Source organism: Microtus ochrogaster, unplaced genomic scaffold, assembly GCF_000317375.1.
Source record: "Microtus ochrogaster isolate Prairie Vole_2 unplaced genomic scaffold, MicOch1.0 UNK11, whole genome shotgun sequence".
Classification (NCBI taxonomy): Eukaryota; Metazoa; Chordata; class Mammalia; order Rodentia; family Cricetidae; genus Microtus; species Microtus ochrogaster.
The window spans coordinates 8,534,658-8,599,243 of NW_004949109.1; the positions used below are offsets into that span (position 1 = coordinate 8,534,658).

Here is a 64,586-nt window from a genome sequence, read left to right on the forward strand (position 1 = left end):
GAAACTGTAAGTGTGGTTTCACCTCATTCTTTTCCATGATCTTAGAACAAATTTATCTGTGAAATAATTTTTCTTAAAAGGTCAAATCAAATTAAGACCGAGATTTGGAAAAGTGCTGCGGAAACACCGGCCATTTAATTGTATCTTTCCTACTAAAAGCTCTTGAATGTTAGCACACATTTAATTCTGTCAATCACTGAACAGAAGAGCTCTCCTCCCTGAGCCAAAGGCCGTGCAATGCAAGGCATGTCATTAGAGACAGACATTGCTCTTCTGAATTCTGTGCATCTCTCTGCAGATACCTCCCCTACACAGGGATCTGAGTCTGGGATACTATTTCATCTACATTTGAGTCCGGCCCTGGCCTCAGTGGTGGGTAGGCTGAAAATGCTATTTTCTCTTTGTAGTGATGACCAGATCAAGAGGCTAGTCATCTTATCTCCCTTGAGATCAAAGCTAATAGAACCTTCTCCCCCAAGCAATGAGGTAGCAAGGTTTTCAGCCTTGCTCCCTCAAGAGTGATAGTTTCCACGTATTTTTCAAAGACGTTTCACTGAGTGTGTTAGGCAAGCACACCTGTATGGCACTGGCTGTCCATTTATTCAGACACCTGCTTTCCCATTTCACAGTCCCTGCTATGGAGGCCAGGCCTTACTGAAGTTTGATGAAGTGCTGTTAACATAAGCAGGGAAGCCACCCCCTTTCCTCCTTGGTACTGGTTTTATAGTCAGGGTTTCTAAACTCCCAGCTTCCTGTTGACAGGGCTTTTCTGAATCTCTCAATGCACAGAGGCAAAGATTCATACAACTACACACATTAGATACAGGAACCCAGTAATTCTCCAAGTTTGACACATGACTAATTTGTAACTGGCCTGGATGGTAATGGAACTTACGCTGATACTGAAATGGGAGACTCGGAGCTCCCCACCCATATAGGAAAAATTATTACCAAACAGCAACGGCGGCAGCGTTTAAACCTGGGATGCTCTGCTCCAGGGAATGGGATAGTAAGGGGAGGAAGGGGGTGGGCAAGAACAGAAGGACAAGAAGGACAATCATGAGGACAACAACAGTGGCAGTCGCTGTGGTCAGCTCTGCACCCTGGAATTCTCTTTCTTCCCTATCAGCAGGACCATCTCCCAATATCCTCTGCTTCTGACCTGTGTTCATGCACTGTGTTCTTTCACCTGACCACTAACAGTAATCCAACCACTTCATGCTACTCAACAAAAGAGGCTTGTCTGTCCCAAGGGAGGACGAAATGCTAGTTAGTGACCTTATGAACAGATTGAGGTCCTACAGGAGTTTTAAAAGATAATAATGATGCCAGACTGTGTTTTCTTATGTTCTCTTTAGAGCAGATGTGAGATGTCTCTCACACTCTTCTCCGTAGACAGCTTTCGTGAATGAAGTCTAGAGAAGGTATCCACTGCTCAGTTTATTTAAAGAACTTTTTTTTTTTTAATTTTTGTACTTAAAACTTCAGTGTGTTGGGGTTAGAGGAACCAAATACCGCATATTAATATCATTTTTGTTCACAGATCTAATTTCATCTTCTGAACATATTCTATGAGGATTGGGGGCGATTCAGAACTGTAAACTAGCTATTGGCATTGATTGATGAACTCCAGTGGACGCAGCCCTGGCTAGCTTGTCATTTACATCCGTGCCTTTGAATGAAAGTTTAGAGGGCACATTGATTTAATTTGTGGATGACAGGACTCTGGAAAGGATAGAAAAGGCATTGACTGATAGAATTAGGTTCTGAGAAGCTTTTGACAGGCTCTAGCTATGGGACAATCTAACACGATGAAATTTAACAGCAGTGGATAGAAGACCATGCGCCTATCCCACTACTGGGTGTCCACCCTAAGGGAAAGAAATCAGCATAACAAAGAGACACCTGCTGTCCTATATGTAATATTCCTCTGTTCACAGTAGCGGAGATACACAAACAACCAAAGTGTCTGTGGACAGATGACTGCATAAAGAAAAGTGTAAGAACACACACAATTACACACACACACACACACACACACACACACACTGAATATTATTCCATGACAAAGAGCATGAAATTCTGCCATCTGCCATAATATGGATAAATTAAAGGATACTGTGTGAAGCAAAATCTATGTATGGAAAAACAGCATACACTTTTATTCTGGAAAGTGGACTTCAGAAAAATAGAACATAAAATAATGGCCAACAGAGGCAGGGTCAGAAGGGCTGAGAGAGAGAGAGTGGAAAGAGGACTCAGATACCAAAAATAGTTACTAGGAGGAATAAAGTCTAGTCTTTTATAGCATAATAGACAGTACCGTATGGAATAGTTCACAGTAAGATATTATCTATTTGCTATAAAGAAGTAGAAGAAGAATTAAAATTTTCCCAATACAGCCAGACAGTGGTGGCACATGCCATTAATCCCAGCACTCGGGAAGTAGAGACAGGCAGATCTCTGTGAGCTCGAGGCCAGCCTGGACAATAAAGCAAGTTCTAGGACAGGCTCCAAAGCTACAGAGAAACTCTGTCTCAAAAAACAAACAAACAAAAAATCCCAATACAAAGAATTCATAAACGTTTAAAGGGATGGAAATGTGAATTTCCATGGTTTGATCATATATATCCTGTATGTATATGGAGATATAGATATATCCATATATGTGTACAATTATTATGCATCCATTTATACAAAGCAGAGACTCCTAGTATATCCATGCAAATACCTGGGTGCCTCTAGGGGTGATCTTCTATGGTTGAGCAGCAACAGATCTGTAGAAGATTCTAGGAGTTTGAGTGAAAGCTGATTTAGTGAGTCTTAGGAGGACACGAACCCCCATGGGATTAACTTAGTTTAACCCTAACACTAGCTCTTCCTGTGATAAAAAGTTCCAACAGAAAGCAACCTGGGGATGAAAGGGTTTATTTGGCCTACACATCCAAGGTGCAGTCCACCTTTGAAGGAAGCCAGGGCAGGAATTCAAGGCAGGAACCTGGAGGATAATGAAACATGAGCAGGGGCCAGAGTCACAGGGAAGGGCTGCTTGTAGTAATAATGCGGCAGGGCTGCATCCCCATCACCCCAGCAGCCTGGCTAGCTTATGCCCGAAATAACAACACACAAACTGTATTCATTTAAACACTGCTTGGCCCATTTCTATCTAGCCTCTTCTAGGCTAATTCTCACATATTAATTTAGCCCATTTCTAATCATCTGTGTATAGCACCCCAAGGTGCACTTACCGGGAAGATTCTAGCCTACGTCCATCCTGGGTCGGAGCTGAATTGCGTCTGCCTCAGAGAGCAGAGCTCTCGCATCCGCCCTGGAGATGGGAGCATGTCGTCTCTGCTCCAGAGAGCAGAGCTGTCGTCCGAGCTCACTTCCTCTTCCTCCCAGCATTCTGTTCTGTTTACTCCTCCCACCTACGTTTTAACCTATGAGGGCCAGCCAAGCAGTTTCTTTATTTTTTTAACCAATGACCTTCCTCTATCAGCTGCTCGCTGGCTTGCTCTGCATGGCTTGCCCTCCTTGCTTTTTTCTACACCACCTAGGACTATCTGTCCTGCAGTGTCACTACCCACTGTGTGCTAGGCCCTCCCACAGCAATCATTAATCAAGAAAACGCCCCACAGACTCCTTTCTAGGCCGAACTGATAGAGGCACTTTCTCAAATGTGGGTTCCCCCTCCCAAGATGACCTTAGCTTTTGTCAAGTTGACAGAAACTAATTGGCAAAGGGCCCTGGGTTACCGAAATAGAGTAAAAACAGCACTCAGTTACCTTGGTGGTGGTGAGGGTGGGAGGAGCCAGGAAGGAAGGGGTCAAAACTGAAGTCCATCCTAGGGAGTTTCCCCTCATTTAACTCAGCGTGGCCTCCAGCACCTTCCTGAGCTGCGAGAAAACTCTGAGACATCTGCTGTCTGGCAACACTTTTTAAAAAAATATATTCGCATGCATTTGGTAGGCTAAGCCGGAGATTTTAGCATAGGAGCATTGGAGTAACATTAAAGGGCCATTAAGGGAAAACCCGTCAGCAAGGGAATAGATTCTCTGGCTTGAGTGGCTGTCTCCCACTCCTGTTGGATAGAGCCACTGACCTGGCTAAGGGAGCACCCACAGGAAAGGCAAAACCACTCTCAGGAACGTGCATTGATCTTAGCAATACTTGAGAAATAGGCGGAACTTAATAAAGCACTGGTTCTCTTCAGTCCCGGGATAGCTGCTCCACCGGGATACAGTCTCCAGAGGCTCGGCAGCCCTGGTGTGTCACTGGGTCTCTCCCTCTCCCTCTCGCTCTCGCTCTTTCAATGTGCTGTTGTTTCAGACGCTGGGCAGAACCTAAGTGTGCTTGTTCTGGTCCTTGAATTTCCTTGCTCTTTCCCTAAGGCCCCTCTCTCCATCACATGCAGGCCTCATGTTGTGCACCCCAGCAGAGGGCCCTTTCCAGCTTTCCTGCATTCCCTTCCTCCAGGCATCTGCTGAGATTTACAGATTACCTGCCTTGGAGGTTTTCTTTAAAACTCCAATAAAATTTCCCTTTCACTTGAGTCCATTCCTAAATTATTTTATTAACCAGACTAAGAAATCTAAGAGGAGGCCATGGCTGCTCTGCATCAGCAGCATTTTCCTTCAGAGCTGGATGGCAAGGTGGTCGTTGTTTCTCTGTGTGCTGTAATTACTGTTGAGAAGCCCAGTTACACTCTTTTTTGTTTGTTTGTTTAATAGTTTATTTTAAGAACTTCTCACATAAATACCGCATCTCCATCACTCCCACCTTCCAACCCATCCCATTTGTCTCCTCCCGAATTCATGATTTCCTCTTTATTATTGTTATATCCTACTATTGTTAATGAACACACACACACACACTACCGAGCCCATTTAGCTTTGTTCATATGTAGATGTGTCCAAGACTGAACACCTTAAAATGTCTGTAGAAGTTGGAACGGCTTGAAGGCAGTCCAAACTGCTGCTTGACTGATAGTCCTGTGTTCAAGACAATCAGGGCACCAGGAGAGGGTCAAATAGTCATCAACTAGGGAGTCAAGTCACCCTAGCCCCTCTCTTTAAATGGCGTCTTCTGTAGAGGATTCAGCAGCAGTGTTAGGGGCCATGGTTGTGGTCCAGGTTGCAGGGCTCTTGGGGGATAAAGCTGAAGGTAAGGAGTGGATCCCTATCACAAAGCTGGGCTGCCTGGTCAAGATCATGAAGAAGTACCTGTTCTCCTTGCTTGTTAAGGAGTCTGAGATTACTGGCTTTTTCCTGTCCGCATCCCTAAAGGACATCCTTAAAGATCCTGCCAGTGTAGAAGCAGACTTGGCTGGCTACCCGAAACACCCGTGTTTGTCACTATAGGGAACTAAAATGATTTTGGTGGCTTTGTGAAATGCTCCAAGGAGGTAGCCACTGCCATTCCTGGGGCTATCGTCCTGGCCAAGCTTTCTGTCATCTCTGTTGGAAAGGCTGGCTACTGGGGAACAAGATTGGCAAGCTCCCATTGTTTATGCAAGGTGACAGGCCACTGTGGCTCTGTGTTGGTGTGTCTTATCCCTGCCCCCAGAGGCACTGGCATTGTCTCTGCTCCTATGCCCAAGAAGTTACTGACAATGACTGGTATTGGTGACTGCTACACATCAGCCAGGGGTTGCCTTGTCACCCTGGGCAACTCTGTCAAGGTCACCTTTGATGCCATCTTCAAGACCTGTAGCTACCTAACCCTGGGCCTCTGGAAACAGACTGTGTTTACTAAGTCTCAGGGATTCACTGGCCATCTGAGAAAAACCAGTCTCTGTTCAGAGGGCCCAGGTTCTACTCCAACTGTGGCCGCCACATAAGTGTGTGTGTGTGTATTTTATAAAAATATATGTATTAAAGTGATTATAGCCTGTTTTTTTTTAAAAAAAGGGAAAAAAGAGTGCTTGCAACAAAGGCTTAACATTAACATCAAGTGATTTAACATTATTTAATAGTGCTTATTCCTGAGAGTAATTTAAATAAACACATGATAAGAAAAAGCTTCAAATGAAAACGTCTTTAACAAGTGCAAACCTTGCAGAAAATGCACCACGAATGAACATTTGAGCATTTTTTAGGCTCTCTGCCTTTCCTCCAGGAGAAAGCACTTCAGGGAGAGATAGGGTCCTCGTTCTGTCTCAGAGGTACATGAGTCTAAGCAGAGAGACAGGTGATTTGGTGTCAGGAGATTAGGTAAGAGGAAAATGTCTTTAAATCCTGTTTTTATCTCTAAGGCTTCATCGTTTCCTTGCTTTCATTTTTCAAATCTGGTCACTCTTGAAGAGAAAGTTAATTAACAGAATATGCAAATTAAATAGCAGCTATCATACTAATTAACGTTTTCATATCACCAGCTAGTCCATTTCTGAACATGTGTAAATCAAGACATCAGTGTCTTTGCAGCTGCCGGAATGTCACACCGGAAAATTGATTATGTTGCTATCAAAACAGAAGAGAGCAGTGTGGCAACGGTGGCCTCTGGAGCCTGCTCAGCTTTCTGCATGAGGACAGGTCAGTAGAACATGGACAAGCCTGGAGGACAGAGCAACGGAGGGACAGGGTGGCGGCATGCACTGCAGCACCAGATGATGGCTTCTTCCCTTACTTCTGTCCCCTCTAACTTCTAGGGCTCTTTGAGGGTCATGCCACCAGGTTGGATGTTGCAAGACTTTGCTGACAGAGAGTCTGCTGGACTCATCCAGAAGCGTCCCCAGAGGCCACATGATGAGGTGGTTCATAATTTTTAGAGAAGGGGATTTTGTCAGTAAAGGAATTGCTGAGTTACCGACAAGAGTTCCTAGGCATCTCCCAGATATGCCTTGCACAGCACCAGCTGACATGCACCTGAATTTATGGGGTCATAATGGCTCTCTGCCCCTTTCATGTGGAAACAAAGCATCAAGAATTCTGCAGAATCATAAAAGAAAGCCAGAGACTCGAGAAAAACTCTCCAATGTCCATTCACGGTACATTTCTGTGTGGTCTGTGCTTGTCAAAGGCTTTCCTTTAGAAGTGTTTGCTATCGTAGGTTTACTTGAATGGGATAGAATCATCATTTTTTAACAATAAAATAAGAAATTAGGTAGATAGGTGGACTTTAAGTTCTTTTCAAGTTCTTTTCTGGCTTGAGAGTAGTATTTTAGTTATTTGTAATGTTTAAGATAGAGGGACTAGGGAGGTAGAGAGCCCTTGCTTAGCCTGCATGATGCCTTAGGTTTGATCCTCAGTAGCACACACACACACACACACACACACACACACACACACACACCCATCAACAGTATTGCCATATGAGTTTGTTTATAAGACAATCAGAATTAGCTTCATTAAAAAACAATAATAGAGTATTGGCTTAGCCAGATTCTGATCAGTTTCCAATTGAATTAGTTCAAGAGACTTCACCTAGGGATTAGTTCTGTAGGTGTGCCTAGAAGAGGCAAACCACCAACGGAAGCTGCAATACCTGGAGGTCAGCAGCAGTGGGAAACCTTCTCTCCCTAGGTTTGGAAGGCCAGGGCAGCCCAGGGAGGCTGGACCCTGGAGGAGGCTCCCCTAACGTCCTAGAGCTATTATCAGAAAGACAGACAAGTAGCATCCTTCCCCCCATGCCCTGGGTAAGGCATATGAGACAGTCACATTCAAGTCCTGCAGTGCAGGCTCTCATGGGAAAAGAAAGGCCTTCTATTTTTCTGTGAATGAGTTGTTTTCTTTCAATCAAATCCCAGCTCTCACCACTGGAGGGTGTCAAGATAGGGCACCGCGCTGGCTGAGCAAGGCCTGCTGGCACTTGACTCCTGAGAGGCACAGAAATGAGTTGCACTCAGGAGGAAGGGGACTTGTCTCCACGCCTGCAGGAGTAATAGAGAATAACAGCAGTGTTGTCTTCCCGGGTCAGGGCAGCAATCTCTGGAGGGCTCTCTCCAGACCCTTTTGTTGGCATTGTTGTCGAGGACCTATTTGATAAAGGAAGAAAACAAGCTGTTAGTGGTTATTCACACACAAAAGCAAGGTTGGTATTTTTCTGACCGTCTTCAATTTCATATTTCAGTTAAATGAGACTATTGGAACTAGTTCCCTGGGAGGAAAGAGGGGAAAGGAGGCATCTCCTCTGCTTCTTCCCGAGTCCGTTTGTTCACTGTGGATGCTTGGAATATTGAAGGCCACACTGAGGTTTTGTTCCTCCAGCCAGCAGGGCTCAGCTTTACAGACAGAAAGGGTCAAAGGGGAAGCAAATCTTAGAAAGGGTCATGCAAGCCTTTTTCTACACACTTGATATACTTATTTTTTAATAAACATTTAATTTTGTGAGAGGAATGGGACCCAGACAGACTCAGGTCAGTGTTTTCCCATGTTGAACCATGTGACTGCACACATCTTTCCTGCTTGCCACTGACCCAGAGCCCAAATCTCCAGGGGTGAGTGAGTGCATGAGGAGCCCCAGGAGTCCTGCCAGGCCCCCTGAGTGGGCAATGCATTCTGGGATCTGGTTGGTGTGAAGTGAGTCCTCAGAGAATGCCAAAAGCTTTCCCTACATACAGTTAGCTCCCTAGCTCCACGAATAATTCCAATACGGAGATAGCTCAGACAGGAGGAGCTAGAGCAAAGCTCTTTCGTATGAAATCAGCTTCAATGCAGAAATGGTTGCAGCTGTGGTGGCAACAGCCGCGAAGAGCACAGTTGGAACCTGTAGGCACTAATCTGTACCAGGACCTTTTGTGTGCATTAAGGAAGCTCCCTTACTATGGCCACAGTCTGATGAAGAGAGCATTGCTGTTGTTCCATTCAGATGAAGAAAGGTATAGGCCTCAGTTCAAATGCACATATAGGTATATGGTGTGTGTGTGTGTGTTAAAGAAACAGTGAGCTGATTAGTTATTCAAGTGCTTGCTTAGCATATGGGCAGCCCAAGGTTCTACCCCCACCACAGCACAAATGGGCAAGGTGGCACAGGATTGCCATCCCAGCTCTTGGGAGGTGAAAGCCAGAGAAACAGAAGTTCAAGGTTCAGCCAGGGATGCTGAGATCCTGTTTTACAAAGAGAGGAGGAGGAGGATAGAAAATGTACTTTTGCATGTAAATGAAAAGTCAGGACTAGAGGTCACCAGCCAGAACAAAGCTTGTAAGGAAACTGTAGTTTTCCTCTTGCAATTCAACTGAAATGCTCTGTCTCTCCTATTTTTTTTTTTAAAAAAATTGTAAAAATAAAAATTAAAAAACAAAGAGAGAGAGAGTGATTGGTAGGACTTCCATGGACCAGGGGACTCCTAGGTGCTGCTGGTTGAGGATTGGCCACCACTGTGGCTTGTAAGGGAGTGAGAACGGGTTTCGGTACAGGAGATGGTGGGATTAAAAATGAAAAGGCTGTGTGTGCTTGTGACTGGGAGAGTATTTATTAAGACTGTCTGGGTGGCAAAAAAAAGGGAATAGATATAGATTTTAGCCTTTCTTGGTTTGTTTAAAGGTGATATATAACTCTTGCTGGGTAAACCACTGCCCTCGAGCTCTTTAGGCCAGAGTCACACTCTGCTTGACAACTATAGCATCCTGACTGGAGCCAGGTATAAGTGGACGCTGGTGGTGTTGGTTGTTTTACTCGTTTGACTCTTTTGTTCCACCACCCAGTCCCCAGCATAAATCACAGAGGCATATTCTCACTTATAAACGCCTAGCCTTAGCTTGGCTTGTTTTTAGCCAGCTTTCTTAAATTATCCCATCTACCTTTTGCCTCTGGGCCTTTTCCTTTTCTTCTGTATTTCTTACTTTTCCTCTTACTCCATGGCTGCCCGTGTGACTGAGTGGCTGATCCCTCGCTCCTTGATATTTTGTTTTTCCTTCCTCCCAGATTTGTCCTATTCATTCTCTCTGCCTGCCAGCCCCACCTTTCCTTTCTCCTGCCTCACTATTGGCGGTTCAGCTCTCTATTAGACCATTAGGTGTTTTAAACAGGCAAAGTAGCACAGCTTCATACATAAACAAAAGCAACACATGTTTACATCACTAGACAAACGTTCTACAGCACAAACAATGGTAACATAATAATGTAACAATGCAAATATTATATAATAATGTAACAAATGTGGAATATCATTCTACAGCAGCTGTGGAGGTAGTTGTTGACACAGAGAATGACTTGTAATTCCCAATGACAGCAGGCTCCCAAGACAGGTTCCTGGTGGCCATGTGGCCGGAATCATGCCACTTCTCTCTCTGGTTTGTTTGAGCATGCTGGTTAGAGCCACTATCGGATCCCGTACGATGAGAAAAGGGTCTCCTCCTTGATGTGACACCGGGTGCAGCCAGAACATCAAAAGCTGTGCCCTTCGCTCTGCTGCAGCTATTCAAGCCTGCTGGGAGGTGTGAGTAGACCAAGAAACAGAAAGGCGGCTGCTAGCGCAATCCACCCCTTTGTTGAGCTCCTCAAATGATGCTATTAGGTATGGAACATTATTTAGAAATTGTTAAAATCCATAATTTGGGGCCCTTGATTATATTAGCTGTTCCATAATTTGTATTATGCATTTGTTTTGTTCATGTGCAAGCTTTTCAGACCTTGGGAAGTCATAAAGAACAAAGCGCTAAGCATCCTTGTCCCGTATGTGAAGGCTGTGAAATGCACTTCTGGCTTGGACAGATAAGCCAGGCAATTTAAGTTATATTGAATGAAGTCACTTTTTAATAGAGCTTTAATTTCAGCCAAGTTGGAACGGGATGATAGGATGAAATTCAAAGTCCTTAGCAATTTCTTTTTAGGACATGATTTTCCAGATTTGGGCTGGGAAGCAACACATGACAATCTATTATAATAGACGAGTGCTGGGGGCTAAAATAGAACCTTGCCATTGACATCCTCAGGCCTGCTCTCCAGTTTTCACCTCATTTCCTCATCTTCTAATTCTGCCCAGCTCTTATAAAACCTGTGACAAAAGCAGTGAATTCATTGGTAAGCTGCAAATAGAAGAAACTATATATGCAGATAATAAGCACACCCTCGGCTAACTAGCCCCAAATAAACCCACTAGTGTCCCCACTGCCTACATCAAAACAGAACCATAGCTAGTGCCAAGGAGACTCCTTTCACCTGCTCCCAATGGCATCTGCCTCTCCCGTGCCCACAGATAGCCACCATATTGACTTGTAGTGCCAAGGAATATTTTCCTTGACTTTGAGCATGATTCTGTTTATCCATGGGGTCATGTTTATCCATGCAGGTCGTCCCTTCCCTTGGGATCGTCATGGGTCCTCTGCTGTGAAAACTTCCATGTCTCAGGTTTCCTCTTCTGTTGGCCATGCATTTGGAGTGAAATGACTGGGTCACAGTGTGTGTGTGTGTCCAATGTAACTACATGATGTCAAGCAATGTTACAAAAAGGTTTTCACGCTTTATTGGAAGCATACCGCAGCCCCAGAGTGTCACATTTTTGTTAAGGTGTGATTTTGTCTAAGCTATTTGGGTTAAGTCCATTCTAGTATTTGGGGGGAATTTAGTTTCATTTGCTCTGGTAGTTTTGAAATCTAGCACCATTGACTGTTAATTTGCAGGCACTGGGGCCTTTCACCATCTTACTATTGAATCCTTTGCCAGCCCCGGTGCCAGAGGAATCTTTATGCTTTAGATAAATCACGTGTTGCCTGGGATCTCCCTCACACCCCACACTCAGCGCTCTCTTCGTTGTCTTTCAGGATAAACTAGTACTCCTGAAGCTCATTTTATCAGGATTTTCTCTTCTGTGCTTCTGTGCTTTCAAATCTTTGGCTATTCAAAGTCTCAGGAAATCCTTTCCAGGGTCAGCCAGCACCAGCCCTGCTGTACCATTCACGCTCAGACACAAAACGCTACCGGGAACTCACCCGGTAGGGTGCTTTGAGAGAGGATTTTGCAAGATCTATCAGGGTTTGGAGGTGCCACAGTGAGGTGGAAACTTACTTCCTGTTGCTTATGAGAAGAGATATTAGAGGCAGATTTAAAGCACCCCCCCCCCATTTGACTGAGACAGGGTTTTGCTATATAGCCACTTAGGTCTCCAACTCATACACCCTAGGCTGGTCTTGAACTTAATGATCCTGAGATTACAAATGTCTGCTATCAAGCCCAGCGGGAAATACTTAAAATCATGTAATACTCACATGTGCCCATGAAATGAAAAGTATGTAAGCAGTAAGGTTTGCGCACGGGCTCTGCTCAGTCCTCTCTTTCCGACTCTGGGATGCCCTGTCTTGCTTTCTGCCTGGAAGGCTGGCCTGCGTGGACTATGGGGAAGGATTCATCATTTGGTTCTGCTTGACTCAACCAAAGGGGTGTGCCCAAGGGAGACCAGTGGGCAGGAGGCTACAAGGGTTTGGTATTATTTCCATGCTCTTTCCTTCCCAGTGCCCCCAGCAGAGGCTCCTGCTCCTGCCAGCCACCCTTCCCTGAAGTGACTTTTGCAGAGTTCTCATAACCTCTGTTCCTTGCCCCTTATAGGAAAGTGGGGAGGGGTTGCCACTATTTTCTCTGTGATGACAAGACACATGATTCCTTGCCAGTTGTTCTGAGCCCGGCCCATGGCTTCACAAACCACACATTTATTAAACTGTCCTCAGTTCTCCAGTTTCCATGTCTTTCTAATCCCTCCTGGGGTCTTTGGTCATACAACTTGAATTATCTGTTTGTATGTGTGCCTGTGTAACTTTATGTGTACCATGCGTGTGCAGGCGCATAGAGAGGCCACAGCTGATTGGATTCCCTGAAGCTAGAGTTGCAGGTGATTGGAAGCCTCCTGATATGGGTACTGGGAACTGAACTCAGGTCCTCTGAAAGAGCAGTAAATGCTCTTCACAACTAGCTATCTCTCAGCCCCAAGAAATAACATGCTCCACAAGTCTTTCCCCTCTTGAACCATTTTTCAACTCATTGTCCACAGTCTCCATGTTTACCATCGTGATAGCAACGTTGAGTCTCGGCTGTCCTCAGCATCAGTGAGGCTGGGTTTGGAGGAAAGGTCTTCACTGGCATGTCCAGAACTTTCTTTTACATTGCTGCTTTTCCAAGTGTTGACCCTCAGACCACAGCCCTCACATCACAATAGCTTCCTGGTCAGCAGCAGAGGTAAACATGGTTTCATGTGTTATATTTTTTGTTTGTTTGTTTGTTTGTTTTTTTTTGAGACAGGGTTTCTCTGTGGCTTTCGAGCCTGTCCTGGAACTAGCTCTGTAGACCAGGCTGGTCTCGAACTCACAGAGATCCGCCTGCCTCTGCCTCCCAAGTGCTGGGATTAAAGGCGTGCGCCACCATTGCCTGGCTCATGTGTTATATTTTTAAAATTGTGCATTTTGCAATTGTGAAATATTATCGTAATGATGACAATGGCCACCAAAGTACCACTTTATTTCCATACAATATTTTTTGAAAAATTTTATCCCTTTTTTTTGTGCGTACACACATGTATGTGTGGGCATGATGCACACATGGAGGTCAGAGGACTTGGTTTAGTTGTTTTTTTTTTTCCTTCCACTGTGTGGGTCCTGAGAGTGAACTTAAGTTGTCAGGATTGGAAGCAAGGGCCTTAACCACTGAGCTACCTTGCTGGCCTTACCCTGTGTCCTTTTCCATATGCTTTAATGCTGATTCCATCCCCTGAGACAGACACTATCCTTGTTCTTAACAGATGGGAAATGGAGGCTTTTGTTAAATGCTTTACTTAGGATCACATGGGTCGTAGACCTCACACTTAGACAGTGGCAGAGCTGTGATTCAAAATCACCTTTACTGACAAACCTTCAGTCAGAGCCATATGCATCCCGTCTGTGCAGCCACAACAAGATGCTGAGAGATCAGGGTCTGTTCCATGCATCCTTCCTTATCCAGTTGACCCCTGGGTTCCTTCTGTGATACTCCCAATAGTTCCTACCTCAATTCTGGGCCTTCAGTACTAATGACTCTATCAGGTGCCCACAGAGTAAGCCACTGATGAGGGTAAGAGCTGACTGGTGTATCTGAGTACTGCTCCCATCAGGCTTAGCTCCAAGAGTCCTTCAGCCGAGTGACTGCTGTCCCTCTAGCCAAAAGGATCTCAGTGGTGGCTGTCTTTGTGCTTTCAGAACTTCCTGTCCTGATCAAGACACAGCCTCCTTTCAAGCATCCACACACTGCAAGTGTGAGAATGTGGGATAAAAGGAACAAACAAGGAGGCTCAGAATCCCAGTGACCAACATCAGCACCACACTGGTGATACTCTGAGCTCACAGGAAGGCTTACGCTGTGGGAGTCAGAGCACAGACGCTGAGGAGGCGGTGAGGGCCACCTACTGGAATGAAGGTTTTTCTCAGCGTTACTGATGGCATTCAGGCATCCCTTGAACACTGCCCATCCCAGACGCCCTTGAGGCTTCCTTTGATATTTCTTCAGGGAAATTAGAGACACAGCATTGTTTTTCAAAGTCAGGTCCACAGCCCAGCAGAACCTCCCTCCCAGAAATGTGTTTAAAGGCACATTCCCAAGCCCTGTCCTTGCCCTGTTGATTTAGAGACCCAAGGGCCCGGCGACAGGGTTCTAACAAACCTCCGGGTGACTCTTACCATCAAGTTTATGGAGCATGCCAGTACAGGATCCCCCTGCCCTATCCCTGGATCTATGGTGATGTTGGTATAAATGCTTAATTTAATTATTGTACTTAGGCTACAAATTCATTTTTTATAGTAAATGCCGCAGTGTGTCTAAGGTTCATTGTTCCCTCTTCTCCAATCCCAGTCTTCAGAGATAACCACATTTGACAATACAGCAGCCACCCACTCACACCATTGTTTCTTAGTCACAGGTCTACAGTCACGTACAGTCCTGTGTGAGGTCTGTGCCTTTCTTTTCTTTTTAGTTCTTGTTGTTGTTTTTACAAGGAAATGTTGTTATTGTTTTCCAGAAATCCTTTCTCACATAAACAGCACTTTATGATTTGTAATGTATCATGGATATCCCTTCATGCCTGGACAAATGGTTATAACTTTTTCCCCCCTTAGGATTTAAAAGATATTCTAAAAATGAATGCTACATATCTTAACCAATCGTTTTCTATTGATTGACTCTCAGTGCTTCTTCAGGTTTCCACAAAGATGGAACTAGAGAGCTCCCACTGTGAAAATAAGAGCCTTGGATCTGCTTCGTAGACTGAATTTAAAGCTGAGAAGGCAAATGTATGGAGCATCTTTGTGAATAAAAAAGGACCTGAAGCATCCCTGAGATACTCAAGGTAGGCATGAGTATCTTCAAGCATTCAACAAGCAGTTGTCAGCTACACTCTGGAGACCAGGCGCCATGCTAGCTGCTGGAGATGCTAAGGTGGACTAGACAGGCGATGTTCTGACTCTCAGGGGATCCACTGTCCAAGTGACAGCAGAGGCACAAAAGGCGTTCGTTAATCAGTGTGATCCATGGTGGCAGAGTTGCCAGCAACGTCCTGGGAAGCTTTCTGGAGATGTCAGGTGTGCTAATAACTGATCAGGGACTAGTTAGGTGAAGGGGATCCAGTGTTGGGAATAGGGTGCCCTGTGTGGGAGTTTGGATGGCTTGAAACACCTAGCACGAGGGAAGTGGGGAGAAAGCTGGGGAATGAACAGGACCTTTGTCATGAGGCTTACTGTGCTTGAAAGTTCCATTTTTCTTTATCCACCACATCCTACGTGGATCTGATTGTCCCATGGAAAAGATTTAGCCAAGGAGCAATCACATGTCTAGGTGAGGTTATCCCGGGTAAGCCCAGTTGTTTCCGGAAAGGCAAAATCTAGAAACTGTGTACTTGATAGTACCACATGAATGAGAACAGGAAATGAAGTGTTAGCAGTGGCTGTGAATGAGAGATGAGGGAATGTTGAAAGAGGATTCCTGAGAAAAGCCCAACACTACTTCCCCACCCCCTCTATCAAATGATAAGGACAGCAAGAGGTGTCTGGTGTTTCTCACACCATCTCTAGGGGCCATTGTTTGAATGAGAGAGCTCACTGAGCATGGTCTATGAGGTTGAAATTTTATCTGATTACACATGTAGATCTTACATAAATCTTTAAATTTGTTTTTTATTATTTTTGATAATGTGTGTGCACGGGTCGGAGAAAGGCAGTATGTGTACATTAATGCAGGTCCTCTGAGGCTAGAGGGATCAGATTCCCCTGGAGCTGGAATTGCAGGGGGTTGTGAGTGGGAAGTGGGAATTGAACTTCATGTCTCTGAAAGAACAGTACATGTCCTTAAACAATGAACCATCTCTCTAGTTCCTCTTCCTTAATCTTGAGCACAAGTGTTTTCAGTGCCTATCTCGGGCCGGAAAACACAAGACACAACGGTGTACCATAACAGCACAACAGAGAATGTTGATGTCACGTTTGAGCATTGTGACTTTAACACTGGATCTTCACAAGGACATAATGAATCACTGGAATGGTAGAGTAGAATGCAGGTTGTTAATGCAAAGGTGGGGCATTTTGATGTCACAAGGCAGTATTTTGATGCCGCGACATCAGAAGGAAGCATTGTGTTAGTTCAGTGCAGATCTGCAATGTAATAGCAGGAACTGTGATATCACAAAGTGGCAGCACAGTGTACAATTGTGATGTCACAATTCTGCATTGTGATGCACAAGACATTGTGTTATGATGTGGGATGTCCTTCTGTATGCTGTGAATATGTGTTGCATTTTATTGGTTGATGAATAAAGCTGCATTGGCCTATGGCAAGGCAGAATATAGGTAAGTGGAAAAGCCAAACTGTGTACAGGCAGACAGAAGGTGGAGTCTGATAGATGGATAAACAACCGCTGGATAAACAAGATGTGAGGTAAAGAGTCACAAATCTTGCGGTAAAACATAGAATAATACAAATGGGTTAATTTAAGATGTAAGAGCTAGGTGATAATAAGCCTGAGCTGATAGACCAAACAGTTTGTAATTAATATTAAGCCTCAGAGTAGTTATTTGGCAACTGGTGGGAGGGACTAAACTTCCAGTTACAATGATGTCACAGAGGAACCTTGTGATGTTACAATATATCTGTGGACACTAACGTACATTGCTATGTAAAAATGGAGTATCTGTGATGCCACAAAAGAGAGGTGATATCTCAATGGACCACTGTGAGTCCATTATTAAGTAATTGATATGAGAAAGGCTGCACATGAAGTCCATGTTATAATCCTTCCATGTCACCTTCACTGTCTCCCAAAGAGAAGAGAACATCTTACATCTTATCCTTTGCTGCAGAGGAACTTGGCCACATCACAATGCACCACTGTACCACAGGGTGGATGGACATTGCACCGTCTCCACAGGAGCCCATACAGAGGTGTGCAGTGCACCGTCTCCACGGCAGTGCACACGGTGGGTGTACAGTGCACCATCTCCACAGCAGTACACAGGGTGGGTGTACAGTGCACCATCTCCACAGCAATGCACAGGGTGGGTGTGCAGTGCACCATCTCCACAGCAGTGCACAGGGTGGGTGTACAGTGCACCGTCTCCACGGCAGCACACAGAGTAGGTGTGCAGTGCACTGTCTCCTCAGCGGCGCACAGGGTGGGTGTGCAGTGCACCGTCTCCACAGGAGCCCATACAGAGGTGTGCAGTGCACCATCTCCAGCAGCAGACAGGGTGATTACAGTTCTTCCCTCTTGCACCTCTTTCTCTAAAATGACTATTGACTTCTCTATCTGTATGTGGTTCTTCTTAGAAATCTTTCTTAGAGTTAGTTAATATCATCTGACTATAGCATCTATATAGCAGGGTTTACAGTATTTGAAGCATATATCACCCACTCTGTCTCCTCCCTAAGCTGAATCTACCAATTGGATATCATAATAGCGCCAAGTGTATATTATATTAGCCACTTCGCCTTGCTGTGACAAAAGTCTGACACTTAGGGGAGAAAGATTTCATTTGGCAGAGTAGTGATAATAAAAATAGGAGTCGGCTCTCTGTTCTGTGGAGGATTCATTTTCTTACATCTTAATGTATCAGTGATGTGGTCCTCAACACTGCCTTTTTCTTTCCAGCTGTGAGCATGTATAGAAGTACCATTATTGACCAGTTCTCTCTTCATGGGCATGAAGTTTATTATCAGGTTTTTCTTTCTATAGGCTTTTGAAGACATAGACACATCCACATGTCCAGATGCAATCCATTCTATAGGGTAAATTCATTGTAATGGAATTAATGCCCCCAGGGAATAAGTTTATCCTTTTGTGCCTTGCTTAGAGGACAGACTTCCACATATCAATGGTAAAAAAAAAAATCCGTTTTCTGTTATAGAATTTTTCTTTCTTTTATCATATTTATAAATTGGAATCAATAAGTTGCCTGTCTTTGTCAGTTTTTCCATCAGAACACAACTAGACATGTTTGTGCACGTACTCTCAAAGATAACTTTTATGCTGTACTTGCAGAGCTAGAAAATGACAAGAATTGCCATGGCCCCTAAAGCTGAAAACATTTATCAATTGGTCCCTTCTAGCAAATGTTGCACAGCTAATGGGCAGAGCTTATTTCATTGATGGTTTGTTTAGGTGAGGTAAGAATTTAACTTCATTTGCTCAATTGATATAAAACTATTCAATAGATGGCACGCCTCTCTCCTACTGGTTTGGGCCATACAACTATTTCCCATGTGTCTGTGGCCATGGCTGTCTTCTCTTTCCTGTGCTCCCAGTCCATGTCCATCCCTGCATATTGCTGCTCCATCATTTCCTGTTGTTAAATTATTTTTCCATCAGCTACACCCTGAGTGCACAAGTAGCAGTCCTCTGTGTACACAGGCGAGCCCCACAGAGGACACAGTGTGGAACTTCTGCAGTTCCCAATCCTGTCTGCCCTCTGTTGAGCTGCCGTCAACCTCAGCAGAGAGAGCACGTGGAAGTGTGGTTTCCATGGTGTCTTATTGCTTTTTTTGTTTAGGTGAGGCAGGAAATTAACTTAGTCTGCTTCACTGATACAAAACCACTCTGAGGTTGGAGAGTCCTCCCATCTTCACCTCTCCTGCTATCCACCCCTTCATACAGTCAAGGTTCCATGTTATTCTGAGTGTGCTACACACATCCACCTCGTGTTGCTATGAATGAGAATGACTCCCATTGGCTTGCCTTGGTTGTGATGCTTTATCACAGCAATAGAAAAGTAACTAATATAGAATTTGGTACCAGGAAGTGGAATATTGCTGTGAAGAAACTGACCGCATTATTTCCTGAAGGAGTGTGGAGGACTTTGAAGTAGGGAAGCAGTTGAATGTAAGCAGAGCTTAGTGGGGAGGTGTAAGTAGGAGCTTGGAAGACAGTAAAGCTGAGAGCTTTGCAAACTGTGGAAGCCTCGCTCCAGAGGTTTCAGAGGGGCACAATATCAGCAACTGGGCTAGAGAGTATTCTCTCAATATTTTAGAAAAGAATATAACTGCCTTCTGCTCTTGTCCTAAGAACTTACCTGAGGCTAAACTTAAAAGGAACAAGATAATTTCTTTGTCAGAGAAGATTTCAAGACACCCTAATATTGACTCTACTGTGTGTTTACTGTAATCATTCTTGTGCAGGTCTAAAGTGAAAAGGCAAGCGAGGTTAAAAATGCAAGATACACAGTTTAAAGAAGAAAATAACTCCAGAAAATGCAATGCTGGAGCCAAGGCTTATGCTGAAAGAGATAAGGACATTAAGGAGAAGCCTGATACACACTGGAATAAAGGGAACAGTGCCGTTAGTGTAAGGCCTCACCCAGCTAAATTTCCAACTTGTGACAGAAATGTGCCTAAGAATTGTCTGATCCTAAAATGCATCAACAAATCAAAGCTGCTGCAGATGAGACTCAAGGGGGCCAGAGGTCACCCCAAGTTGGTAAACAAACTTGGGAGTGTTGGTCAAATAGTTCTGGCTTGAGAATCATGGTGGATACATGAGTAAAGGGGGTTCTAGAACCTTCCTCAGTGGTTACAGAGATCTGCTGAGACCAGGAGTGTGTCAGGGGTGTTCCTGGATGGAGGACTTGAGAGGCGATTGCATGAGGCTGTGGAAAGCGTGAGTTGTGTTGGAGACCCCAAGATATCAACATGCCGAAGCCCTGGAGCATCTGCTAAGGAGAGCTGCAAACAGGGAGTGGGACCAGCCCAAGAGAGAAACGTGTGCTCTAGACAGCAAAGTCAACAATGCAGAACTGCCTCAGCCCTCTGATCTCAGACACGGAGCTACGGGATTCCGAGCTTGTTCTGCTTAGTTCTGGTCTTTCTTTGACCCCGTATTTCCTCCCTTTTGGAATAGTTATTTATATTCTGTGCCATTGTATGTTGGAAGGATGTAATTTCTCTTTTATTTGATGGAGGCTACAATTAAGATATTGAATAGAAATATCAGAAAATATTGGACTTTAGTGGTTTTGAAAATGTGAAAGGCTATAAGGACTTTTGAAGTTGAACAAAATGCATTTGCCTTATGATATGACTACAAGCTTATCGAGACTGGGGAATGGGATATGGTCATTTGAATGAGAACTGTCCCTGTAGACTCACATGTTGGAATACCCCCGCTTGGTAGATTGTTTAGAAAGGATTCAGAGGTGAGGCATTGTTGAAAGAGGCCACTGGGGCCAAGCTTTGAAGTTTCAGAAGAATCATGCCCTTCTGAAGCTCTCTCTGCCTTCAGCCCGATATTCCAGATGTGAGCTTGCAGCTGTTCCAGGCACCATACCTTCACCCCACCGACCCAAACTATAACCATGTGGAACTATAAGCCAAATTAAACCCTTTTATAGGCAAAATCTCCACCCACCTGAGACAGACTCAGTTCATATCCATCTATTTTTATAAAACCTCTCTCAGCTGGCTTTCCCTAGGGAAAGTCATACCTATCCAGCTATTATAATGCCATATCTAGCTAGCTATTATAGTACTTGTTGATGATGAAACACTGATCCCCCCACATCCTCAAATTTATATTATCTGCGTTTAGCAGGTCATCTTGTTGGACTGTGGAAGGGCTTTAATGAAGAAATTTTGAGGAGAAAGGGTTTGCTCACTTGCTGTCCCTTGCTGTGCTAGTCATGATATTTCCCTGCTACAGAGATAGATAACGAATCTTTCATTCCTAGAACTAGACTTGGACTTAAACAAATCTGACCATCTTTTTCCTAGGGAAGCCTACATTTTGCTGGCCTGGGCTTCTTGACCTCCTTCGTGTGAAGATCAGACAGATGTTTCAATTCGTGAAGTGACTGGAAGGGCCGATGATGCACACACACTCAGTGTTACTGAAAATAGCAGTTTGGTCATAAGTCTATGACAAGACAAAATTTGTAGTTGGGGGTCACCCAAGGGTGATGCCATGAACTCACTGTCTCGTGGGCTTCACAGCGAAAGCCACGAGAGTCTGAGGAGTCCCCCTAAGACCTGTGAGCTGTAAGCCAGGCTGAGCTCTGCAGTTAGCTGACGCCGGCCACTTGCTCTGCTCTGGGCTCATAGCTGTTTTACTTTGAATTGCCCTGGGATATATAAAAGGGAAAACCTCACTGAGATACCTCCCAAGGCATTGCTCCCCTCAACACAGTGCCCTTTGCCTGGGTTTGATGGTTCAGGGGAAGAGGTTGGGCATGAGCAGTGACTAGCACCAGGCAGGTAGGAAAAGGGGCCATTGACAAAGGGGCATCAAACAGAAGTGAGGCCCTTCTCCAAAAATGAGAGTAAGATGAGGATGAGGTCAGGCTGTGGGTCACAGGCTGTGGCTCTGAAGGCCGCACGGAATGTGCGGATAAGGGAAAGAAAAGCAAAGTGGACAGAGAAGGAGTCCGAAGCACGTTCTTCTCAAAGGGTCTGAAAGGGAAGTGGCACTGTTGAGTGTGTTAGCGGAAAGAGAGATCACATGAGTCCTCACTCTTTATTGCCGTCTGTGTCAGCCAGGGCTATGAGGGCTGCCAGATGCACGGTTCTTAGCCAGGAGTTGGAGGGCAGGCAGATAGCCACGCTGAAGGCTCCTTAGATGGGGCCCGCCAGGTTAAGGTTAGCCCAAAAGAGAGACCTTGGTTCCTGTTGACAAGAACCATTTCATAGTGGACAGAATGAGGGCAGGCTACTGCGCAGGCACCAGTGGAAATAAATTCCAGCTTCACTGGGGACGAAACGTTCCTGGAGAAGATTAACATGGAAGTCGGGCTTTGTACCCTGACACCAAGCTGTCATTAATCAGGAACAGTAAAAGAGACCTTTGGAGCAAAGACATATTTCAGTTAGACTTTCTAAATTTAAACTGGTAACCTACCTGAAATGAGTCAGAGATGGCACCACATTGGACGAGAAAGTTTAACTCTCCTTGACATCAATGGAAACTTGATCCCATTAGAGCAGAATAAGGAAAATGATTTGGGGGAAAATGAGACAGTATGTCATAAAAATAAATTTCTCTGCTACAGAGGAGGAAAGCAGCTCATCTGTCTTAGGGTTTCTATTGCCATGATGAAACATCATGACTAGCAAGTGGGGAGCAAAGGGTTTATTTGGCTTACACTTCCACATTACAGTCCATCACTGAAGAAAGCCAGGACAGGACATCCAACAGGGCTGGAACTTGGAGACAGGAGCTGATACAGTAGCCGTAGAGGGGTACCGGTCTGCTTCCTATTGCTCAGCCTGCTCTCTTATAACCCAAGACCACCAGGGATGGAACCACCCACCATGGGATAGGTCCTCTCCCATCAATAACTAGTTAAGAAAATGCCTTACACCTGGATCTCATTCTGGCATTTTCTCAGTTACGTTTCCCTGCTTTCGGATAACTCTAGTGTGTGTGTCAAGTTGACATAAGCACAGCCAGGACATCCCCTCCATCATCCTAATGGACCTGAGTCTTAATAACCAAGTATCAGGGCAGGGAGATGTTCAGTCAGCAGGGTGCTGGGCAAGCACGAGGACCTGAACTTGGATCCCAGCATCCATGTGAAACAGTGGGCATGATGGCACAATCACAGATCAGGATCAGTGGGGACTCTATCTTACAAAACAAGGCAGAGTGTGCTGGAGGAAGGCAACTGAAGACAACCTTTGGATTCCATACAGTTGTCCACGGATTCACATGCACCCGCACATATGTGTACCCGTATGACCGTGCTCATACAATGCACATAGCAAGAGAAAGTGCAATGTTGACAGTCTGGAAGATGACCTTCCCCTCTTTAGTACAACACGTCCTCCAGAGCAGCCCCATTCTCCCCTTCAGTGTATTGTCATTACTGTCGGGTGAGACCGCCAACCCTCCGTGCTAGAGACTGCTACCAGGAACAGTATTTAAAATTGATAACTCAATGGTTTTCAAAGTCACCTATGATTCTTGATCTGAGCAGAATAACAACATAAAGGAATGGTCTGGGAAAGGGTTCTCTCTCTTCCTGCTGACTCCCTTCACAGATAAACAGCCGAGAGAATAGAGAGTAACTCTGCAGACACCGCACGGCCATGCATGGACTTCTATGCAGAAGTCATTTCTCCTTGCTAAGATGAGACTCCGAATGTCTTCATTCGTATCCTCCAAAGACGGTGGCAGCCACCTACGTTAGAAACAGCCATAACCACACACTCAAAGGCTGTGGCACCAAGAGCTGGGTGCAGCAAGGGATGGGCAAGTCAGCCTCTAAATCTTTATTCACTTTTCTCAACTGGGTCCTTAAGGAATCCAGATTTCTAAAGGCCAAGTTAATTATGTGCGTCCATTAGCTGCTGCAATTCCACCTTAATGTTTCCTCTAGTCAGCGTAAGCACACACACACACACACACACACACACACACACACACGCCCATTTGGAGGGGGAAGGCTAAAACGATTGAGCACCCTCTACACGCTAGGTATTTTGCAAGTTATTTTATTTGTTTCCTAACTTGCAATGATTGTGCAAGGTTAGTATCATGAGTTGATTTCTCAGGATATGAAACTTAGGGAGAAAAACTGTGTGTTTATCTCAGACACTACTGGGAAGGAATAAAGCTTTGGTGAAACTATAAAGCACCTGCTATTTCTTCTGTCTCATGTTTTTTTTTTTTGGTAGGAGCTATGCTCCTGCCTCAATCCTCTTTAATACAGCACTAGGGTGGGGAGGGGATGATGTAATGAGGGGCTTGAGCTTCAGTGCCGGTGGATACAAGGCCTTCAGCAAACATGAAGTAGGAGAATGAGACCAAGGGTTCGGCATAAATACAAGATACAAAAAGGATGTTTGCCGTATAGCACATGATTCAAGAGTGGGTTAAAAACAAACAATGACAACAACAACAAACCCCAAACCTATAGACTCTTTCTGTGCCTAGGCACTAGATAAAAGAGTCTCTACTGAGAATTAAAATTCTGAGTTGTACACCTTGGAAGTTTGAGAGTTAGATTTATATTGTATCATCCAGGAACTATTCATCCAAGAAATTAACCTAAAATGGTTGGTGATTCCCCTGGTGCACTTAACAAGTGTAAGTACCAACTCTAACAAAGTTACATAGAATTTCCAGGGAAAGAGAAACACAAAAAATATGTAGAAGAAAATGCCACACAGGGGGGTTGCAGAGCTTTAAGGACTAACTTAAAGGGAAGTTAGAGACTAGATGAGGTATTTGAATAAATTATTCAGAATATAGAATAAATAAATATGTGGGAAATTAGAGGTTGGAAGATTTGGAATATACCAGAAGAGGCTGATTCGGCAGCATTTCAGGAACTAAAGAACCAAGGAAGAAAGACAGGGGAAAGAGTAAAGACATGGTGACCGAGGATGGATAGAAGACGGGTTAAAATCCCAGCGAGTCCTCCCCAGAATAGGTGAAAGGAAATACCACATCTGAACACATCCTCAAGAAGCCGCAGACCACCGAGATAAATCCTAAAATAAATAACAGCAGCGGCAAAGAAGGTCAATGGTGGTGGGGAGATTAAAAAAATGGAAAACCGATTTAAAGGACTACAGATTTCTCGAAGTCCATGGTGGAAGCTGCAAGTGAATGGAAAACTGGCTTCAGACAATTGAGAGAAAATAACTGCAGGCATAGAACATTGTGCCGGCTAAAGTGTCATTGAAGAGTCGTGGGGAAATACAGACATTTTCAGAAAAGGATCGAAAGAGATGGTCGTGGCAAGCCCCTCCATGGCACTACTGGAGGATGAATGAGGGAGAAGGAAGCTGAGGCCAGGCAGAAGGGATGCACTGGAAGAAGAGTCAATAAGGCAAACGGTGATCATGGGAAATAGAAAGAAGCCTTGACTGTAATGGTTTTTGAAATATAAGGATGCTGACATCTTAATAGGGAGGACAAGCAAAATGTCTAGAGAGAATCATTGATGTATCCATATTCAAATATCCTTACTTTATCCAGAAGATAGAAAATGTACTATCTGAATTAGGAGAGAAAATAATAATAGAACTTGATTTATTAATGGAAGATAGGAAAAAAGGGGAAGTCAACTAAAACAGAGTAAACAGAATAAAGTCAGGTGGTGTAAATTTATCTCTGTAACCACACCAATTATACTCTAGACTTCCCGGTTCATAGTGCTTTTAATTTACAGATCTGAAATAGCAATCTTGTATTACAAGAGATACAGCTAGAGCTCGTGAAGGCTGGAAGTAAATGGATGGAATAAGTAGGTATTTGCTAGCATTTTTCAAAGCTGTGCATGAGTGTCTGTACATTAGCCTTTTAGGCAAGGAGCTCTTCCCAGAGCAAGAGGCACTTATGCATGATGATGAGTTCAGAGCTTTCTAATACTAAGGCCTCCATCTCCCTGACACTCCCTGCTGCCCTCCCTTAACGCAATGCATGAAGCGACTTGGTAGAAAATCCCCCTAGGTCAAAGGGGTAGCACACCACAGACTAAGCCCGGGGAACGCTCAGCCCTAAATGGAATATGGACACTGCAGCCCTCCTCCCTCAGGGATCTTCTTTAGGCATCCTTGCCGCAGAGGGCAGAGGGAGACTGTAGGGGCCAGAGTTGGTGGATGACTAGAGAAATTGTCTCCAGGACACAGCAGGGCAGCTGCACAGAGGAACTCACAGCAGCTGTGCCAGCATGCACAAGCGCCATGCAGACTCAAGCCAGACCAAATCCCAGCACGGAGAGGGAGGGACACACGAAGTCCCCCCTCTAACCAAGGAGCTACTAGCAACTGAGCTGCTGGGGGAGGGGAGCCTGTTTTCTTTAAGAGCCTTGCCGCTGATAGACGGACCACACCCCAGTGTAAAGCCAGACGACCATGAATATACGGGCTGCACAAACTGGACTTCATGGGTGAGAAAAAGAAGAAGAGACAACGTTGGTGGGTAGGAAATGGGGTGGCTCTTAGGGGAGTTGTGGTGGTGAGTGCAGTCGAAATCCCGTTTATGAAAATTTCAAAGAAGGAATTTTTTAAAAGTGTGACACGAGGGATATTGGTGTGTAGGCAGGCCTACTGGCCTGGTCTGCGGTTCTGGCTTCAGTCATGACTGTCCTAGTAGGCTTTAACTGTTGACACGACAGTCTACCTAGAGCGTGGTCCTCAAGGTTCCTATGTTCCCTTACATACAGTTCCTTACGTCGTGCTGACTCCCAGCCATAACATTATCTCACTGCTACCTCACCATGGTAACTTTGCTACTGTTACGGATCGTAATGTAAATATCTGATATTCAGGCTATCTGATAGTCGACCCTCAAAGGGGTTGCAACCCACAGACGGAGAACCACTGACCTAGAGACCACCTGAGAAGGGAGTCTCCACAGAAGGATGGCCCAAATCGGATTGACCTGCGAGGAACTGTCAGAACTGTTCATTGACCTAGGAGAGCCCAGTCCGCCGTGGGCAGCACTGTTCTCTGAGCACCTGCTCAGAGATCCTGCCCTGCAAGAGTAAGCTAAGTCATCATGAGCCTGAGAGAGGCAGGAAGCAGCATTCCTCTCCAGTTCCAAGTTCAAGTTCCTACTTGAATGGCTGCCCTGAGTTCCCTCAACGATAGACCCCAACTCTAAGCACAAATAAACCCTTTCCTCCCAAACACTGTTTTTCATCGCGGCAACAGAAGGGAACTAGACACTGACTGTGTCTTGTTTCGTTTAGTGTCTTGGTGCCTCAGTTTCCTAATCTATTAAATACATCCATAAATAGCTGACCCTCGTGGCTTGAGTGAAGATTAAACAGTACACAAAGGACCATCTGGACTAGTTTTTCAACAGATGTTTGCTTCCCCATGTTTTATTCCTTCCCAGAAAAAAAAAATCACAAAATTTATAACTCCAGAAAGCAAATACCTATTTAGACTTTCAAGTTGAAATCCTTTTTTTCTGATAAAGAGTTAATTGGCCATGAAATTAAATATTTATGATTTCACACAACCAAGGCATTGAGAATGTTAGAATGTGGAAGGGTCTAGTCTGGAAATTCAACACATTCTTACTGCCTTTCCCACTGATGTTTCTCAGCTGGGAACATCTTAAAAGTACAGTTCGCAATGATTTAAAGGAACGAGTGGGCCTCAGGGTCCATCAGGGAAATCCCACGTGGTTGGGTTTCATATTCAGGTGTAGAGGCTGGTGGCTGGGTGAGAGGCTGCCTTGTGAGGGCCCTGATACTCGGAGCGTCTCTTCCTTGCTTTGAGATTTTTAGTCCTGCTCTATTCCCACTGGAAGGGACCAACTCTCTGCTTGCTTGGAACTTGGGAGCGTCCCAAGCAGCCCAACTGTGGTGCTAAACTTTTCAGACTTTCACTGGAAAAACAGAGTGGTTGGGGATCCCACACAGCAATACCCCAGAACTGATCTGCCAGCATCGGCCGCAGCTACTGGGGCCATTGGTGAAAACCCTGCTCTGCCAAGTGCCAGTTTCTCTTGCTGCCGTGCTGGGAGGCACAGTTGGGGTTTGATGGTCCCCCAGGGCTTTACTTGTGAAGCAGCTTCTCAAGTCTGTGTGGGGAAGAGAAATGACTCCTCTCTCACACTTCACCGCCTACGCCCTGGGCAGAATACCCTATCACAACAGCAGACCTTTCAAAAGCGTGACATGAACCACTGGGACGGCTCAGGAAGTAAAAGCCAAGGGTACTTGCTGCCAAGTACGCTGACCTGACTCAATCCTGAAACTCACATAGGAGCAGGAGAGAACTGACTCCTGCAATTTGTCCTTTGACTTCCACATACATGAGTGTGTGTGCGAGTCTGTGTGTGTATATATACATGAGTGTGTGAGCATACCTGTGTGTGTGTATACACACAAAGATGATATTTTAATTACTTATTCTTCTCACTTTGTTGTCCAAAACAAGACCCTCAGTTTTAGAGCGTGGGTGGGATTACTAGTAGCAAGAGAGGGTGGGGTACCATCCTCTCCCTTCTGCCGTCCTTCTCCCATCCCAGTTCATGTGTACATTGGCTCAGACAATAGACGCTCATGCTGAGATGGATGGCCAGCCCTCACCTCCCTAAATTGTGAGGTTAGAGTCCTGGCTAGGACTTGCTGAGACACCTATAAAGCTTGTCTCTATGAGTTAGTGTAGTTAATAATGATCTTGACAGTCCTTAAATTAAAGATTAACATGAACAGCTGCCAACCACCAAATCCAATTCTGAGGACACTCCCCACTCCTCACACCCATGGTCTCTTGCTTAGTGCTTTTATTTAAACATCTGCCGTGATCTGTCTTGTGCATGTCACTTAAATACGCAGCTATCTCCTTTATAGATTGATAGGTACTTAAGTTCAGGGGGACCATCTCCCTTACATTTGTATCACTCCTAGAAACTGTGAGAGCTCTGGCAACGGAGAATATTCAATGCATGTTTCCAAAACTGATAGCCTCCTTGGGACTCAAGAAATGCAGCGATCAGAGAGTTAGTCCACTCTGTCGCACAGAAGACTACATGGTCTCCATTCTGCTGGCATTGTTTACTCTTGTATTAAATTACATAGACCAGCTCATTTAGTGGGGAGCTCTGGCTTAGTAGGCTTGGCAGTGATAGAAAGGATTTGTGTATTAGAATAAATAAAAATCCAATCACCCCAGGTGACCTTTAATTGAAAAATCATTTGAATGATGCCATTCTCTCAGAGAGAACCTCTGTGGGGTGGTCAGCCAAGCCTGGCAAACGTTCTGGCCTCACTGTGATTGTTTCCAGTCTTCCTAGCGGATTACAGGCTGAACAAGCCCTCACTGATGATCTGTGTCAGGGAAGAAGATGAGTGTCAGCACATGCAGAATGCCGTTCCCACAATGCACAGCATTTCAGCGTTGCGGCATGAGAATGAGTTTAGCTTAATAGCTATTGCTTAGCGCAGTAAAAAATGAGTCTGGATGACACACAGGATTAATTACAAGTTATTCCACTTAAATTTTTAAAAGAAAAGGTTTCTGTGTGATACCTCAGTGTGCTAATTGTTCTAATGAGCAGAAGAAAAGGCAATAATTTCAGTTGTGACAATATCATAATCCTCCTGGCCAGAACTATGATAGAGGAATATTCCCCTGAAATGCTTCACTTAAAGCACTGTTTCCGTGTATGATAATGGGTTTTGGTTATGATGGCCTGGTAGCTGATTCCAGGAGCAAGGACCTCTTTTTCTATTGTGTGTATATGGGACTAAGAAACTATGCATGCTTAATGTTTGTGCATTAAAAAGAAAGAGGAGGGACAATTAGCTGCCATTCTCATCACTTTCCTGGCACCAATGGTCCATATAGAAGTTGTGCATGGCTGCATCTTGGAGCAGGTACACCAATATCTTTATTTCACTGATAAAGCACTGGTCCCAAACCAGGGCTGATTTTCATTTTTTTTCTTTTTATATGTTCCTTGGTCCTGATCTAAGGCAGGGGGAAAGAAGCTAGAAGACAGTAAGGTCTCTAAAGCATTGCAAAAGAAGTAAAGAGTCCCTACCTTCCTGGATTAGGCAGTGGAGCTTCATTTATTCTCTGAACTTCTCAGTTTGTTCATAAGATCGTTTCTGAATGAGAAGCCCAGCCCTGGATTGACTGAAGGAAGAATATTGGCAGAGGGTCCTGGCTTTAGAAAGTCTGGAGGTAGAGTGGGTGAGGCAATGCCTGAAGAAAATAATTAGGATATGATGTGGGTCCTGTTTTCATCTCAAATGGGTTTTACCCCTCAAAAATCAGGGACGGCTAAAACACAATCAGAACTTTGTGCCTTTTATCTTCAAGTCCTCTGTGATGGGTAGTATGTTAACTTGGTAGAAGGTTCTAGAATCACCCATCAGAGGAGCCTCTGACCATGCCCATGGAGATTATCTTGATTATGTCCACTGTGGCTGGTGTCATTCTCTGGTTGGGGTCCTGACCTATACAAACAGAGAAAAGGAACTGGGTAGCACAGAGCGTTCATCTTCCTCCTCTTCCTGACTGTAGACTCGATGTGACCAGCTGCAGCCTTGTCTTCCCCACCATGAGGGACTGTACTTTGAGTTGTAAGCTAAAATAACCCTTTGTTCTGGTAGCTGCTTCTGAAGGTGTCTTTTATCACGGCAACCAGAGAAAAAACTAAGCCCTCTTTTTATTCTGTGTGGCGTTGCTGCTGTCTTAGAAGCCTCAGCTCACACTTCAGCTGCCCCAAGAAGTCTGTCCTGCCTTCTGTGCTCTCCCCAACCCGAGGCAGGTGTCCTTCCCTACTCTAATAAACCCAGGCACCTAATACCTAATAGGAGGGAGGAGCTATCTCTGCCCCTGATTTATCTGTGGAGTGTCAGGGAGATGATCCAGCACCTTTAAGCCTACTCTGAAGATGGTCAGCAGCCTGAAAATGTTTGAGAAATATTACTGCAGTGATGTGGGATACCCCTCTGTATGCTACGAATACCGTTGCTTAATAAAGAAACTCTCTTGGGCCCATGCAGGGTCTAGAGGTAGCGGGGAAAACTAAACTGAATGCTGGGAGAAGGGCAGAGTCAGAGAGAGGCCATGTAGCCCCACTGGAGATGGACGCTGGAACTTTATTCGGTAAGCCACAGCCTCATGGAAATACACAGATTAATAGAAATGGATTAAATTAATATCTAAGAGTTAGCCATTAAGAAGCTAGAGCTAATGAGCCAAGGAGTGATTTAAATAATATAGTTTCTGTGTGATTATTTTGGAGTTTGGGTGGCGGGAAATGAACAAGGGGCTTCCTTATCACACTGCAGAGATCTTTTGAAATATAGTTTTCCAACTATTAGAGTTTATCATCGTTATATATCATAAAATCAATTGTACCCCAACTCATCAAAACACCATCCCTACCTAGTCCATTTCTATTACTTACTTCTAATTTACCTTGGTCCCTGGGTATTATTATCTCCATCTCATGAATGAGAACTGAGAGGTCCTATGGCTTTGAAAGTTGTGAGTCTGACAAGTCATTGGGCCTGGACCACAGAGGTTAGGGGGTGGAAAGATTCCGGTCTTTTTCTAGTAAGGTGTGGTGAAGGGGCCCAAGTTGGGTATGAGTGAAGCAGGGGCTACTGGATGATTAGATCTGGTGGTACGAGAAGCTGGAATTTTCCATGAAAATGAAGGTCCGGGATTATCTTTCAATGACTCATGCATATTACTCCTATTTCATTTACTGTGTGTAACCAAGAGTCTTTATATACTATAGTGACACATTCTCAGCCTATCTGTGCTGCCAGATGTCTCTGAGTCAACTTTCTTTACATAATACTGACTTTGTAAACAAAGTTTCCAAATGTAATTGGGTAGGACCGAACACTCATATCATACGATGGTAAATCGTGACTCCGTCAACCTTTGAAGATGATTAAAAACACCTTCCTTGCACATCAGTACTTCAACGAACAAAGAAAAATAATGGGGACGTTTTGGAAATTACAGAACAGTTTTTGTCAGGGGACTTGTAAATAGCATCACTGGCTTCACCGGCTGAGAAAATGTGAAAATTATTTATGCATAGAAAATAATAGACAGTCACATATTACAGTCAGTGATAGACCAGAGGGACAGTGATTCTATAGGGACGCCATGGTCAATTTAGTTTTTATAAGTACCTTCTATGATATTGGCAAAAATGACAAAAATCACCTAAAAATCTGTTTGTTTTCTTTACATCTGTCTTTGTCATTAAATGTTATTATTGGGTATTTGCTAGCAATTTAAAGATATCACATATGATTTACAGTGTAGAACAAACACCACTGTGCGATGAGGAAGGCCCATTTCTCTGATTAAGAGTACATTTAAGGGTGCCAGAATGTGGGGGCATGCGCCTTTAACCCCAGCTCTCAGGAGGCAGAGAAAGGTGCATCTCTGTAAGTTTGAGGCCAGCCTGGTCTATAGCGTGAGCTCCAGGGCAGGCTCCAAAGCTACAGAGAAACCCTGTCTGGGGGAGGGGGAAGTATATGTAAGAATTGAATACTGTTAATTTTTAACTAAGTCCATGCAAATCGGGACTTGAAGGAGGAAATTGGGTGATGTTTTAGCTAAACTAATTACCATGCCCAGGCTGTGTGAGGGGACCATCCTGCCCGGTGTGATTCTTGCTCATATTCCAGGAGTGATCTCAAGTCAGCCGCTTGATATGATGTGGTAGCCACCAGCAACACATGCCTATTAACATGAATTTCAATTGCATGGGATGGAAAACTCCACTCCTTATTCACATGGGTCACATCGGGTGTTCAGGCAGCCACTCGTGACTGCTATGTTAGATACGAGGATATGAGACCTTTCCCCAAAGCTCTGAGACCAATGCTTCCAAGGGCAGCATAGCCATTTACTCTTCATGGCCGTTGCTCTAATGTTGGTGGGACAAACTCTGAGTTTGTTCCTTGAGACTGATGACCATTTAATGCCTAACCCAGTTCTTTCTGCTCTGATCAGAGCTAATTCACCGAAGAGAATACACTTTTGGATGCATGATACTTTATTTAAACACACATATATACAACGACAAGAAGGGAAATGGTGCTGAGTCCAGCCCGGTGGCTGCATGCATTGGTGGGACAGGTGTCACAGGATGAGATGAGATGTGCATGGAGAACAGGAAGGACCGGGAGAGGGAGCTTCATTTCCCATCACCACATGGAAGGATCTTCAAGCCTGGAAAACACAAGAAGCAAAGCAGGGAAGAATGACTGCCCGGCTCTGGGTGGGGGGGCGTCTTACAAGATTTAGACAAGACATCAGTCCTGAGCTGCACAGTGATCAGAAGCTATTGTGAAGCCTCCAGTTGGCGCTGCAAATAAGAAGCCACAGGGGAACGAACGGCAGCATAATGAAGCCCCAGTTCATCAGCTTTTGCCCTATGGGAACTGGAGTCTCTAAGAGAGTCCGCAGAAGGCTCTGTACATATCAAAGGAGCTGAGGGACTCCAGCGGATTTCTGAAGATCAAAACTACAGGAATCACATGAAACTATAACAAGAAAGTTAGTGTTGTTCTGCTCTGAATACGCTTCCGTTGTTTTCCAGGAAGCTTTTGCTATGTAGAGAGATGCCTTTTATTAGACTCTAAAGGGCCCCTTTTAATAAGACAGCATTCACAGGCAGCTCCAGGGCTATCAACTTTTGTCTCCTCCTAATTGCACATGATTGAGTCTGTCAGTCAGGGTGCTGTTAACTTTATTCCCTGCACTAACTGTGTTATTTTAGTCGACAAAACAAAGCAGGCAATGAAGTTCTAAGTAGGCCTGGCTCGTTATTTCCAAATCCTAAGTATTCATAGCCTGGCCTAAACCTTTACTGTGGCAAATATCCCATGCATATCAATGAGACATTAAAAAGATGCTTATTGATCAACATCGAAAACAATGCTTATGAATTTCCCATTTCCTTGCGTTCACTGGTGAAGTCTAGGTTGATGCGTCCAGGGAGAGAAGCAGGGAACTTTATTCCAGTTCAGATGGTTGTTTACCTCAGAGAAACCATCTGGCTGGTTGTTTCATAAGAGAGCTGAGAGAGCATTGAGGGAGGGTGGGTGATCCTGCTGTCACCCGTGGGTTCTCCATGGAGAACTTCCATGTGGGGTGACACACCAGTCACACTCATTGAGCAAGCATGCTAGTGACCTCTTCTGGGGAACATGGTTTCTGACAGTGTGGAGTTCTGTCTACAGGGATGCTTAAGAATGGTGTGCTGAGATCGTGCAGGAGGCAAGGTCAACAGAGCAGGTTAGGGGTTATGAAAGTGGAGGCAAATTCTGCCCCTTTTAGCAGCACCCCTTTCCTGTCCAGGAGGCACCTGCTTAGCCCACTGGGGAGCCCTCTGATTTGGGCAAACACTCATGTCAAGACCTGTTCGTATGCCAAGAAAGGCTCCAGACTACAGATAAGCACCTAACGATAATATATTGCCCAACAGTGAGTCTTTGAATAAAATAAATCACTATATTGAACCAAAATACATCAAAAGGTATCCAGGAGCACTTGACTTATCTCTACTCTGGGGTAAATCCAGGAAAGACAGAGTCAAACATACGAAGGACACAGGCTCTAAGACATTTGGGTGTGTTATTTAGTGTATAAAAACTAGATTGATCGCCCCAAATGGATGATTGGTCATTTCAATTTAGAGCTGTGGGCTTGTTCTATGCTCCCTTACTTCTAATAAGGCAAGATATTCTACAGAGTATGATTTTGAGCTAAAAAATCACTCACATTTAGAAAAAAGCACCAAATAATATTAGTTAAAAACCATATGCCCTGCAAGTTGAGGTTAGCCGGTGAATGCACTATAAAAAAGGTCTTTTTCTCTATGTTTTTTCACCCCCACTTCTGCCCTAATCCCTCTTTTCTAGATTCTTCCATCCTAATATTCACGTGGACTCCCAGCTTTCCCCAGCTCACCTCCCCTGGCATCTTAATCTCTGTAGCAAGGTCTCCACCCCAAATCTTATCGTACCTTGTTCTGGGGACATTTTCTGTGCTTTCTCTCATCAGGAGGTCTGAAATCAGTGTCTCGGGGCTAGATCTCTTGCCATATCTGAAACAAGAAAGCATAATCAGAGATTTATCAAATAAGCTTAGGAGAGAGGAGGAGAGTGTATAACCAGACTCAGACATTACTTCCAGTTGTCCACCTGCTACTAAGTATTCTCAGAGTGTGAAACACATGCCATCAGCAACTTTGTAGTAACACAATATGCATACACATATATACATACACACACACATATGCAAGCTGCTGAGATGGAGAAGGGGTTGGCCTGTTAGCCTGATGACCCGAGTTCAAGCCCCAGAACCCAAACAGGAACTAGAGATCCAGCTCTGGAGAATTACCTTCTGACTTCCGCATGCAGGTGTCTGCAGGCATACAAAAACACAAATTTTCTCTCTCTCATCCCAAACAATAAACAAATACAATTAAAAGGTTATATGTATTTAATTTTGTGAAGTGCTTCATAAATATTTTATTTTTGAGATTATACTATAATTACAGCAGTTACTCCCCATCTGCTGGAGGCACTCATGGCTTCCCTCAGGTATAAAGAAGTCCTACCGGCCCACAGAAATCTTTCTGTGGGTCCTTCTACCCTACCTATAGTAGGATAGCGAAAGGGCTGGAACCCTTTTCCCAGTCACAAATCTACCAGTGTCGTGATAGCTTCTGCCCGGTCATACACCTACAGGATGGACAGGCTTGGAGTTCTTTCTCTAATTAATTCTGGATGATCAGTTTTCTCTGTAATAAGCAAGCTCTAAAGATGGAGTTTCTAAAGCAAAGATTCTCGAACCTGGCTTCACATAAAACTCCCCTGGGACGCCTTTAAGGACACTTAGAAAGCCCAGATCCCATCTCGATTTAATTGGTGAGAGCGGAGGCCAAGTCATTCTATTTAAAAAGTTCTCCATGTGATTGTGACACAAAGCCAGGATGAAGAAACACTGTTCTAGAGATTTACTTCTCAACCTGTGCAGTACTAACACTTGGGAGAAGAGGATTCTTTACTGGGGGGCAGGGTAGGGGTGGAGAGCTGGGCTGGGCATCCTAGGATATTACCAGCATCCCTGTCAGCTCCATACTGGATACCAGCAGCACTCACTTCTGGTTTTGTCAACCAAGCATCTCTCCCAATGCTGCCCCATATCCTAGAGAGGATAACATTCTCCCCATCTGCCCCCAGCCACCAGCTGAAAACCACTGTTCTAAGGAGTCATATAAGCAAGATGTGATAGATCCATAGACTAGATTAAGAAAATCCAGCCCGCAGAAGCATTGAATCAGCAGCCTGTACCACAATGGGAAAACAACTACAACCAGGACTGGCTGGCAGGAGGAAGAAAGAGAATAACTACAGATAAAACAGTCACAAATGACATGGTAGATTTCAAAGGTGTGGACTTCTGCCTGGGAGTCTTTGGGGGGAAGTCAACAAGTACACAATAGAGCTTCTAGCGGTTTCTAGGCTCATCACCAAGATGACAGAGGGAACTGCCTTAGGGACCAGTTCCCTCCTGATTCTCTTCCCATGACAGGAAAGCCCCTTTCCTCCCTTCTCCTAAAGACAGTAGAAATTACATTGAATGTGATAGTGTGATTCCAGGCAAAGAAACTGAGTTCAAGGTTCCAATTCCATATCCCTAAAACATCTTTCTTGAAATGTCCTTGGTTTTATGATCTGCACAGTGGAGACAGTTAAATCCACTTCAAAGCTGTGAGGAAAAGACTGACTGAGGTGACTGGAAAACCACGGAATGGAATCATTCTATACACGGTGGCGGCTGTACAGCAGCAATGTTTACAAAAAAGATTAGTTCTATAGGTTGTATCTAAATGAAGTTCCTTTTAAAAAACATGGTATCATTTCAACTGTGTAATTTTTTTCTGAGCTGTATGAAATAAAAAATTGAAGGCATTGACTTTCTAGGAAGTCTATTGAACTCAAAAACACAATTCCTTTTTGCTAACCAAAATGATCCGTTTCAAAAGATTATGAGCCAGTATTACTTAAGTGATTCTGCACACACTGGGATTGTTTTCCCCAGAAGGCTTTCAGATTGGCACACACCTCTCTGGTGAAATTAAGAGTAGACAACTGTTTCCGAAGTATAACCCCCTTTTGGATCCTATCTAACCATCCCCTGCATCGTGAGCATTTTAACCTCCCTCTGGTAATTTACCATGCATAATTGAAACACGCTAAGTAAAGAACATTAATGCTTCCGAAGGCCTTGCCCCTACAGTTCTTCAAGGTTCTCAGTAATTAAAATGTGTTGTTAAATGTTTAGAACTAAGGGTCATCGATTTTGCAAACCAAGTCCTGTATTGCTTTTAAATTAGCTTGGATTTAATTTGTTTTGCTTGACTTTAATGCTGAGAGAAAAAGCAAGGCTCTTCTCTTTGACTTCTGGGCATTAAAAATAAAGTTTGCCATCTCTTGGGTCCCAGGCAGTCAGGGCGTAACCAGAGTAGTATGCAAGCTTTGGCTTTGTTTGGCTTCTTCTTAGTTAGGAAAAACCCAAGCACCTTCTTTCCAGAACTTGGTTGCTCTAAAGTGGAAAAGTCAGCTTTTTAGGAGCTTCTAGTAATTCTCAAGTGTGAGGCTGAGATGGTTCAGAAGAAAGAAACCCATGGTTCTGTGGTCCCCTCTCCCCCACGAATGCTGCCACTCAGCTTACCATGGGCAGGTTGGAAGGTCTCAGCAACCTTTTAGACAACTGGACTGTGTCCTTGGTGTTTGGATGATGGTTATTTACTCTAGGTCGGATTCCCTCTTCCCCCTACACCATAGCCCAGCTGCTTCCCTGCTCCTGTCGCTGCCAGGAGAGGTGGGTGGGAGACACACACACAGCCCAGAGGCCCTGAATCTTGGGCTCGGGACTTGGAGACCAACTGTAGTGCCGGGGAGAAAGGATCCAGTTTGTGTAGTGTATTCCCCGCTCACGCATTTATCTAGAGCGGAATTTATGACTGATCCTGCCCAACCCTGGACGAAACAAGGGGGAAAAGAAATCATCCCTGCTGTCCACGGCTCCCAGATGAGCAGGTCTTCTGGCCTGGAGCTCCAGGCACCAGTCGGGGGATGCACCCACCTCTGCCTGGTGATCAGATTGATGTAGTGCCGGAGAGCCGAGTAGTATCTGGCCATGTCCTCAGCTGGAGCATCCTCGCCGGGATTGTCGGGCTTGGAGGGGTATCCCTCAGCCAGCACGCCCAAGCACACAAGCAGGGACAGAGCGAGGGTCAGTCCACACAGCCCCATTCGCTTGCTACCTAGCATCTGTGGGTACAAAAGGCTCAGATTTGGGGATGCCTAGGATGCTCGCCGTGTCCCAGTTCCCGTTACCACCCCAGAGCCTTATCTGTTTTCATCCCGTACCCCAGAAAGAAGCCCGGATTTGGCAGGCGCCTCTTCCAGAGCTTTAGTGCACTACCCGCCCTGACCCGGCCCCTCTGCTCTGCCCCCATATTTCATGAAATGTCCCTCCAAGTAGCCTGGTAAAAGGTGGTGGATGGAGGTCCTCAAGTTTAGGACAGATCTGCCCTCTAGCTTAAAGAATGGCCACTTTTCTCTAACCCCCAAATCATCCTTGGAGGACGAAACTTTCTTGGCGGTCACTTTTGATCTGTTTGGCTACAGGCGCTGCTGTGACAGTCAGATTCCCCAGGGTGTGGCAACAGGACCCGGAAAGGGGGCTCACAGGCTCAGTTGGAATCCTGGAGGTGACAGGGAATAGGGCTCCTGACACCATGGGACAGTACTCGTGAAACCTCCCTCTGGGCGCACGCAATTTGGACCCCCCAAAAGAAACGCTCCTGCCCTGAGATAGGAACCCCCATGTTATTTTCCATACCCTCAAAAGATAACAGGGACGGAGGTGGGATGCCCAGCCAGGAGAGGCCCGGAGAAGGGCAGGTGGACAGTTGGATCAGAGTTGGCAAGTGGAATTTAGCCGCCAAGAAAGGTTGGGTGTGAAGCTGGCAGAGCTGGCTCAGAGGACCGGCTGCTGGGCAAGTTCAGGGGCGTCTGAGAGCCCGCGCTCCTGTCCCAGTGGGTCCTGGCACTCACCGTGGCTGACGGGTTGGCGTCTCTGCGCGGCGGGTGCTCTGCTTTGGGCGCCTCCGTGAGGGATGAGAGCCACCGGTGGGATGCGGAGAGCGGGTCGCCAGCAGGCTTTTATGGAGCGCCCTTGCCTCGGCGGGAGGGGCCTCGGGGCAGTCACGCCCGGGTGACTCCCACCGCCACTTCCCGCCCCCTCCAGCGGGGGAGGAGGCTGGAGCCACAGCCGCTCAAGTGGCTGGCGTCTGTAGCCACCCACACTCCAACTCACGGCGGCCCGCTCCGCGGGGAAAAGGAAGCAGCCAAGGGCGAGTATTCCTTGGAGCCCGCTCTTCTCCCCGTCGAGTCCCGCCAGAGACAGGCACAGCGGGGACCGTTCTCGGTCTCCGGTCCCGGGAATTGCCAGCCCTCTGAGAGCGGGTCTATAGGGACCACCATCCTGTACTTGGGGAGCATCTCTGGGGTCCGCGCGACAACTGTGCGCTCTGAGAGAGAGGCAGCTGAGGTTTTTCCCGCTCCCGGAGCAAGTGGCAGCCGAGCTCGGAGTACCGTGCTTCAGGGTCTCCAGGGACTTCCTTGCACTTACTGACCCTGTCTCTCCAAAAGGTGGTCCTTCTTCCCCCCCCCCCCCCAGCACTCGCCCCAACGCTGAGAGCCAGGCTGAGTTGCCGCCAGAAACTCCCCTGAGGCCGCCACTGAAAGCCCGCGGTCCCGGGGCTGCGGCCGTTCCACAGCTACCACGGAAAGTGGCCGGTTCCAGGGGCATCCCCAACTCAATCCCCCACCCCGCGCCCCTGTGGGCAAGTCTTTGTGAAGTCCTGTATGCTTTGTTAACTCCTGAATGAGTACATGCTTTCGTATTGAAATGAACCAGATTAAAAGACCAATATCAATGTACTCATCGCGTTAAACCTGTTGATTACATATGAACGATATTGAAATTCTTTTTACAGGATGGGCATTCTACATGGTACGCTTGAGTTAGTGCCCCCTGGAAGTTTGCATCTAAGTAAAATGAAACGTTGCTGATGTGGAGTTTATGAGTTAGTTTAAAGCTAAAATAAGTGGTTTAGTTCAAGTGTCACTTCGTGTGTTGTTTAAACATGCTATCATTTACACACAGGGGTGGAGGGAGAGACAGACAGAGAGAGAGGCTGTATGATCTAATGATAATTTTGAACACCAACATCCCTCGCTGTTAGACGGCTGCACTTTCCATATTTCGGAAACCTGCACCAGGGCCATAAACACAGGGCTGTCAGGACTGCTCATGTGTCCACGTGAGGATGTTTGATAAAAGTGCAAAACATCTAACTCGGTCCTTAATAAGGAGGAAGGCACACGACGCTGCTCAATAAAGTAATCTTATTTTTGTAGTGAATCAGAGATTCACATCGGTTAAAACCCAGATTTAGCTAGAGTCACTGAATCTGGGAGAAAGTACCCTAAGGGGGCTCCTCTTTTGAGCAGGGAACTCTGGTAAACTGATTAACTTACTTTATAACGACGGTGTTTGAGAACAAGAACTTTCCCCTTTAGCGTTTGCAAAATAAAGTCCAGGCAGGGTGTGTCCAGTAAGTACACCTCTTTCTGTCTTTCTCTTCTCCCCAGAGCTGCATCATTTGGCCTTAAGCTCTTAAGGTGCTGTCAGTCCCTCCCGTCAGTCCGTCAATTAACCCCTCCCTACTGCAGTTTCCGGTAACTACCCTCAGCTCATAGAAACAGCCCCTCCCCCACCGCAACAAACAAAACCAGCCTCCATTCCAAATAAAGTCTCCTGGCTGCAGGCTCTCTCCTTAGTTCCAAAGTCAAGTTCCTTGATTTATTTATATACATGATTATTTATAAAAATAGCTTTTCTGAAATACCATTAAAATATACTAAAAAGCTTTGAAGGTTGGAAATATTCCCGTGGATGCACAAATGCATCCATGAAGCCACAAAGAGCATAGGTACATGACCCCCGAACCCTCGTGAACGCTCTCTGACAGTCGGTCCTCCCCCCTGCTCCTCCCTGCTGCCCTCCTCTGTAGATCTGTTTTCCTGCACACTGAATGGCTTGCGTTTCTAGACCTGCACATAAGCCCAGTTCCAAAACAGCTTCTCCTCTCTGCTTTTTCTGTGTTTTATCCAAACCCTTAGGCTGAGACACACCCGAATATCAGTAGCACACACTGTTTTCTGTGGGTCCATTTTCATTTCATGACGTACCTCAGCTTTCAAAAACCAACTCTGCTTCTCCTAGACCCCAGGTTGCTTCCAGCTTGTGCTGTGACTAAGTCTGCAAGTGGACTGATTGGGAAGTCACTGTGTTGATGTAAGCCATCATTTCTCCTAGGAAAACAAATGCTAAATGACCAAGTGCTGTGAGCTCTGTCTCACAGTTCACTGCCAGGCTATTTTTTGCTCGCTCGCTCTCTCTCTCTCTCTCTCTTTCTCTCTCTCTCTCTTTCTCTCTCTGTTTCTATTGTTGTATCTTTAATTACTGCATCTCTTCGTTTCCAGTATGTGATCCTTGTGAGTATTATCCAGTAATTTCACACCTTAGACAATGTTAACTTTCATCTATAGAATTTCAGTGTGGATCTCTTTAATACCCATCATAATCATATCCAATCTTTATTCTAGGCTTTTAACACATTGTTGTTATGATTACTACTATTTTGGTCTTGTGAAATAGGCTCTCACTATATAGTCTAAGCTGTATTTGAACTCCCGAATAAGGGCTTCTGTCTTCTAAATCCTAGGATTGCAGGCAAGTCCTGTCAGACCCAGCTGAATATGCATAGCTAATAACTTCTATCTTCCATGGAATTGCTGTATTTGAGTTGACTTCCCCGCACATGATGACCCGCAATTTCCCTCTTCTCTGTACGCCTCACAATCATTAGAATGCCAGATACTGTGGGTGTTACCTTGTTGTCTGTCAGGTGTGTGTGTGTGTGTGTGTGTGTGTGTGTGTGTGTGTGTGTTCCTCTCAACTCTGGAGCTTTGTTCTGGAAGAGTGAAAACTTTGCCATAGTTTTGCTAGGTTGCATCCTATACTTCAGCTGTGTTAGGTGGCTTCAAGCTGGCTTCAGTTTAAGGTTAATTTTTTCCACTTTCAGAGTAAGATCTCTCTTGCTTTAACTGATAGCTGACAGCTGAGAAGGGCAAGATTTCCCCTCTGGCTGTGGCGCTACTCTGCTATGCCCAGTCCCTTGTGAGCTTCAGGCCCTCCTTACCCCATGCCATTGTGTGGTTCTTTGTTTGATCAGCAATGGTTTCTTTGAAAGTAGGATTTAATCGATACTCAACTTAGTTTCGGAGGGAGGCACAGCAGATCTCCAGACACTCTCCCCATTCTGAATTCTCACTGCCTGGCTCACCCATATCCAGCCCCAGCTCTTCTCAAGACAGCCTGGAGACTTCCCCTCTGGACGGCAACCTGAATGATGCTGATGCCCTTGCCTGTCTCCTCTCGTTTGGTTTCTATTACCAGGAGATCACTATCTGTTAGCAGCTGATGTCTATATTCTCAGAGTCATTTTGTTTATTTTTGTTTAAGGTCGCCATTGTTTTCAGAAGCTTCCAACATGACCTCCCCACTATAGTCTCTGCTTCTTTACCCCGGGCTTGGTCACAAAACCACACTACTCCGTGTTCAAGCTATTGAAAGTCTGTCCTACCTTCCTGTACCCTAAAGTACCCTAAAGTATTCCTTTAAAGACTGTCTCACAGGTGTAGCTGTCTATTTAAGTGTACACATCTGTGCTGTTTCTAAATAGTTTCATGTCTTGAACGTTTTGTAATTGTAAGCTCCATAATACAGAGAAATGCCCTTCTTTTAGTAGGTGTTCACTAAATAAAACCGGGATCAGTGTGTCACTGTCTCTGTCTATCTATCTATCTATCTATCTATCTATCTATCTATCTATCTATCTATCTATCTATCTATCCATCTACCTACCTATGTAATAGCCAAAGTTTGTTAGGATTTCATAGGCCCAACAAACAAGTTCTCAAAGGAGCCCATGGAAGAACCAGAAGTCACACATAGAGATGGGTAAGCAGTCTGACTGATGGGCAATAGACTTCAGGTGGTGGGAGAGACCTATAGCTCTGCTTTCTTCTCCCACCCCCAAGAAACAAGCACTGGTCTTTTAATTTACATTCTCACCAGTCTGATACAGCAGTATTATATACTCCCTCACCTCTACAGTCCAGGGAACAAAAACGATAACACAACTTTAAAAGCCACTCAGCTTCTCTTAGACCCCAGAGGCTTTTTATCTGCTTGTTCTATGACTAATTTTGCAAGGGCATTGATTGATAAGTCATTGTCTAATATGAGTTTTAAATAATCTGGTATGATTGTCCATGCCTGAAATCCCGGAAATACACAGGCTGAGGGAGGAAGATTGCAGTATGAGCTAAAAGACAATATGCTTTTATTTTTATCAAATTTAAATAAAATTTGTGAAAGATTCAGCAAGATAATTTAATACTCTAAAATGATTTTTTAAATCATCTGGGGATCATTTTCTCTTAGCAAATTTATACACAGTTCCTCCAACAAAGCCATACCTCCCAGTCCTTCCCAAGTAGTCCCATCAACTAAGGACCAGGTATTGAACATATGAGTCAGTGGAACCATGCTTTTCTAAACCGCTGCACTCATATATAAATATTTTCTTTAAACTGTTTGCCTCAAACAAGTTTAAAAGACTAGTCACTACGGAAGGCCAGCAAATGATACAGCAAACACATACATTTTAAGCCTTTGTCAACTGGATTACAGATAGGTATAGCCAAAGGAATTCTTTTTTTTTAGATTTATTTATTTATTTATTATGTATACAGTATTCTGCCTACTTATGTCCTATAGGCACCAGATCTCATTACAGATGGTTGTGAGCCACCATGTGGTTTCTGGGGATTGAACCCAGGACCTCTTAAAGAGCAGTCAGTGCTCTTAACCTCTGAGCCACCGCTTCAGCCCACCAAAGGAATTCTTACTTGCAAGCAACTAAAATTCTTACTTTAGAGTTTCTTTACTTTTTTTTCCCTTTTTGTTACTTTCAGATTACTTAAAAAAAAAAAAAGCATGTTCGTGCAGTTGTCAGTTTTTTCTCTCCCTCTCACGCTATCTGGGCTCATTTCTTTTCAAACGTAAGAATTAATTTAGGCCTGTTGTGCTCATGGGGTATGCCCCTTGGTCTAGAAATTTCTAGTTTCTTCCTTTCTTTTTTCTTCGGACCATTCTGATTTTCTTTGCGCACCTTGCTAAACTGGGGAGCAGGGAAACTTCCTGATCCTGCATGTCATTTCCCAGTGCTCTGTACAATGCAGCCAGCTTGCTGACAGCACTTTCTCTTACTTTGTATTTTTAGCAGTGTCTGGGAATTCGTGTCTAAAAGAATTGGGATAATTATGAGGACTATTTGAACCAAAATTACCCCCCAAATTTATCTGAAACATCCAGATAATTACAGGAAAAAAATATATATTTTTTTAAAATCTGGAAGTATTCTGGGAATAGCTGCAATTCTCTCCTCCTCTTTGCCTGCACAGGCACAAAAGGATGCCTCTGAAATAGAACAGAATGCGGAACCTCAGACAGGCTCTCTGTTCTTCTGGCCAGTTCCACTTTATTCTAGCTCATGTCCCATGCTCTCAGTCACGCAATAGCAGAACAGAACGTTTGCTTTGTTGGGGAAAAGATGGCAAGTAGTTAATTCTCCCACATGGGATGTGGGCTTTCCACAATAGGAAGCTTCAGTTTGCCTGTGTGGGTGGCTGACATGCCACACAGGGTCCTCTGCCACGCTCTTGGAGACATTGAAGAGTTTTGTATTCCCCTCTCACGAGGCTGGATGGAGAAAATCCAATGTCCATGGAGAGTATATGTTATTTCTCTTCTAGGTACTGTTGTGAAATTTGGGGATTTATAACTCTGTAGACCTACTACAGGAGCTTCAGCCTCCCAGGGGTTGGACACCAGGGATGGGGAGGTATCTCTTGGTTTCCAAGTCTTGCCTGTGATTAGTTTGTATGTGACTTCTGTCAGGTTATATTTCTTGAAACTCAATTTAAACGCCTAGATGCTCATTTCCCCCATATATTCCTATGCATTAAAAGAGGGTTTAGCCTAAGGGAGACATAGAACATGTGTTATGAAGTAGATAGTCCTGCAGAAGATCCCAGAGTCCTCAGGACCTAAGGAAAAGTAGTCATGCTCATAGCTCCCTGAAGAGTGTGAAGCTCAGGCAGCCCAGGCTAGACCATGCTGCTCTTCTCTCCTTCCCAGGGAGTCCACCCTTCAATAAATCTTTTCTTCCTGAAGCCACTAGAGCAGACTCTGGGTCTGAATCCCAGTTCTGGCCAGCAGCAGGAGCATGGAGGAGGGACAGTTTGCCTGGAGTATTTGCCCATAAATTGCTTCTCTTGAGTCTCAGGACAGGTAACACAGGCTCTCTGAGGTGTCCCCTCACACACGAGGGGCCCAACCAACAGGGTAAGAAAAATGGGCAAGGGCACTATGGGACACTGTTCCCAGAGGTCTAAGGAAAGATGCTCAGCTGGTGTCTGCAGCTGGTAGAGCTGTAGGGCCTCCAACCTGAGAAGGCTGGCCACTGTTGGGTCTTACTTCTTGGTGAGAGTGAATAAGCATCAGGTACACTTGATGGGAAGGCTGGGATCCCGCTAGCTAAGATCCTAAAGAAGAGTCACAAGTTCACAAATAAGAAGCTAGAAGACAGATCTGGCTACCAGAGTTCAGCAGCTGATGACTGTTGATGGCTTCCAACTCCAGGCGCTGGCCAGGGCTCTGGCCTCTAGTCCTAAGTTGAAGGAGTTCTCCCTGCAGGGTTGTTAGGTAGCTGCCCAAGGAGTTTGATGCTTCCCTCAGATACACCAATATCTTTTATTTTTGTTCATGTCTCTTTGAGCGAACAGAGAAACTCTGTGCAGATGCTTCCAGCATGCTGGTTTGTATGATTCTAACCAAGCCATCCTCTGAATTACTCCAGCCAATAAGAATTTTCTGAGTCTGGAGAAGCTAGCTCTTGCTGAGAGGGACCATCCAGATAAAAATCAATCATTGCTGTAAAAAGTAGTCAGTGAAGGGGGAAAGCTGGTGGTGAGGGGGACGCTGTAAGCCTGGCTGTCTGAGTTCAAGGCCTGGAACTTCATTTTAACTTAATTTTAACAGTGACAGAGGAGACCACAAAGTTGTCTCTGATGTTCACACAAAGTGTCTTGCTTGTGCACACCCCACCCCATGCATGGACACAGCTAACACTTGGATGTTTACAGCAAAAAGCCACACTGCCTGTCCTTGTGTCATAACTTACATGGGAATTATGAAATACAGCGAAGAGAAATTTTTAAAGTTATGAGCATGAGAGGAAATGTGTGAGCGAGAAATGTGTGGGGATGCTCAAGTGTGAACCATCCTAAAGGTCCCCTCAAAATGCATGACAATAAACCTGGCAATGCAGAGAAACAGCTTTTAAAAAAATCAAAATTAACACAAAAAATAGAAAACATGGATAGTTCCATATCCAGTGAAGTAATTGAGCCAAAATTTAAAATGTTTTCCATCAAAGTTTCTTGTGTTCACATGACTTCGCCAGTGGACCCTTCCTAACAGTCTTCAAGGGAAAATGAAAAGTGGATAGAAGAATTCCCAACATATTTTATGGTGCCAGAAAAAAAAATGGAGATCAAAATTCAACAAGGAAACTATAAAACAGAAATCCAGATACTGACATCATTCATGAACTGTATAGAACGGTATTTGTAAAAACAGTGATATAAGTCCGATGGTGTATCAAATGGTCATGTGGAGTATAAAATGGTCATTCCTGTCCAGTGACATTTATTTCAAGACTATGACCGGTTTAGAGTTTGTAAACTTACCAATGTAATTAGACATGTCAACAGAACAAAATTAAAAAGAAAATCACATAATCCTTTCAGTAAAAATTTTAAAAGTATTTTATCAGATTCAAGGTCTATTTGCACTAAAAAATTTTGTAGCTAATTTTGGGAAAATTTTATTTTATTTTTTTTGTATGCTGTGAGACAAGTTCTTCCTGGCGGTAACTTCAGGAGAAGCCTGGAGCTGAAATGCTCCTAGGATCTTCTCATTTCCTTCTCACTTCCTCACTATACAGATTACACCCCTCTGGCATTACCACGAAGAGTTCCTTCCCGAAGGCAGCTACTCGGTGCTGCGGGACAACCTTATCAGCCCCGAAGGCTGTGAGGAACAGATCTTCCGGGCTTGGATGATCATATGTGGGACGGACTCCGTCTGGCAAAGTAGTTGAGTCTTCTACCTTCTAGAGATCTGATTACAGATGTGATCACTCGGTCTGGGTGCTAATGAGTGTAAGATATTCCTATTGTGGGAAACACAGTGCACAGGAGGGGGCACTTAGCAGGAGCTTAGGGCTTCCCAGACTGTTTCTTTGTCAAGTGAAAGCAATGGTCAGATCCCCAGGAATAAACATTGTCTTAAAGCAATATTGACCATGGAACATGCAATGTGGCTAGCTCTGTTGCAATGCTAGCTGCAGACTTCTCTTTGTCTTGCAAACACTTCAGTCACCTGTGAATGGCACTGTGGGTAGTACATATAGGATTAGTATCAACTAATTGGGGCCCACTGTTCATAAAGCATTGCACTTGAACTTATCTGCTTCTAACTATAGCATTGAGTAGATGTTATTATCCTCATTTTACTGAAAAGGTCACAGAAACACAGAGAGACTCTAGGAGTTATCCAAATTCATATAACAAGGGAGGGGCAAAAACTCAAAGCAGGAGCCCGAAGCTGAAGTGGCTGCTCAGACCCACTGGCTGTGATTCACGGGTAGGACTGAGCACACCCACCTAGACAGCAAAGACAAAGTATCAGTGTAAACACGGCAAGCATGCCCAATGTCCAAATATGTAATAAGGAAAATGGATGTAAGGAGGGAGAGCCAGAGGGGGAGTAAGAAACGAAGGTGGGGGGGGGAGCAGAAGGGTAAAGGAAAAGAGAAGGGGAGGAAAGGGAAAGGCAGAAAGAGAGAGTGTGTGTTTCTGAGACAGTCACAAGGGGTGTGAGATTTAAGCTCCAGATTTGCCTAGTTGGGCCTTTTTCTACTTCCCATGTAGACTAGATCTATGTAAGTCTTTCTTAGTGTCCTCATTGTTGTCTAAGTTTTCTGGGATTGTGATTTGTAGGCTGGTTTTCTTTGCTTTATGTTTAAAAACCACTTATGAGTGAGTACATGTGATAATTGTCCTTCTGTGTCTGGGTTACCTCACTCAAAATAATGTTTTCCATCCATTTGCCTGCAAAATTCAAGATGTCATTATTTTTTTTTTTTTCTGCTGTGTAAATGTACCACATCTTCCTTATCCATTCTTCAGTCATGGGGCATTTAGGTTGTTTGCAGGTTCTGGCTATGACAAACAAAGCTGCTATGAACATAGTTGAACACATGTCCTTGTGGCATGATTGAGCATCCTTTGGATATATAGCCAAAAGAGGTATTACTGGGTGTTGGGGAAGGTTGTTTCCTAATTTTCTGAGAAATCGAGCATGGTCTTTATTTTAAGCCACTAAATTTTGGGTGTGTTTTTATTCAATTGTAGATAACTAGAGTATTTTCCATCATCACATTTTGATTTATTTGTTAGACCTAGTTCTTCAGTTTTATCCACACTGAGGCATCACGGCATGAGAGCAAGCACCGGGTCTGCTAACAGTTGTATTCTCCACAAGCACTTCCAAACAAAGGGGCTGCTGTATATGTGCTCTGAATATCTGCCCCCTAAGGGTAACAGGAGTAGAATGGACAAGCAGGTCACACATAAAGAGGGGGGCAAAGGGAGAGACAGAGATCGGGGAACTGAGTAAACTCTTCACACTACTGTCATCCAAGTTCCTCAGAGTTGCTTAGAGGCAGATCCTGAGTATGAATGCAGACAGTGTATTTTCCCAACAGTGCCCATAAACACCATACTATTTTATAAAGAAAAAAGGAAAGGGGAAATAGCTAATAAAATTTCCAAGTCCTCAAACCACAGAAGCACAATGAAGAAGGAAGGGAGAGAGATGGCAAGGAGAAAGGAAGGCCTTGGGAAGAGCAGATCTACATCTTAAGTAGCCCTTCCTCACCTCTGCCCCTGGGAGCACTAACAAAGGAAGACATTCACTGGGCTGATGTCTGGGCATTATGTAGTAAGGGAGAATGACCTGTCTTGATTTGGAGCAGGATACAGAGTTGCCAGGGAGTAAACCATCTTGGAGAGAGAGTACAGTACTCTTGATATATTTTTACAGAAGATTAAAAATTGGAGTCTGATAGCAAGAATGAAAAAATGTCCACTAGAAGAGCATGCACGCGCACGCACGTGCGCACACACACACACACACACACACACGCACACACACACGAGTTTCCAAATTAACTTGGGAAGAAGTAACAAAGAGAAGTAAAGAGAAAGTTAAAATAAAAATTATATATTATTTAAAAAGAACTGAGCTATATATTATGTAGAAAGAACTGAAATGGAGAAGGTTTATTAGAAAGGCTTTGACAGCTGATAAATTTCTAATTAAAGAAAAATTCAGGCCTATGATTTTTAAAACGGGAAGCTAAGATAAATGTAACCAATTATAGGAAGCTATACTTAGAAAGGAAGGAAAGAAAAGCAAGTGTGGAGGGTCACACCTATAACCCTGGCACTCAGGAACCTAGACAGGAAGAACTCAAGTTGAAGACCTACGTGAACTACATAACAAGACCTGGTCTCAAAAGCAAAACAGATAAATGAAATAAAAAACACGATTACAGAAGAGAAAACAAAGTTTATTTTTCAAAAAGACTAACAAAAGGATCTGTCAAACCTGGCTAAAGATGAGCTGCAAGATTAGAGAATGTGAGGAAACAGGAACCTGGCTGAACCACAAATCCTGGAGATATTAGATAATTAAAGGAAAAGAATGTATGCAGCCCATAGTCATAACTGTAAAACTTTGGGAAATGTGACATTTATTAGTTAAAACCTACTAAAATAACTTTGGAGAAAAAAAAAAAAACAACACAAAGCACAAACAAAGACTGGAACAAGATTAACAGTCCTTTAGTTGAGAAGGAACCAGCTCCCTGATGGCTTTTACGCAGGTGCTTTACCTCATATTCAAAGGACGAGTCATTTCAATGTGAGCTTTAAATCATGCTGGACCACAGGAAAGGAAGCTAGCATAATCTTCATATTCATATATGACATAGCGGGCAGAGGACATTGCTTAGTGGGTAAAGTGCCTGTTGTACAAACAGGAGCATTTGGCTTCAGCTTCCCCAAACCCATGGAAAAGCCGGGTTCTGTGGCATGGATCTGCAACCCTAGCTTCCTCTTTCAGAAGACGGGAGCTAATACAGAGACCCACAACTGGACAATGTACAGAAAGTGAGAGACTTCGGAACAGTCAGTCATACGTGATTTGCCTTCATAGAGCCTCTCCCCTCGGAGATCAGGGAGCCACGGGAAGAGGAGGCAGAAAGATGGGAGACTCCAAGGAAACCATGTGTTTCAGACACAGCAGGACCAATGCACACATGAACTCACAGAGACCGTGGGAGGATGCACAGGGGTTGCACAGGTTCAAGCCAGACGGGGTCCCGGTGATGAGAGGGAAGAGTGGACAGAAGCCCCCATCCATAACCAAGGAGCTATCTCCAGTTGGCATCTGCTTGCAAGGAAAAATTAGTTCTCTCCGATGAACTGTCACTGGGGATATTAACCACACTTAAGGAAGGCGCCATTCCAGAAGTAGATGGTCAACTCAAAACTAACTTAATGACATTTTAGTAAACTTTTGCCTCATATTACTTTGTTTGGACATTTTGTTTTGTTTTGTTTTGCTGGTCCTTGGCTTGTATAATATGGTTTTTGCTTTTGTGTTTTATGAATTTTCCTTGTGTGGTTGTGTTTCTTGTGTTTTCTTTGTTTTCATTTTCAAATCCTGGTTTATTTTCTTCCTGTTTCCTACAGAGAGAAAGATGGCATGCAGTTGAGCAAGTGGGTGGAGAGATGGGGAGTACCTCAGTAGAGCTGGGGGAGGGAAATCATGATCAGAATATATTGTATGAAAAATTATTTTCTAAAAAAAGACATATACTAAAAACAAAAATAAATGAAAATCCCCTCTATATCCATCATCAGCCGTTCTTCTCTGTAAAGAGCTACCCTTTTGTAACTGGGACTACTGGGAGAGATAGGAGAAACACTTGGTTCTGTCTGCTTAGTAACCAGTTTTCAAAGGAAAGAGTAAGTTTAATAAAAACCATATTAAGAGTGCCTTATTGGCAACCTTAAATTTATTTTCACTTCTTTTTCTTTTTTTAAATTTGACTTTCTCCTTGGGGGCATCCATCTTCCACCCATCTGTCTGTCTATCCACCTGCCTATCTACCTACTCACCTGCCTATCTATTGATTGATCTGTAAAGAAACAGCCCCAGACACCCCTAGCTAGTTCCATGCTATTACTTTTCCGGCTATCTAATACCCCACCTCTAAGCTGTGTTCCCTTCCTATCCGACATAAACAATCTCATAAAGCATCCACTCCAGGCAGTTACCACGCAGCCCACAGAATTCCAACTGTCTCCTCTAGGCTATTATGAATGACTACTGTTTCCTTACCAATTCCAGCTTGATCCTCACTCTGCTCTGCCTCCCTGTAGATAAGCTTTATTGAAATGATCCATCACAGACTCGCTCTGCTTTCTAACGAGACCCAGACTAGAGTAAACCTCTGCTTCCTTAGGGCCTTTCAAACTCCCCAATGAAGCCAAGTACAGGTTCCTCTGATTCCCTGAGGAGGCACTTTTGCCCCTCCCTTATTCCCCTGCTGCCCTGCCCCTGTTCCAAATCCCCATGGTGGCAGCGAGCAAGAAAAAGAAATCCAGGTTGTTCAATTATAGACATCTAATATACTTGCTGGTTTTTGTAAGAAAGAATTGAAATCAAGTTTGAGGATTTATGCAATTACTATACATATCAATATAATAATTGATGATACATATAGATATGCATCTTCAACTTCTATATGAGATATGTATGTTTGCATGCCTCTATACCCACATATAAATATATATGTGTACCAATCTCATATAGTTCCCTTGTCTGATGGATGCTTACGTTCTCCACCATTTGTTCTGAAAGTGCTCTGGGGCCTTGGCACACAAATATTTCCGAGACTGGTTTAATATATTCCTTGTCTTAATCCTGAATAAAACTTTCAACAGATGTCACAAGTCAGACCCTTTCATAGCTTACTGGCTGGAGATGATTGTCTAGAATGTTTTAGGGATGTAATGTTAGCGTGATTACTAATATATAAGTCATTCATATGCATTGACTCAGTCATTCCGTTACTGGGACTCTAACAAAGAAATCAGCAGACGGTGGCATAGCCTCACAGGGTGTTTATTGCAGCACTGATGGTGTTGGCTTGAGAGTGGAAACCAAAGGGAAGCAGGACCCAGCCAGGCAACAGCCAGAGGGGAGAACAGAGCATCATTGCTAGGGAAATGAATGACAACTGGAGCTTCATCATGGCCATGAAATACTGAGAAGTAAAAGACACACGAAGCAGGGTGGGGCACACAGCGTGACCTAACATGGAAATAAACTCTCCAGATATTTGTATTTAAATTTGCCATGAAGAAAGAATTTTGACATGCTATGAACTAAAGGGAAAGAGGATTAATGAAACCTTTTTGATTTCCTTCAGTATGTAGGGGTGTGTATGGAGAGAGAGAGACACACACACATGGGGGCAGTGTATAGAGACATATATACATCTATATTTTTTTATTAAAAATAAAGGAAACATAAAAAAGAAATAACATGAACCAAAATCCAAAATTTGACTTAAATTTTTTTTTTCTTTTTAAATAGATAATCAGTAAAACAAAATATAGATATTTTAGGGAGAGAATTAACCAGGGCTTTCCTGGGCAGCTTCTAAACAGTATCCTGGGCTTAGGGCAACCCAGTCTCCCACTGTCAGGCATTGCATGGGCCACTGATCTTCTCCTGGGACCAGAGGAGGTGCTCTGTCTGGGTTCCTCTTTCTTCTTATGCATATCACAATGGGGGAAATGCTAGGAAAACAAATAAATAAAAACAGAAAGCATTTTTTTTTTTCCAAAAAGTTCTCAGGTTCAAAAAGTTAGATGCTGGGAGAGAAAGTTCACCTCAGAGCTTCGGTGAGGCCCTACAACCTGTTTGCAATTGTAATTTACCACAAAACCTACCTGGAGGGACTTAAGTGGAGGCAGAAAGACAGGCCGGAAAGAACCTGGAGTGGCTGCATGTGGGGGATTTGAAAGTAAATTAACAAAGCTTTACAAAGCTATGGGCACTAAAGCCAAATGGAAGAGAAAGCTGAAATGAGAAAAAGTCCATCCCTGCCTTGCAAGCGCCCGAAGTAATTTCCGGGTGAGTGGGTTTGCATCCTGGCTCCGCTAATGCAATAGTTCTATGTATGAGTAATTTTTGAGTTCCACTCAGCAATTCTAGCTCTACTGATAAAGCCTTCCTGGGAACAAAACAGTCTGTTTATGCTTATCAAAAATACATTTCTGTATGAGAGTAATTTGTGACAAACAAAAAATATTCTTCTTAAACCCACAGTAACAAACTCGAGTTCTGCTCATGGCCACGGGAGCAATCGCCTATTACGTGACTTCAATATAATTTTCCACAAGCACAATAGCTCCCAGCCATTTGTTGTTGTTTTTAAGGTCTGAGCATTATCTAGAAAGTACACTTTGCGGCAAGCCTAATGATATAGGAACAAGAACGCTAATAATTCTCCTATTTCCCCGAACCTATTTCTCGTTTATCTTTCTGGGATCTCAGTGGTACTGGGAGGAAAGAAACAGCCCAATGTCATACAATCGCACGACTTGGCTTTTAGGCTGGGTGTTTGAGGAGCCCAGTTACCACCAGCTCCTGCTGGGTGGGTTGCGGGATGATCCCTGTTGATGTTGACCCTGAAAAGTTTAAAGTTTCATTTGAGGGCGCAAGGACTGTAATATCAGTGACCTTGGGGCCTTTCCCAATCAAATCTAATTTTTCAACTTAAAGACTATCCTTAGCCAAATGAGTTTTATCTTCCAACAAAGAAAAAAAAAAAAGGAAAAATGGGGGGGATTTTTTTCTGGTGTCCACAGACTCCTGGCTCCCACCACCCCCAACTCTTTTTTTCTTTATGAAGGGTGAGTGTGCTCATGTTCTCACTTCTGCTCCATCCAAGTCTCTCCTGCCTCCCAGGGACTGATTGGGAATCTCTTTGGGGCGTTGAAAATCCATGGCCAGCACTGCTAAGCATCCCATAGCCCAAGAGACTACCATTCCAGGAATAAATATTTCTTCTTTTCTTTTTTAAGTGACGTTTATTATTATAAGCACAATCCCTTTTTAAAAAAATAAAAACAAATTAGTGCAATGCCAAGTAATTAGTGGACAATATTTGCTAGGTACAAATTTCTCAACCCTGAATGCACCTCACAGTTACAGGCTTGGGCTGCCAGTAGCTGTTCAGACAGAAAAGGACAAAGGGAGCAAGGTGTCCCTGAGCAATGCATCAGCACCTGAACTGCCCTCCTATTGGTCAGACTCATTCTGTAAGGAAACTCTTCCTGAAGGTTTCCAGCCAAGGCAACTGAAAGACTCCTTTATGTCTCTCCTTTCGATTGAGAACACTGACAAAAACATATCTGAGTATCTAGCAAGCAAACGGGGCCTAATAATGACGCTCACCTCTAGGACCGGATAAAAATATACTGCTGACATATAAGAAGAAACAGAACATGCATTCATTCTACTTCTACAAGCTATGGCTAAATGCTAAAATGTTTTTGCTGATGGAACTTTGTAACTATTCAAATCGATGCTTGCAAGCAGTAAGACCCTGAGACAATTCGGATCCCAAACCACATCATTTTAACTGACACTATTTATTCAGAATGTGTTGCAACAGAATCTAATATTTTCATTTAAGTCAAAATAAAAATAGTTGACTTTCAAAATTTTGAGCTCAAAATTCCAACATGCCTAGGGAATTGAACAAACTCTCTGAGTCCTGATAACTAACTCAAGACAAGGTTTATACCTATGAGCTTCCCCCAGGCACCGGCTGAATTGTCCTTTTAACATCATTTCCAATAAACAGCCTCCTTGTCCCCAGATGGTAAGAGAGATGTGTCTAGTGCTTCTCATCTTTCTGGCTTTGAAATGTGAAGGCTTCTAATTTTCTCTTTTTTAAAGGTCTTTTATTTCTTCATTTTAAATAAATAATTATAATAAATTTTTTTAAATATTACAAAAGTATTATAATATTCATATTATCCATATATTGATAATTTCCCAAGTTTTCCTTTCCTTTGATAGATATATAGATGATAGATAGATAAATAAATAATTTGCATATATGTTCACATACTTATCATGTTGTGTGTTGCTTAATGATGGGAATACAGGAATAAGTAGGCCATCAGTCATTTTCTGCTAATGTGTGAACATAGTGTGCACTTAGACAGTAAGATGTTTACAAAGTCCCTAAACTCTATAATCTCATGGACCACAGTTTTGTGTTTGTTGTTGACCTTTTGTGTACATCTATGTATGGTGTACATGTTAAACTATAAATATAAAACTGAATGTGTAATTGTGAATACACACATGTATACATAAATATGTATATTATGTAGATATATACCTCCTTAATGGCCAATGGAAGTGAGTTGCAAACATGCCTCCTATTTATTCCTAATCCATACGTTCTTTACCTAAAACAAAGCTATTCTTTTGCAGAATCCCAGTGCAAGTGATCAGCATCACAGGATTATCATGACACACCATGCTTCAACCTACAATTCACTTAAATTTGGCCATTTTTCCCACTCTTTATAGCAAATGGGAAGTGGGGAGTCTGGTCTAGGATCAGATACTGTGCAACGGGCCTTTAGAAACTGCTGTTGCTCAAAGTCCAAAGCTAGAAGCCGGGAGAGAGCTTGGCAAGTCGTCTTCATTGTGTACGTATCTTCTCTGCTTTGTGTGAAGTCACCGTAAGAAGTCATTGTCCTTCACCTTTCCTCTTGCATCACTTTGGATTCCAGAACTGTAAGATTTCACAGGATGCAGAGAGCATCCCAGCCCAGAGGAGGATGGTTACCCATGAGTGTGAAGTTGGAACCAGAACCTTCTTTTGAGAACCGACTAACCCCACAAGCCATAGGACATCTTTCCACTCTGCAGGAACAAAGCTGAGCCAGCAACTGAGGAGACACCTAGAAAAAGGTTGCTTCATCACTAATCTCATCTCTTGTCTCCTGCTCCAAATGTCCCTCTAGCCAAGTCTAAAGCTTGCTTCAGTAGCCTGAAGACTAAGTTAGGGTCACTGAATCTCTTTATTTGTTCTTCTCAATGTGGCTACAAGGAATACATTTACTCTCTGCTTTTCACCACTGTGTGTCTTTTGTTGGCAAATTGAGGACCAGTGACAGAGCGTAGCTTTGAGGAATTCCTAGAGCCCAGCTTCTATCCTAAAAACCCTGGTTTTTTACAAATGCATTGCATCCTATTTCTTCATTCCTTCACAAACTCAACGTTTTGGCCTAGTATAGGGTAATTACTCCGTAGAATGCTTTAACTTGAGTTCCTCGTGTTTTCTTAAGACTGTGCTAGGTCAGTATCAACAGCATGACATCATTGAGATGACCTTCCCCCTCACTATCAAAATAATTATGCAAGTGAAAAAAAATGAGAGTAAAGGAGAGGAAATGACAGAATTCTTAAAATTGAACTACTATCTGTGAGGGGTCACAGATGAGTCAGAAGGAATGAAGGTGGGAGCAGAAGGTCTGCTGACTTGCTAAGGGAAGGCAATGTTCTGACGGTGAAGTCGGACTGTGTCTATAGACTCTCCCCTTCTTTCTTTAGTTCCTTTTCATTTTTTCTGGTTTTGGTCAAAAGAATGGAATCTGAGGGGGGACAGGGGAGGTGATACAGCTGACAACGTGACTGTTACACAAGTGTGAAAAGCTGAGTTCAGATCCTCAGCACCCACCCATGTATAAAACAAAAGTGGAGGTGTAAGTCTGGAACCCCAGAGGGAGGTTGAAACAATCGAGGATTCATTAGTCGGCCGACCTCTACTGGCGAGCTTTGGGTACAGTGAGAGACCTTGCCTCAAAAAATACATTGATGTGGACCTCTGGCTTCCACACACACGCGCATTTGCACATGTACATACATGTGTGAAAAGGGGAGGATCAATATTGCATTTCTGGCTCAAGTAGAGAGTTCTGCACAGCAGAGGCTTTCTGGCAAAAGAAAAAGGCATAGATTTGCTCCCTCCCATAGTAGTTAATCCAAGTAAGCCTGTCAACTACCTGAACAGGAAAAGCCCCTCAGCACAATGGTCCACCCTCACCCCATGAGGGTCTGTCTCTTCCTTCATAGTGGTCCCTTTGGTCATAGGTCTCTCCCATCCCTTGACGGTGCCCTATTTTCCTATGTAATCAATGTTATTGTATACCCTGTGCTCTCTGGGTTTCTTCTCAATTCTTTCCGCAGAGATCACAAAGATGGGGGTGTTGAAGGAGGACCACAGGGAAGTTTCAGGGGTGTTGAAGGAGGACCATAGGGAGGACTCAGAAACTACTACACTTGGGTTACACACTGTTTGTGGGAACACAGTGAAGGAGGGTGCTGCATCCTTCTCAGGCATTGGAGCCAGGGGAGCGTGCCATGGTTTGTCCATTTCTGGGCACTTTAACAACTGGTTGCTTTAGTTGGTTTGCCCAATCTCCCCACAGAGTAGCTGATGCCTTTGAACCGCTTCAGAATTACTAAGTAACTCATTAATAACTTCCGTTGAGACTGAGGTACCCAGTGCCTTGGCGTACTTCTATTCTTAACATCCCCTGATCGCTCTTTCCCATCTCCAGTTCTTATAGTACCTTTTCAAGTTCAGCTGACAATAACCCTCCATTCTGTAAAATATTTTGTAATTGTTTGGGCAGTTCTAGAAAGATGTGTTTTTATTATGATCACTCTATCCATCAATGCATTTTAAGAATTTGATTGAGAACTTTTCAGCTCTCCGTTTCTTCTATGTGAAGACTTCCGGCAGACAGTTCTAATGCCTGTACTGACGGTGACCCCATGGGAACACACGTTCAGTAAGTCTCGGCGTGGGCTTCTGGGGAAGAGTGCAGATGAGGAAGTCAGAGCAGAACACACACTAATACTGTGGTTATTTAAACTCACACCAGAGGGCAGATCTAACTATCCTGGTATATTTAAGACGCACTTCTATGTGAAGAAACACACTTCCTCCCGCAAGAAGATGGCTCTCAATTTGAAATTAAATAAAGACTCTTTGCCCTCTGCCCCCTTCAAGTCACTCCAGTGAAGCACTCTGTGTTTTACAAATTCTTGCTTCATAAAGCCTTCGGGGTTTATTTGGAATGATCTCTCTGTGCCTTGTCTTGTCCCCTCCCTGCTTTTAACTTGGGTAATGTAAAATTCTTTCCTGAGTGAAGAGCAGAGAGGAGCTGGAGAAGATGGATCTCCTGCTGGGCAGAAAATATGAAATTGCTCACCCAGACCAGAAAGAGATTAGCTTAGCTCTCACAAGTCACCTAACGCCTGTCTGTTGCTCTGGGGCTCCCAGTAGGACTCGTCATAGCGTCAGCGACAGGGAGACAGCAGCACCTCACCAGGCTGACGTCAGCGGGGAGACAGCAGCATCTCACCAGGCTGTGGACTTCAGCAGCACCTCCTTAATCCTGTGGAACATTCCTGTGTAATTCCTCTTGATCCATCTTCAGCCCCCTCTCTCTGTTTGTGAGTGTGTACATGTGGGGTGTGTGTGTGTGTGTGTGTGTGTGTGTGTGTGTGTGTGTGTGTGTGTGAGATGGTGGGGGCGGCACTAGCCTCAGGCCTGACTGTACCCTGGCAAGCCTGCTCCTTGAAGATACTTGAATGTCTCTGCTCTAGAGCATGGAATGACATCTGGGACCTTGTAAAAGCTGATCTGTTGATTCTGATGGGAAACCGTGGCTGGAAATCTGCACTCTTGAGTTTTATTTCCCCTGAAGAGCCAAGAAATAAAAGTCTGGTCTAATTGTGAAAATTTCTATGACTCACTATTCTTTCAAATATGCTTATTAGCACATTTCAATATATTATTAGTAGGCAAGAGAAATATGTCTAAGCTGTTTTGTACTCCAGGAATTGTTTAAAATGTCAGTGACGGATGAGCTAAAAATATGGTTCTTGGCTTGTTTCACTTGAGCGATGAATTAATTAGAAATATGTTATTTCTGTCACTCAGATCTCAAGGCCTGGGTCACGTCAGTTCTTCTCAGATGCTTTCTGACCAGGGCAGCAGCTAACCGAGACGGCCCCGGAACAGTTCTGGCGGCATGATTTACTGGGTGCTGCCTAGCCACCGAATCCCGCAGGCATAACTTCTAAGAATTTGTTTTAAACAGAAGCATCACCTTTGAAACAGTAGGCAGAGAGCCAAAATTAGAAAACCCATCTGGAAGGCTCTGAAATCACTACCATGTGTTCAAGAAAGATATTATAGGGATGTCTTTCCTTAGACTGTTGGTTCAACGTTCGTCTCAGGATTCCCTTTGGCAGGCAGTATTGGTTTGGAGGGAAGTATGGGTATAGGGCCTCCTGAAAAGAATTAGTTACGGTCATAGTGAGATAGTTCTCTCTAGAAAATCCCCTGCAGAAATCTGTTGGTGCCCAGACATCTAGCATTATCCATAGGCAAGGCCACTGGTACATACATAAATGATTGTAAGGGTACTAGAAGGTTCCCCCAAATACCCTGTTCTTGCTCCTGGGTGCCTCAATTCCCTCAAAGGAGAAAGAGTCTGTGACTCTGTGTTTGAATGAAGGCTTAAAACACAGGGCTGGAGAAAGAGTCAGGGGTGATATAAGAGAAGTTACTGGAAGCAGATATAGAGGCAAGCACAACAAAGATGGAGGATAAACAAGCATCCGAAGGAGAGTGGAAAGTGATGCTGCAGCAAGAGTCGGGGACAGATGGTCCAAGGACACGGCCCAAGATGAATAGACCATTCTCCTCCAGCAAGGGGGCTGAGGTGGCAGACATGCCCCTTAAAGGGATTTATTGAACACTTTAATTTTTTCTTTTTTCCTCCCTTCCCCTCCTTCCCTGCTCCCCCTCTTTTCCCTCCCCCATTCTTCCTACTCCCCCACTATTTCTTCCTCTCTCCCTTTCCCTCCTCTTCCTCTTCTTTCCCTGTTCCTTTCTTCTTCCTCTCTCCCACCTCTTTCCCTTCCCCTTCTTTTCCTTTTGTGTGTATATTCTCCTAAGAGCTTTGTGTGGCTGTTGTCATAGTCAGGGCAAACAGTCATCTAATCTCCTCCATGAACTCCCCCACGCTATCATGTCTAGCCTTTTTTCTCAAGTATAGTGTCTGGAAATCTCTGCAAAAGAAACTACCTATGGGAACTGTTGAGCCTGTCACAAACCTAATGTCCTTAGACTTGTCATTCAAAGTATGTTCCTTTTTCATTGCTGAGACAATTTCCATGACTGTCACTTCACTTATAGTTGAGGGTGTGTGGGTAACAGTGTGGAAACTCTCGTCTCTCTGGAGTTGTGGGAGAGGCTGGAAGTGCTCCTGGCAGGTAGGATGGTGGCTGCATGTTTCTGGCAGGTGCCTTTTGTCAAAGCAAAGAATTTCCTTGGCATTGCAATTCGCTACAAGTTTTAATAATGAAGAGATGTTGAAGAAGGCTTTTTCTCCATTATTTAACATTATTATGTGGGTGTTTTGGTCAGCTATTTTGTTGGATGATGATGTACAAGCTTTGTAGTCTGGTGATAAAATTGACTTGCCATTTTGTTTTGTTTTATTTTTATCATATTTCAATATTTGATTCTTGTTAACAAACATTCCTGGAGTACTTTGTTGAAGGTATTTGTGGCTGTGTTTGTGGAGGATACTGATCTAAATTTTGTTGCTATCTCTTTCCTGGTTTTAGTATTAATTTGCTATGAATGTAATGGTGACGTCCTAACGTGACGTAGGATGCGTAGCTGTAATGCCATTTCTTCATTAAGTGTTTGATAGAATTCTCTCCTGCAGATCACTAGGCCTCAGGGATTTCTTTGCAGGAAGCTTTCAAACTGCAAATTCATTTTGCCACATATGTAGCATGGTTCAGATGATCTGTTTTTATCACAAGTGAGTTCCAGCAGTTTATCATTTGAGAGGAATTATTCCATTAAATATAAGCTGCTGAATTTACATAGTGTTATTTATAGTATTTACTATTCTTCTGTTAATATCTGTGGAACATAATAAATTTCTCTCTTTAATCCACAATAGTTATTTTTCCTCCCTTCCTCCTTCCCTCCTTCCTGGGACCCCCTTCCTCTATTTATTTATTTATTAAGACAGAGTCTTATTGTGTAGCTCAGGCTAGCATTACGCTCACAGAGAGCACTGGCCTCCACCTCCCAAGTGCCAATGCTGGCATTAAAAGCATGCACCACTACACCTGACTAATTTGACATTTTCTTCTTTCTTTCTTACAGGTAGAGTTAGGTGAATGATTGGCCTCTGGTCTCACATGAGCGTTTCCAGCGAGCGGGGAGTCTCCCCGGGGCCTTCTCTCCTCAGCATCCTTGAGTCACTCCTTTCTGCATCTCTCCAGCCTTTGGGGCCGTGCCATGCAGGAGACGCTGACTAGGACCTGCCTCCTGGCTACTCTTTTTAAGCATCTCTTTTTCATGAGTAGAAAATATCCCTGTTTCATATTATCTAAGCACATAAAAGCTCCGTTTTGTGAGCTGCGAGACGGAAGTCCGATTCTTCTCTGGGAATTTTTGAAAGTGTGTGTTTTAGTTCACTAACTCCTACCACGGTGAACTCAGAATTAGTGCTCAGCTCCTGAGCGATTTGTACTCTTTATGCCTCCACACACAGAGGAGGCATGGTTAACACCTCATTACAGTAGAGAACCGGATCCCACACGAGACCCATATCTTTGACTGGGCTGTCTGCGGGCTCAGCTCAAATGGCACAGGAGAGCAAATAATAGATCCCCTGTGGACATTCCAATGGCCCTTTGTTTAATCCTTAATCTAATTGGCTAGACCTAGAAATATCAGGTGGAGTCAGATGAATCGAAGTGACTGATCTTATTGCACCCATTTATTCTCCAGTGTTGAGGCAGGAGTGTCCTCCTAAATCCCCAGGGCCATGCGGTTGCCCTTTAGCCTCCTTCAGCAGTGAGATCATAGTTCCTCACCCCCACCCTCTACCCTACCATATACATTTTATATTCAGTATCTGCATTTGATAAGAAGGCAGCATCTTAAGTTGTGTGTGTGTGGTCACAGTCAAGTATTTCTTTATTAATTCATATCCGAATCAACACAATGCCCAGTCACTGAGGGAGATAGATGAAGCCCCAGACTCCATACGCATCAGCCCCTTAGACCCCACAGTCTCATCCAGCGGTGTGCTTGGAGCTTCCAGCCTCTCCATGATAACGAATTTCCCCGACTGTGTTTTGTGAAGGTGGAGAACAAGGAAACCCTTAAAAGCTGACTGTGGTGGCTCAGCCTGCCATCCTGGCACTTGGTAGAAGGAAACAGGAGGACCAGAAGTTCAAGGTCGCTGGGCATGACACAGTGAGTTTGAGGTCAGCGTGGGTACCATGAAACCCAATCTTAGATGTTATCATAATGAATAAAAGGAAACAGGACACAAGGATAAAGATTCCTGCTAACCTACTGCTCTGTCATGTGACCTTTTTGGTTGTAATGATTAACTTAGCCCTTTGGGGCCTGTGTCAGGTGTTTTATAAGCTGCTGGTCAGGTCATTTCCAACATGGAGCAGTTTTTAAGAAAATCACCATGTACATTTTACACCTTTATGTCCAATTGCTAAAGAATCTGGACCCAAACCAGAAGAAATTATTTCAGCCTTGAGATAATTCTCAGCCCCATTTGGACTTTGCTGGGTGCATTAAATTGAACTCCTGTGAGGCTGCACAGCATCTTCCCCAAGACTATTGGTCACATCTGGGCAGCAGATGTGCAGTCTGGTTAACAGAACATCAGCAAATCGAGAGAGCATCTGGGGCAGTGTCTGGAGCACTGGGGAGAATTCTTACCGATATCGACATGGTGACAGTCATGTCATGTGGAACACTGTGTTCACTGTCCTGCCTGTGCTTCTTCACTGGACCTGCAGTGGGCGAGCAGCAGCATCTTAGACACAGACTCTGCCACCATCTGTGTCACAATACAGAAAAGCATGATGTTCAATGAAGCAGATGTGAGGTGGTACAGCAGCTGTCAGCATCAGAGCTCTGTGGACTTGGATGTCAGGAACTTGCCTTCCTTGGAGAACCTTGGTGGTTGGTTCCTGCTTCCCGTGCTAGCTGTTCAGAGAGCACTGTGTTCTGTCTTATCTTTGTCATCCAGCAGAATTGCTGAGAGCCAGAGAGTTTGGGTTTTATCTATGTCCTGGGAAATAGAGGCAGGAAGGTTGATATATACTGGGGTGCACACCTTGGGAGGTGTCTGAGGGGACATCGCTGTGCCAGCTCACCTGCCACACTCCCTGCCTGTGTTTCTCTCAGTCCTGCTTTGTCACTGTGGTCTTTTCTGTTACCTAATGATGGAACAGACCTCAGTGGGTTCCCATCACCCCCTCATCAGACCAAGGGCTGTTCCTGTCTTCCTTCATCTCTGCCTCTCTCCTGGCTTCCCTGGCCTTCAGAAAGCCACATGGGAGCAAAGAGTGCGTCCATCTCAGTCATTACTTTCGATCCATAACTTTATATACTCACCCATCACGATCAATAGAAGCACACAGAGAGTCAGGACGGTGTGTCATTTTAGCTGAAGTGTGTGCAGTCATTTCTTGTATATTTCCCTGGGTATCTTTTCTTAAAGAGCACACCTAAGATCCAGTCTGATGGTGTTTGGTGTCTTTCAGCCAAAATTCCTTGGCATGAGTTTTGACCTATTTTACAAAACAAGAAAAAAAAAGAGAAAAAGAAAAGTTTATCACTCAAGATACATTTATTTCCTCAAATACCTGACCTGACCCCCTGCCTCAGCTTCCCCAGTGCTGGAGTTTACATGCATAATTCAATCATAATCACCCATCTAATAGATGTGCAAACTAGATCATCTGTATATTAATTTACAGTGGAATTCTGTGGCAGCTGAAGACTCTTGTCTGCTAACTTATAAGCTACAATCTCTTTAGGAAGTTTCTCCCTACAAGACAAAAGCTGGAATGCACCCAAGGTTTATCTGGACACTCAACATCAGAATAACCATCAGATGTCCTTGAGACAGTGGTTTCCAAAAGGGGAGATTTTACCCCCATTGGACATTTGACAATGTCAGAGACATGTATAATTCTCACAATTTAAAAAGGTAGGCTACTGCCTTCTACCTTGGAGAGTACATCGATGCTGCCCAACATCATACAAGGCACTGTGTAGAGAACAGGGATGCTGCCCAACATCATACAAGGCACTGTGTAGAGAACAGGGATGCTGCCCA

The 64,586-nt window shown here is 44.2% G+C and overlaps 1 protein-coding gene and 1 pseudogene across 2 annotated transcripts; one reads left to right on the plus strand and one right to left on the minus strand.

The window, feature by feature from the left end:
* The first annotated feature begins 5,117 nt into the window (after nt 1-5,117).
* On the plus strand, nt 5,118-5,839 carry LOC101986524 (annotated as a pseudogene).
* Nucleotides 5,840-32,848: 27,009 nt separating this feature from the next.
* On the minus strand, nt 32,849-39,075 carry Npy (neuropeptide Y). Of its 2 annotated transcripts, none has more exons than XM_005366621.2 (4): nt 38,949-39,075; nt 37,972-38,159; nt 34,841-34,921; nt 32,849-33,042 (listed from the first exon to the last, which is right to left on the minus strand). In XM_005366621.2, the coding sequence occupies exons 2-4, from the start codon at nt 38,157-38,159 to the stop codon at nt 33,018-33,020; spliced, it is 294 nt and encodes a 97-aa protein (XP_005366678.1). In that variant the 5' UTR covers nt 38,949-39,075; the 3' UTR covers nt 32,849-33,017. The 2 variants fall into 2 exon arrangements, with proteins under 2 accessions (XP_005366678.1, XP_026644792.1); XM_026788991.1 differs by lacking the exon at nt 38,949-39,075 and adding an exon at nt 38,734-38,818.
* Nucleotides 39,076-64,586: the final 25,511 nt, after the last annotated feature.

What these genes read in the sequence shown, in the direction of transcription:
- Npy (XM_005366621.2), bottom strand. Translation starts at nt 38,159, where the DNA reads ATGCTAGGTAGCAAGCGAATGGGGCTGTGTGGACTGACCCTCGCTCTG. An exon ending in AATCTGATCACCAGGCAGAG is followed by an intron (nt 34,922 to 37,971) that starts GTGGGTGCATCC and finishes TTCTTGTTTCAG; the next exon opens with ATATGGCAAGAGATCTAGCC. An exon ending in GAAAATGTCCCCAGAACAAG is followed by an intron (nt 33,043 to 34,840) that starts GTACGATAAGAT and finishes TGTGTTTTCCAG; the next exon opens with GCTTGAAGATCCTTCCATGT.